Below are 72,089 nucleotides of genomic sequence, written 5' to 3'. Positions count from 1 at the left end.
TGTGTCAATAAGAGCCTCAACTTCTATGTGGTGGCGATCCCACTGCAAAGTAAGAGGTAACGTTATATGAGAATGAGTATGTTTAGATAGAGACAGACTTAGGCCTAGATTTGGAGTTCGGCGGTAGCCGTCAAAACCAGCGTTAGAGGCTCCTAACGCTGGTTTTGGCCGCCCGCTGGTATTTGGAGTCAGTGATTAAAGGGTCTAACGCTCACTTTGCAGCCGCGACTTTTCCATACCGCAGATCCCCCTACGCCATTTGCGTATCCTATCTTTTCAATGGGATCTTTCTAATGCCGGTATTTAGAGTCGTTTCTGAAGTGAGCGTTAGAGCTCTAATGACAAGATTCCAGCCGCCTGAAAATAGCAGGAGTTAAGAGCTTTCTGGCTAACGCCGGTTCATAAAGCTCTTAACTACTGTACCCTAAAGTACACTAACACCCATAAACTACCTATGTACCCCTAAACCGAGCTCCCCCCACATCGCCGCCACTCGATTAAAATATTTTAACCCCTAATCTGCCGACCGCCACCTACGTTATACTTATGTACCCCTAATCTGCTGCCCCTAACCCCGCCGACCCCTGTATTACATTTATTAACCCCTAACCTGCCCCCCACAACGTCGCCGCCAGCTACTTAAAATAATTAACCCCTAATCTTCCGACCGCAAAGCGCCGCCACCTACTTTATCCCTATGTACCCCTAATCTGCTACCCCTAACACCGCCGACCCCTATATTATATTTATTAACCCCTAATCTGCCCCCCTCAACGTCGCCGACACCTGCCTACACTTATTAACCCCTAATCTGCCGAGCGGACCTGAGCGCTCCTATAATAAAGTTATTAACCCCTAATCCGCCTCACTAACCCTATCATAAATAGTATTAACCCCTAATCTGCCCTCCCTAACATCGCCAACACCTAACTTCAATTATTAACCCCTAATCTGACGACCGGAGCTCACCGCTATTCTAATAAATTGATTAACCCCTAAAGCTAAGTCTAACCCTAACACTAACACCCCCCTAAGTTAAATATAATTTAAATCTAACGAAATAAATTAACTCTTATTAAATAACTTATTCCTATTTAAAGCTAAATACTTACCTGTAAAATAAATCCTAATATAGCTACAATATAAATTATAATTATATTATAGCTATTTTAGGATTAATATTTATTTTACAGGCAACTTTGTAATTATTTTAACCAGGTACAATAGCTATTAAATAGTTAAGAACTATTTAATAGTTACCTAGTTAAAATAATAACAAATTTACCTGTAAAATAAATCCTAACCTAAGATATAATTAAACCTAACACTACACTATCAATAAATTAATTAAACAAAATTGCTACAAATAAATACAATTAAATAAACTAGCTAAAGTACAAAAAATAAAAAAGAACTAAGTTACAAAAAATAATAAAATATTTACAAACATAAGAAAAATATTACAACAATTTTAAACTAATTACACCTACTCTAAGCCCCCTAATAAAATAACAAAGCCCCCCAAAATAAAAAATTCCCTACCCTATTCTAAATTAAAAAAGTTACAAGCTCTTTTACCTTACCAGCCCTGAACAGGGCCCTTTGCGGGGCATGCCCCAAGGATTTCAGCTCTTTTTCCTGTAAAAAAAAAATACCATACCCCCCCCCAACATTACAACCCACCACCCACATACCCCTAATCTAACCCAAACCCCCCTTAAATAAACCTAACACTAAGCCCCTGAAGATCTTCCTACCTTGTCTTCACCATACCAGGTTCACCGATCCGTCCTGGCTCCAACATCTTCATCCAACCCAAGCGGGGGTTGGCGATCCATCATCCGGTGCTGAAGAGGTCCAGAAGAGGCTCCAAAGTCTTCCTCCTATCCGGCAAGAAGAGGACATCCGGACCGGCAAACATCTTCTCCAAGCGGCATCTTCAATCTTCTTCCATCCGGTGCGGAGCGGGTCCATCTTGAAGCAGGCGACGCGGATCCATCCTCTTCTTCCGTTGTCTCCCGACGAATGACGGTTCCTTTAAGGGACGTCATCCAAGATGGCGTCCCTCAAATTCCGATTGGCTGATAGGATTCTATCAGCCAATCGGAATTAAGGTAGGAATTTTCTGATTGGCTGATGGAATCAGCCAATCAGAATCAAGTTCAATCCGATTGGCTGATCCAATCAGCCAATCAGATTGAGCTCGCATTCTATTGGCTGTTCCGATCAGCCAATAGAATGCGAGCTCAATCTGATTGGCTGATTGGATCAGCCAATCGGATTGAACTTGATTCTGATTGGCTGATTCCATCAGCCAATCAGAAAATTCCTACCTTAATTCCGATTGGCTGATAGAATCCTATCAGCCAATCGGAATTCGAGGGACACCATCTTGGATGACGTCCCTTAAAGGAACCGTCATTCGTCGGGAGACAACGGAAGAAGAGGATGGATCCGCGTCGCCTGCTTCAAGATGGACCCGCTCCGCACCGGATGGAAGAAGATTGAAGATGCCGCTTGGAGAAGATGTTTGCCGGTCCGGATGTCCTCTTCTTGCTGGATAGGAGGAAGACTTTGGAGCCTCTTCTGGACCTCTTCAGCACCGGATGATGGATCGCCAACTCCCGCTTGGGTTGGATGAAGATGTTGGAGCCAGGACGGATCGGTGAACCTGGTATGGTGAAGACAAGGTAGGAAGATCTTCAGGGGCTTAGTGTTAGGTTTATTTAAGGGGGGTTTGGGTTAGATTAGGGGTATGTGGGTGGTGGGTTGTAATGTTGGGGGGGGGTATGGTATGTTTTTTTTTACAGGCAAAAGAGCTGAAATCCTTGGGGCATGCCCCGCAAAGGGCCCTGTTCAGGGCTGGTAAGGTAAAAGAGCTTGTAACTTTTTTAATTTAGAATAGGGTAGGGAATTTTTTATTTTGGGGGGCTTTGTTATTTTATTAGGGGGCTTAGAGTAGGTGTAATTAGTTTAAAATTGTTGTAATATTTTTCTTATGTTTGTAAATATTTTATTATTTTTTGTAACTTAGTTCTTTTTTATTTTTTGTACTTTAGCTAGTTTATTTAATTGTATTTATTTGTAGCAATTGTGTTTAATTAATTTATTGATAGTGTAGTGTTAGGTTAATTGTAGGTAATTGTAGGTAGTTTATTTAATTAATTTATTGATAGGGTAGTGTTAGGTTTAATTATATCTTAGGTTAGGATTTATTTTACAGGTAAATTAGTTATTATTTTAACTAGGTAACTATTAAATAGTTCTTAACTATTTAATAGCTATTGTACCTGGTTAAAATAATTACAAAGTTGCCTGTAAAATAAATATTAATCCTAAAATAGCTATAATATAATTATAATTTATATTGTAGCTATATTAGGATTTATTTTACAGGTAAGTATTTAGCTTTAAATAGGAATAAGTTATTTAATAAGAGTTAATTTATTTCGTTAGATGTAAATTATATTTAACTTAGGGGGGTGTTAGTATTAGGGTTAGACTTAGCTTTAGGGGTTAATAAATTTATTAGAGTAGCGGTGAGGTCCGCTCGGCAGATTAGGAGTTAATAAGTGTAGGCAGGTGTCGGCGACGTTGAGGGGGGCAGATTAGGGGTTAATAAATATAATATAGGGGTCAGCGATGTTAGGGCAGCAGATTAGGGGTACATAGGGATAACGTAGGTTGCGGCGGTTTACGGAGCGGCAGATTAGGGGTTAAAAAAAATATGCAGGGGTCAGCGATAGCGGGGGCGGCAGATTAGGGGTTAATAAGTGTAAGGTTAGGGGTGTTTAGACTCGGGGTACATGTTAGGGTGTTAGGTGCAGACGTAGGAAGTGTTTCCCCATAGGAAACAATGGGGCTGCGTTAGGAGCTGAACGCTGCTTTTTTGCAGGTGTTAGTTTTTTTTTCAGCTCAAACAGCCCCATTGTTTCCTATGGGAGAATCGTGCACGAGCACGTTTTTGAGGCCGGCCGCGTCCGTAAGCAACTCTGGTATCGAGAGTTGCATTTGCGGTAAAAATGCTCTACGCTCCTTTTTTGGAGCCTAACGCAGCATTTGATTAAACTCTCGATACCAGAGTTAAATTTATGGTGCGGCCAGAAAAAAGCCCGCGGAGCGTTAACAGCCCTTTTACCGCCGAACTCTAAATCTAGGCCTAAGTGTGTTAAATTCTATCTTACCAGCTTTTGTCTTTTTAAGAAGTGGACAAGATGACACATCATGCTCTGGGGAGGCATAGTACAAGCATAGTCTCAATGCCCGCCTTCTACTTTTCTCGTCAGTGGAGAGAGGACCACGCATAAAACCTATTTCCATAGGTGATTCAGTTTCCTTGGAACTTGACGGAGAGGGGGTGAACCTTTTGTAGGGAGCTGACGTATTAGACCTCTCATGTTTACGCTCACGTAGTCGTCAGTCTATAGTGGTACAGAGATTGCAAAGATCCTCCAGTCTCTGGGGTACGCCTGTGCGGGACAACTCATCCTTAATATCTTCACTAAGCCCACTTCTAAATTGGTGTCTCAGTGACGCCTCATTCCATTTTGACTCAATGGCAAATATTTTAAATTGTAAAATATAATCCTCCACAGGATGCCGGCCTTGTTTTAAGGCCCTGAGTGAAGCCACAGCAGATTCCTGCTTGAAAGGATCGTCATACAGAGAAGAAAGTGCTTTTAGAAAGTCTTGAAAAGAATCCAATAAGGTATTTTGGTTTTCAAATAAACTATCAGCCCAACTGCGAGGCTCTCCCCTTAAATAGGAAATCATGGTTAAAACCTTAAGGCGATCAGTGCTATAGGTTTTAGGCTTGAGCTCAAACAGGAGTAAACAGGCATTTCTAAATTCTTTGAAATTAGACCTATTACCGCTAAATTTATCAGGTAATGACACTTGCGGTTCAGGTTGAGCGGTTTTTGAAGCGTACATTTCTCTAGCACAATCTTTCAACAATTGATACTTAGTTTGCAATTCTCTAATTGACTGGGTAACGTTATCTATATGCTGTGAAAGTGCTGTGACTTGATTAGTGATTTCAGTTAATTCCATAACTGCTTTCAACCTCTACAAATTTAGGCTGGATTAATCTGTTATAACCCTGAAAAAAAAGTGTGAGTGTACTTGTTTTTGTGAGGATTTCCTGAAAGCAGTTCTGTAGAATTTATGCAGCTTACTTGAATAGGTTAACTTAAGCAAAGTGATAGATGTTACAGATAGCTTATTTACAATATGCAATTGGCAATATTAAACTATCTGTCTTAATGTTTGCCTATAAACTATTTCTCCAGAGTCACTGCAGACTTGGAGGTTATAGCTTTAAGCAGAAGGTAACCATACAAATACAATCAGGTATAAATGAGAGAGATTTCAGTAACAATTCACAGGTTACTAAGCATGAAGCTAAATTGACTTAGCATAAGATAATAAGTTATACAACCTGCCTTAGACCTTAGTCAGTTAGAGTCCAGTGCTGCTACAGGTTTCCCAGGAACAGAAGAGTTCAGCGTGTATGAGAATGCTGAACTGCAAGTAACAAACTTGAGAGTGAGAGGTGAAAGCTGTGGCAGTAGCTGATGATGTCAGTCCTGCACACAGGTGGTTCTGTGTGAAAGGGAGAGAGCTGTAGCACAGGAAGTGTTTGTTCTGTGTAGCAGAAGAATGATTCCCCTATGTCAGATAGCAGATAGGGAGTAAGGACAATTGCTTAAAGAGACAGCATAAGCTACACTGTAGAATCTGACAAGGAGTGCCCAATCAAGGCCTGAGACAGGAGTGCCCACTTGAGGGCTGAAGACAAGAGTGTCCCTTCTAATGCTGAGACTGGAACAGGATACAGATGCATGGCAGATGTCCTCTACAGGACTTGGGTACTGAAGCAGGATACTGGTGCTAGACAAACATCCTCTGCAGGTTTGGGTTTTGAAGGAGGATACCAGTACCTGGCAGATGCCCTCTGCAGGGCTTGGGTGCAGGGGTAGGATGCAGGTGCTTGGCAGATGCCCTCTGCAGGGCTTGGGTACTGGAGCAGGATATATGTGCTTTGCAGACATCCTCTACAAGGATTAGGTACTGGAGCAGGATACCCTTGCTAGGCAGACACTCTCTGCAGTCCATACAAAAAAGGGTAAAGTGATAGTCTAATAGACTATATCCCCTAGATGCTATAACCCAATAAGTCTATGATCTCTCAAGACACAGACCAGAAATTTAGTCAAAAAGAAGAAAAATGGGAAGCGCTAATCAGCTAGGGTTCTAACTATATGGGACTAGGACAACTTTACTGAACTAAATACCTTTTTTTTTGCCTGCTTGATACATTCTATGCTAATGGTTCATATTTGCTGTGATTACGCTAGTAGTATTTTATAAACATAGATCCCGCATATGTTTTACTATGGTAGCTGAAACCTTTTATTATATTGGTGCTATCCTCTGGTAAGGGTGTTGTTTATTAATACAAAAGTGTAAAAATAAGCTTTACATGTCAAAGACATTTTACATGTACTTTTCTGCGTATACCTAGAAGTATTAGGCATAGATCCTCAGGTATTTACCTCATGATAACATATTTCCAATCAGTTTGGGTTATCCTCTGAGAGAGGTGTTGCCAATACTTTTCTGCTGCTTTTTAGTTATTTTGCATGGATCCCCTTCTATATCCATGGTAGCAGATTCCTGTGTAATCACAGGGCTACCCACTGGTTTGGGGTGTTGCTAAATAACTTTGCCATAACTATATTTAAGGTTACCATTTTTGCATCGTAAGCAACTATTGTGAGCTGGCCAGCTTTTTCTATGTGTTTTTTATATTTTGAAACACTTTTTGCACTTGTAATAAAATTCATTTATTAACTATCTATGTGTGGTTTGATTTAGGGGGCCCGGCCGCCGACCAATTTGCGCTGGGGTGGGGAGCACCAATCTTCATATACATAATTATTTTGAGACTTTATATATATCTCTTATTAAAGAGCTAACTTTCTGGAGCGTGTCCTCTTCGTGTTTCTCTCTATTGATATAGTGAATTTATATATATATATATATATATATATACACACAGGAGAACAGGATGTTAAATAAAATAGTATAGAGAAAAAATGGAAGAAAAAGAGAGGCACTTGTGTGTACCAGTAGAACAATGCAAAAGGTTTGTATGTATCCACAACAGGTACAGTACTCACATTTTTTAGGAGCATTCATACAGTGCTATCAGGCACGTACTGGGCAATCTCAGCAACCCAGCTTACTGAATTTCCAACCAGTGTTAATTTCGTCGACTAAAACTAGACTAAAATGACTATAAAACTAAAGAAATTCTAATGACTAAAATACGACTAAAACTAAAATGACATTTTAGTCAAAAGACTATGACTAAAACTAAATCAAAATTTGCTGACAAAAACATTTTATGCAAGTTGTTATAATCAATCCATATTCAATTACTCCTCTTTTGTAAAATTTATGAAACTTCATTTTATTAAATTTTAAGATAAAGACATGTTATATACCACAACAGTTAAATCTGTTAAATCTGCATGTTCAAACCTTAATACCATAAAAGAAAACAGGTTAATAAACCTTTACTCCAGGAGTATATAATGAGTTTGGAAGTTCTAGAGAAGTGCTAATATTGTTGCCAAAACGTTTTTGAATCTGTGAACAATCAATTGATTCTTCCTATAGAAATAAGCATAACCCATGAATATAGGTTTAAGTTATGCTGTGCCTGTGCTAGCTGCAGAAGCTTTTTGTTGTGTTCAGTTTCTTGATACTTGTTTTAATTATTAACAGAGAACTGTTAACGTTTTTATATTGGGTAATATGTTCAATACAGCCAATACAGTTTTTTTGTTTTTTTTTATATTTTAAAGTTGCACTTCTGTTTGTTTATGAAACTTGGTTTTATTTAATTTTAAGTTTAATAAAGATGTTACATATCACGACTAAATCTGTGTCTGTATTGCATGTTTAAACCTTAATACCATAAATATTACCATGTGTTATGTTTACTCCTGGAGTATGTAATCAGTTTGCAAATGATAGAGAAATGCTTAAATAATTACACTTTACACTTTTACTAAACCCCTTAGATTTTAGTTGACTAAAATCTACTGGAGATTTAGTCGACTAAAATGTATTGGAGATTCAGTCGACTAAAACTAGACTAAAACTAAAACAATTCAGATGACTAAAATACGACTAAAACTAAAATGGCATTTTAGTCAAAAGACTAAAACTAAGACTAAATTGAAACTTGACATATAAATTAAAACTGTTTCCAACGTGTATGCAGGAACACTTGTACTTTAATTCCTTAGAGCTGGAACGCAGGAACAACCTCACAAGCAGGAAGCAAGGAAGCACACAAAGATTTCCACACAGGGCGAATCCCATCTCAATGGTAGTGGTAGGTAGATGGTGGTTAGTATATAAAATGATCAGTAGAGGTTCCAATATAAGAAAAAAATGGAATTTATTTAAAATATTAATAAAAAGACAGGAACCAACAGGCAGGGCATAAAGTTACCCTCCTTGTAAACATGCAACGCGTTTCTCAGCACCAACGCTGTTTCTTCAGGCATATAATACATACTGATCAAAACTCGTATATATATATATATATATATATATATATATATATATACACCAACCTTACCAATAAAATCAATTCAAACAATTGAAAATAACAAACACCTGAGAGTCTCCCTCTAGGGGGCCGGCTCTCAGTAATTTAACCCTTTGTTTAAGGTATATGTTTCACATTCGAATAAATTCATATATGATAAATATCTTTAAAAAAGTGTCATATGCAATCAGTACCCCTAATTTTATTCAGTATATAATATTTAACAATCCATATCTCTCATGATCTTGTGTTAGAGAACCCTAACGTACCAAAATATAATTTCATATATGGATAAACGATCGATACAATGCTCAAAGTATTTATGTGTATCTCTAGATTCTGGAACGAAAAAAGCACAGAGCGCATCCACGACTCAAGGTGAATCAATTAACAATTTATTCAGAGCACATACTTTGTTGCACTTACAAAAAGTTAAAACAAATGAAGCCTTTTGAAATCAATTAGAATCGTCAGCCCAAGGAAATCAACTCATGGAAAGTACATCAGCTGGAAACCATGTCCGTGTGCTGCATCAAGTGTTCCTTGCTAGCAAACTTTTCCTCCAAACTTCTTTTATGTTCCAATGCGGCTGCAAGTAACAGAGGTGAATATCTTACAAATCGTCACGCTGCTCCTCCGTCTACGCGTTTCGTCCCCCCTATTGGGACTTTTTCAAGACACAGAGCTCAGCTGCTGAGCTCTGTGTCTTGAAAAAGTCCCAATAGGGGGGACGAAATGCGTAGACGGAGGAGCAGCGTGACGATTTGTAAGATATTCACCTCTGTTACTTGCAGCCGCATTGGAACATAAAAGAAGTTTGGAGGAAAAGTTTGCTAGCAAGGAACACTTGATGCAGCACACGGACATGGTTTCCAGCTGATGTACTTTCCATGAGTTGATTTCCTTGGGCTGACGATTCTAATTGATTTCAAAAGGCTTCATTTGTTTTAACTTTTTGTAAGTGCAACAAAGTATGTGCTCTGAATAAATTGTTAATTGATTCACCTTGAGTCGTGGATGCGCTCTGTGCTTTTTTCGTTCCAGTGTTTCCATGTCAGCGCACCCCTGAGTGCCCTGTAAGAAGGAGCAGCACCACCACCTCAAAATTAAAGGAGAAATTCACTGAGAGGATAGAAGAGTTCCTTGTGGAGTTAATACAATACTGGTATCACAAGTTTCTACCTTACTCCTTAAGTCATGAAGTAAGTGCCTTTGTCCTGTTGTAGTATAAAATATAGGTGTGTTTAACTTCAACTAAATTCATGTGTTATTCACAATTGTTAATGTAATATTGATAGTAAGCATATTGTGGTTATTAGGTCCTATATAATTTTAGCGGTACTAACACTCATAATAATTATCTATAATTACCATCAGGGTAAGATATTATCTTTAATTAGTACAGACAGCTAGCGCAGTAATTTTTGTTTAAGTTTGTATCTCTAGATTCATACCTAATTCGTCTGATGATAACTTGTAGATTAACAAAGTGAAATTGCGTAAAAACATTGTTTGGTCCATAGTAGTTGTAGTGATTGCGGAAATGACGTCAACAATTGACTGCTGCCAATCACATACTCAAAACAACGAAACTACGGACAACCGTGTAAACGCAATTGTGTGAAAGTAGAATGAATGGAAGTGTGAAAATGTGCGATGATAATCTCGCTCAAAAATGACCTGGAGCATATCTATGGGTGTTAGTTATTCCCAAACAGCCAATCAAATGATAGCAGTTACGTCAAAAATGGAAATGTAAACAAATGTGGTAATACTCTGCTTGAGTATAAAATAAAGAAATTAATTCTAAGCCACTATTGGCTAGCATAAACAGCCTCATGATATGTGAACGTAGTTATGTCAACTTATAATAAATGGAAATAAACATATGTAATGATGCTCGTGCTTTAGTGTACATGAGGGAATGTAAAAGAATAAATAAATCTAAGCCAATATTGGCTAACATAAGCAGCCTCATGAAATGTGAAAAACAGGGAATGTTAATTAGAAAAAAAAATACAATAAAAAAGGAGCATAAATATCTATATCTAAATATCTATATAAAATAGTATACTAGACAAGTAAATAATATACAATAAATATACAATGTAAAAAGTCAAGCTGTGGCCACAGCACTAGATATCACAAGCATATATTATAAAAGCGATATTAAAATAAAGAAAAAATCAATGTTATCCAAATGTTTCAAAACAAATCTGCTAATTTGGATCCAAATGTCTGCAATAAATTGCTGTTATAAATTTCAGTCCTGTATGCGTTAGTAGTAAGGGACTTGAGATGTTTACTAAATCAGTATGATAACTGTAGATCGAATATACTCATACCCGACCCCCGATTTTTGCACGGCTTCAGCTTTTGCAATGTGTAGTTTTACTTCACACACAACCATCCGCTCTGTATTATCAGGTACCTCTCTATGTATGCTGTAGTGTTCTGGCGTCTCCCTGAGACAGTAATCGCTCTAGTCTGGTGTACCTGCGTTTCACCTGGTTCCACGGTCTTTGGTCATGGGACTTGCTCTGAACTCACGTGATCGCCGGCCGGCCTATCCGGGCAATGGATGAATGAGTGGAAGTCTTTTGAATCTTTAGTTATTGGAAAACATCCTTTTAAAGTCCTTTAAAGTTCATAATAGTGGAAGTGTACTTCACAGTGAGGTTAAATTAACCCCAAACAATTCAGTCCAAAACAGGTAACTTCTATGCATTTCGGCGTTAATGCTACGCCTTTATCAAGTGGATGTCTGTATGGTCTTAGTTGGTTCTTTATATACATTTCTTAAAGTCCTCCCCTTTTTTCTTGAATAGTTCTAATAATTCCACATCCCCATTCCAAATTAGGAAGATGTCATTGATATAGCGCCTATATTAAACAAGATTTGCGCCCCATGGGGAATTTATGATGTGTTCTTCTTCAAATAGACCCATGAATAAATTGGCGCAATTGGGTGCAAACCTTGTGCCCAAAGCCGTGCCTTTTAATTGCAGAAAAAAATCACCATTGAAATCAAAATAATTGTTGTGAAGGATAAAAGAAATACAATCTATAATGAATGAGATCTGTTCTGTTCTCATCTCATAATCATTATCTAAGAAATGTTTTATTGCTTTTAAACCCAATTGGTGGTTAATATTTGTATATAATGAGATGACATCACATGTCACTAAAATGAATTTGTTTTCTCATTTTATACTTTAAAGTGAGTTCAAAAAATCTATAGTATCTTTGAGGTATGAGGGTAGAGTTTGGACATAGCATTGCAAGAATTTGTCTACGTATTGTGACATATTTGAAGTGAGTGAACCTATACCCGATATAATTGGACGGCGTGGGGGCTTAATCAGACTCTTATGGATTGTGGGTAAATAATAGAAAATTGGAGTCCTAGGGTGTACAATATTAATACATTTGTATTCTTCATTACTAATAATACCCATAGACTTTGCATTATCAATTATATTTGAAAAGATGGTTATTTGGGATTTTACTGGATCCTTACTCAGTTTATTAAAAGTATTTGTATCCATTAATAATCTATTGGCTTCTGTGATATAATCATTGGTATTTAAGATAACAACACCTCCACCCTTATCTGCGTATTTAATAGTGATTGTGTTATCTTTTAATTCATTTAGGATATCTTTTTGCTTTTCTGTTAAATTATAATTTATTTTCTTACTTAGTACACAATTTTGTACATCCTACTTAACCAACTTATCAAATAGTTATATATATTTCCCTTTATCTTGCACAGGGTAAAAAATTGATTTAGGCTTTAATATAGTATGTACAACATCCTTCTTTTTCAATACATTTCTCTAATTTGTTTCTCTAGTGGTGTTTTTTTAAAAAGTAGTTTTAAAGCCAGTTTCCTTATGAATTTGTTCACATTTATTAATGTATCGAATTCGTTCATCCTCATTCGGGGCGAATAAAAGACTTTTATTTAGAACTTTCTTTTGTTCATCATTCAGTTCTTTATCACTAAGATTAAAAATACCAATATTAGTTGTCTTTTTTACTTCATCAGTTATTATTTTGATCTCCTGTAATCTTTTATTTTGTCCTCTCCCTCTGCAACCTCTAATTTTCATTTTCTTTTTTGATTCTCTGAATGTAATCGTTTCAATGTCTCTTGTGTGTCGTGACTAGGGATGGGCGAATGTGTAAATTTTCGAATTTCGAATGTAGAACGAATGTTATTACGGAAATTCGAATTCTAAATCCAAATGTCGATAAGAACGAATATTCTTAAAAATTCGAAAATCGAATGTTATTTACAGTTTTCGAATGTCACTTTCGAATTCGAATGTTTATAATTATATCGAATGTTCACATTCGAAATTTCGAATTTAACATTCTATTTAACAAATACTATTCAGAAGTTCAATAGTTCATGTGGTAGGGTGGGAATCTAGTAAATTGATACATAATAGATACAAATATATAATTTTGAATGTTTCCATATAGAATATTGCATAATTCGAATATTACATTTAAAGAAAGCATTAGAAATACTATTACAAACATATAAATTCGAATTTTTTCGAATTCGAATATAAATTCGAATTTTTCGAATTCGAATATTGCATAATTCGAATATTACATTTAAAGAAAAAGCATTAGAAATACTATTACAATCTAAATTCGAATTTTTCGAATTCGAATACACGTATTGCATAATTCGCATATTACATTTAAAGAAAAAGCATTAGAAATACTATTACAATCTAAATTCGAATTTTTCTAATTCGAATATTGCATAATTCGAATATTACATTTAAAGAAAAAGCATTAGAAATACTATTACAATCTAAATTCAAATTTTTCGAATTCGAATACACGTATTGCATAATTCGAATATTACATTTAAAGAAAAAGCATTAGAAATACTATTACAATCTAAATTCGAATTTTTCGATTTCGAATATTGCATAATTCGAATATTACATTTAAAGAAAAAGCATTAGAAATACTATTACAATCTAAATTCGAATTTTTCGAACAGAATATTTTCGAATGTAATTGTAAAATTCGAAATCGAACATTCGAAAATCGAATGTTAGAATGTTATGTAAACATTCGAAATTCGATTCGAACGAACGAATGTGTTAAAATTCGTGCCGTTTTTCGAATGTTGCGAAACATTCGACCATCCCTAGTCGTGACCTATCACTAAACAAATCATTGTCCGTTTGTTTTCTGATTGTGTCAATGGCTCATATTTATTTCTCAGTGGGATTTCTTTATTCACTCTAGGGGAATTGCTTTCCATATATTGCCCTTTGTTATGAATTCTAGTATCAAAGGTAAGATTTTGGATTTCCACTGGCGCTTATGAAATAAGCTAGGATTTAAGCTACCATCATATGTGTAACTTATCTAAGTGAGATATTATAAGTGATTCTGATTTTTATCAGGTGAAAAAACAATAGTGTCTCAGTGTCTCAGATAATGGATATTTAGGATTTAGATCCTATGTGTTGACTGGTATAAAATATTTCCTTAATATTTTGTGTTATATAAAAAATAATAATATAACTAAATCTGTATTTACAGATGAAGTGGGTAGTGTTCGTGAGTAGGTTATGAAGAGTAAATAAGTGTAAATGAAGCTAGTGACGATCCAATTGGCAGACGATCCAATTGGCAGACATAGATATAGATATATCCAAATAATAATGATAGATGTATAAGTGTTAAAACTTTTTTATTAAACTAAAATTACTGTTAACATAACTGAAAAATATATATGGCAAATAAAACAATTAAAAGCAAATAAAACAAGGGACGTCTCCCTATGAATTAGTCCTCAGTAAGTCGAGTGACTTGACAATATATGGTCTCTGAATATGACTTGATAAACAAAAAATGCCACCATTTGACACATCGGTTCTCACAAGATCTGGTGAGCTCAGGGATAAGTTGATACATTTTGGTGTCTTAAAATCACATTTTTTTTAAGAAGGTGCAAAACCACAAGGAGGACCAAGGATCTGAACAGCGAGAAAGTGGAGCACAGCTTTTCTTTCTAACAGTGGATCTCCAACACCGCACACCAAAGTGCAGAAGAAAAAAGTTTTTTACAGCTGCAGTTCAAACATCTTGAAAAAGATCATTTACATCTGAACACGCTAAACATCCAGCGTGCACAGTCACAGCCTATCCTAAGAGAGGTGTGACCCCTAACCACCAATCAGAAACGGAGGCTTGTTTGTTATCTCACGTTAAGCCGCGAAGGAACAAAACTGAGAAGGAAGCTCACAGAACATCGGCACTAATACGATTCCCAACAGACATTTGTAAGGTACCTTACAGCTTGCTTTAATCCCAAGGTGGCATTTTTTGTTTATCAAGTCATATTCAGAGACCATATATTGTCAAGTCACTCGACTTACTGAGGACTAATTCATAGGGAGACGTCCCTTGTTTTATTTGCTTTTATTTGTTTTATTTGCCATATATATTTTTTAGTTATGTTAACAGTAATTTTAGTTTAATAAAAAAGTTTTAACACATACATCTATCATTATTATTTGGATATATCTATATCTATGTCTAATCACTGCCAATTGGATCGTCACTAGCTTCATTTACACTTATTTACTCTTCATAACCTACTCACGAACACTACCCACTTCATCTGTAAATACAGATTTAGTTATATTATTATTTTTTATATAACACAAAATATTAAGGAAATATTTTATACCAGTCAACACATAGGATCTAAATCCTAAATATCCATTATCTGAGACACTGAGACACTATTGTTTTTTCACCTGATAAAAATCAGAATCACTTATAATATCTCACTTAGATAAGTTACACATATAATGGTAGCTTAAATCCTAGCTTATTTCATAAGCGCCAGTGGAAATCCAAAATCTTACCTTTGTTCTTTATCTAAACTACTGAGGAGGAGTAGTTTTCCCCCATCCACCAGGCATACAGGATTTTTTAGTAAGCGCCAACCCTCTATCCACTTTATGAATTCTAGTATCCCCATACCACTCTCTGTTATTAAATCCAGTGTTATTTTGTCTATTTGTATAGTTGTTCTGGAAATTATTTTGATAGCTATGATAATTATCTTCTCTATCATATCCTCTCTTTCTCCAGTTTTCATTTTGTCTGTCTGTTTTTGAATAGTATCGGTTTCTGTCCCCAGTATTCATAGTTCCTACTACTATATTATATTCTCCTCTCTCTGACTGGTGTCAGATCACTCCTGTTTTGTGTTTGATATTTTTGATTAGGGTTTCTAATAAAGGACTTTTCAAATGTAGAAGACTTGCATGCAAAACTTGTAAATGTATTACTGAAGGAGACACGTTCAAATCAAGTACAAAAGGACATGAATATAAAATCAAATATTTTATCAATTGTTATACTACACATGTAGTTTACTTATTAACTTGTAATCAATGTCAGATACAATATACAGGAAAAACCAAGAGACCTATCAAAGATAGATTCCTGGAACATCTAAGGTCTATAGAAGATCCAGATTCAGATACCCCTGTTTCGAAGGCACTTTAAAGACATGCATAATTCAGATCCATCCTCATTAACTCTGCAAGCTATTGATCATATCCCCATATGGAAGAGAGGGGAGATAGGGAAAGCAAGCTCAATAAGAGAGAGGTCTTTTGGATTTTTTCCTTAAAGACTATGGCCTAGATTTAGAGTTCTGCGGCCAAAGGGGTGCGTTAGCTACGCATGCTTTTTTCTGGCCGCACCTTTTAAATACCGCTGTTATTGAGAGTTCACAGAATGGCTGCGTTAGGCTCCAAAAAAGGAGCGTATAGCATATTTAACGCAACTTCAACTCTCGATACCAGCGGTGCTTACGGACGTGGCCAGCTTCAAAAACATGCTCGTGCACGATTCCCCCATAGAAAACAATGGGGCTGTTTGAGCTGAAAAAAAAACTAACACCTGCAAAAAAGCTGCGTTCAGCTCCTAATGCAACCCCATTGTTTGCTATGGGGAAACACTTCCTACGTCTGCACCTAACACTCTAACATGTACCCCGAGTCTAAACACCCCTAACCTTACACTTATTAACCCCTATTCTGCTGCCCCCGCTATCGCTGACCCCTGCATATTATTATTAACCCCTAATCTGCCGCTCCGTAAACCGCCGCTACTTACATTATCCCTATGTACCCCCAATCTGCTGTCCCTAACACCGCCGACCCCTATATTATATTTATTAACCCCTAGTCTGCCCCCCACAACGTCGCCTCCACCTGCCTACACTTATTAACCCCTAATCTGCCGAGCGGACCGCACCGCTATTATAATAAAGTTATTAACCCCTAATCCGCCTCACTAACCCTATAATAAATAGTATTAACCCCTAATCTGCCCTCCCTAACATCGCCGACACCTAACTTCAAACATTAACCCCTAATCTGCCGACTGTAGCTCACCGCTATTCTAATAAATGTATTAACCCCTAAAGCTAAGTCTAACCCTAACACCCCCCTAAGTTAAATATAATTTAAATCTAACAAAATAAATTAACTCTTATTAAATAAATTATTCCTATTTAAAGCTAAATACTTACCTGAAAAATAAACCCTAATATAGCTACAATATAAATTATAATTATATTATAGCTATTTTAGGATTTATATTTATTTTACAGGTAACTTTGTATTTATTTTAACCAGGTACAATAGCTATTAAATAGTTAAGAACTATTTAATAGCTAAAATAGTTAAAATAATTATAAAATTACCTGTAAAATAAATCCTAACCTAAATTACAATTAAACCTAACACTACACTATCAATAAATTAATTAAATAAAATACCTACAATTACCTACAATTAAACCTAACACTACACTATCAATACATTAATTAAATACAATATCTACAAATAAATACAATGAAATAAACTAACTAAAGTACAAAAAAAAAGAACTAAGTTACAAAAAATAAAAAAATATTTACAAACATCAGAAAAATATTACAACAATTTTAAACTAATTACACCTACTCTAAGCCCCCTAATAAAATAACAAAGACCCCCAAAATAAAAAAATGCCCTACCCTATTCTAAATTACAAAAGTTCAAAGCTCTTTTACCTTACCAGCCCTGAACAGGGCCCTTTGCGGGGCATGCCCCAAAGAATTCAGCTCTTTTGCCTGTAAAAAAAACACATACAATACCCCCCCCAACATTACAACCCACCACCCACATACCCCTAATCTAACCCAAACCCCCCTTAAATAAACCTAACACTAAGTCCCTGCAGTTCTTCCTACCTTATCTTCACCATACCAGGTTCACCGATCGATCCAGAAGAGCTCCTCCGATGTCTTGATCCAAGCCCAAGCGGGGGGGCTGAAGATGTCCATGATCCGGCTGAAGGCTTCATCCAAGCGGGAGCTGAAGAGGTCCATGATCCGGCTGAAGTCTTCATCCAAGTGGGAGCTGAAGAGGTCCATGATCCGGCTGAAGTCTTCTATCAACGGCATCTTCAATCTTCTTTCTTCCGGATCCATGTTCATCCCGCCGACGCGGAACATCCATCTTCACCAACGACTTCTCGACGAATGATGGTTCCTTTAAGGGAGGTCATCCAAGATGGCGTCCCTCGAATTCCAATTGGCTTATAGGATTCTATCAGCCAATCGGAATTAAGGTAGGAAAATTCTGATTGGCTGATGGAATCAGCCAATCAGAATCAAGTTCAATCCGATTGGCTGATTCAATCAGCCAATCAGATTGAGCTCACATTCTATTGGCTGTTCCGATCAGCCAATAGAATGCGAGCTCAATCTGATTGGCTGATCGGATCAGCCAATCAGATTGAACTTGATTCTGATTGGCTGATTCCATCAGCCAATCAGAATTTTCCTACCTTAATTCCGATTGGCTGATAGAATCCTATCAGCCAATCGGAATTCGAGGGACGCCATCTTGGATGACGTCCCTTAAAGGAACCGTCATTTGTCGGGAAGTCGTCGGTGAAGATGGATGTTCCGCGTCGGCGGGATGAACATGGATCCGGAAGAAAGCAGATTGAAGATGCCGTTGATAGAAGACTTCAGCCGGATCATGGACCTCTTCAGCTCCCGCTTGGATGAAGACTTCAGCCGGATCATGGACCTCTTCAGCTCCCGCTTGGATGAAGACTTCAGCCGGATCATGGACATCTTCAGCCCCCTGCTTGGGCTTGGATCAAGACATCGGAGGAGCTCTTCTGGATCGATCAGTGAACCTGGTATGGTCAAGATAAGGTAGGAAGATCTTCAGGGGCTTAGTGTTAGGTTTATTTAAGGGGGGTTTGGGTTAGATTAGGGGTATGTGGGTGGTGGGTTGTAATGTTGGGGGGGTATTGTATGTGTTTTTTTTACAGGCAAAAGAGCTGAATTCTTTGGGGCATGCCCCGCAAAGGGCCCTGTTCAGGGCTGGTAAGGTAAAAGAGCTTTGAACTTTTGTAATTTAGAATAGGGTAGGGCATTTTTTTATTTTGGGGGTCTTTGTTATTTTATTAGGGGGCTTAGAGTAGGTGTAATTAGTTTAAAATTGTTGTAATATTTTTCTGATGTTTGTAAATATTTTTTTATTTTTTGTAACTTAGTTCTTTTTTATTTTTTGTACTTTAGTTAGTTTATTTCATTGTATTTATTTGTAGATATTGTATTTAATTAATGTATTGATAGTGTAGTGTTAGGTTTAATTGTAGGTAATTGTAGGTATTTTATTTAATTAATTTATTGATAGTGTAGTGTTAGGTTTAATTGTAACTTAGGTTAGGATTTATTTTACAGGTAATTTTGTAATTATTTTAACTATTTTAGCTATTAAATAGTTCTTAACTATTTAATAGCTATTGTACCTGGTTAAAATAAATACAAAGTTACCTGTAAAATAAATATAAATCCTAAAATAGCTATAATATAATTATAATTTATATTGTAGCTATATTAGGGTTTATTTTACAGGTAAGTATTTAGCTTTAAATAGGAATAATTTATTTAATAAGAGTTAATTTATTTTGTTAGATTTAAATTATATTTAACTTAGGGGGGTGTTAGGGTTAGGGTTAGACTTAGCTTTAGGGGTTAATCCATTTATTACAGTAGCGGCAAGATTTGGACGGCAGATTAGGGGTTAATAATAGAAGTTAGGTGTCGGCGATGTTAGGGAGGGCAGATTAGGGGTTAATACTATTTATTATAGGGATATTGAGGCGGGAGTGAGGCGGATTAGGGGTTAATAACTTTATTATAGTAGCGGTGAGATCCGCTCGGCAGATTAGGGGTTAATAAGTGTAGGCAGGTGGAGGCGACGTTGAGGGGGGCAGATTTGGGGCTAATAAATATAATATAAGGGTCGGCGGTGTTAGGGGCAGCAGATTAGGGGTACATAAGGATAACGTAGGTGGCGGTCGGCAGATTAGGGGTTAATTATTGTAGGTAGCTGGCGGCGACATTGTGGGGGGCAGATTAGTGGCTAATAAATATAATATAGGGGTCGGCGGTGTTAGGGGCAGCAGATTAGGGATACATAAGGATAACGTAGGTGGCGGTCGGCAGATTAGGGGTTAAAAAATTTTAATCGAGTGGTGGCGATGTGGGGGGACCTCGGTTTAGGGGTACATAGGTTGTTTATGGGTGTTAGTGTACTTTAGAGCACAGTAGTTAAGAGCTTTATAAACCGGCGTTAGCCCAGAAAGCTCTTAACTACTGACTTTTTTCTGCGGCTGGAGTTTTGTCGTTAGATTTCTAACGCTCACTTCAGCCATGACTCTAAATACCGGAGTTAGAAAGATCCCATTGAAAAGATAGGATACGCAATTTACGTAAGGGGATCTGCGGTATGGAAAAGTTGCGGCTGAAAAGTGAGCGTTAGACCCTTTAATGACTGACTCCAAATACCAGAGGGCGGTAAAAACCAGCGTTAGGAGCCTCTAACGCTGGTTTTGACGGCTACCGCCAAACTCTAAATCTAGGCCTATAAGTCCCCAGGGAATTAATATGAGGAGAGACCTAGACATTTTCATAAAGATATAAATTTAACCTAATAGAGTAAGCAGCCAGAGAGGTAGGTAAATTATGGATAAAAATCCTTTTGATAAGATAAAGTATATTCCCTTTAAATTTATTCTGATGACAAATGAAGATAGATGTTTAAAAAGTACTTGACTATGAAAATGTATAAGTACTTAAAGGGACAGTCTAGGCCAAAATAAACTTTCATGATTCAGATAGAGCATGTAATTTTAAACAATTTTCCAATTTACTTTTATCACCAATTTTGCTTTGTTCTCTTGGTATTCTTAGTTGAAAGCTTAACCTAGGAGGTTCATATGCTAATTTCTTAGACCTTGAAGCCCACCTCTTTCAGATTGCATTTTAACAGTTTTTCACCACTAGATGGTGTTAGTACACGTATTTCATATAGATAACACTGTGCTCGTGCTCGAGAAGTTATCTGGGAGCAGGCAATGATTGGCTAGACTGCAAGTCTGTCAAAAGACCTGAAAAAAGGGGCAGTTTGCAGAGGCTTAGATACAAGATAATCACAGAGTTTAAAAGTATATTATTATAAATGTGTTAGTTATGCAAAACTGGGAAATGGGTAATAAAGGGATTATCTATCTTTTAAAACAATAAAAATTCTGGTGTAGACTGTCCCTTTAAGATTGTCTCTCAGGGATAATTTCTCTCTATTACTTTTCTACAATATATACAATTATAAGAATACAAAACAAATGTAATATATATATCAACAAATATATGACAATGGATATTATCTATAACCTGTGTATAATCTATTAATGTTATCAAAAAGATACATGGGCATTATAGAAGAATGATGTATATCCCTTTAAGAATAAGGGTATTTAAAGGCGTGTGGTCTAGTCACAAACATGCAGTGACCAAGTGAGCGTGCGCACGAAACTAGTCTGCTGACTAAACCACACTTACCTGTGTTGCTTTTACTTCACTTTGACTCATGTTTTTACTTGTAACTACATAATAAACTTTTTTGAACTTTTATACACTTTGTGGATTGATCCCTTTTTGGGAAGTTGGAGCGCACTATACCTTGGATTTCTTTTCTGTTGTGACCTTCTGAGTTTCTCCACTCTGCTTGTTGTGTGTTATTCTTTTTATTTTATTTTTTAAACAGGAGGTGTGAATTATGTTTATTATTTATATGCCTATCCCTAATGTGCTTTATTTCATGTTGTGAGTGTGAGGGTTAATCTCTTGTTTCTGCTATACTATACTTTGTGTATCCATCATGTATTTTCCATCATTATTTATTGAGTCTAAATTAATTTGTTTGTAATCGCCCTCATCTCTCTCCATTTTGTATAGTTTAATTTTGTTTATATTCTCACTTAGTTCTTTCATGTTTTTATGATTTCTGTCGGGTATGAGTATATTCTATCTACAGTTATCATACTGATTTAGTAAACATCTCAAGTCCCTTACTACTAACGCATACAGGACTGACATTTATAACAGCAATTTATTGCAGATATTTGGATCCAAATTAGCAGATTTGTTTTGAAACATTTGGATAACATTGCTTTTTTCTTTATTTTAATATCACTTTTATGATATATGCTTGTGATATCTAGTGCTGTGGCCACAGCTTTAATTTTTACATTGTATATTTATTGTATATTATATTTTTGTCTAGGATACTATTTTATTTAACATTTATATATAAAAGATACTCAGGAAAGCTATCCTAGTCCCATTTTTCTTCTTTTAGACACTCTCTGCAGGGCTTGAGTAAAGGAGGATGATACACTTGCCTGGCAGATGCCTTCTGAAGGGCTAGGGTACTAGCTAATTGCAGAACTACCTATAGCTGGCAACCAGGTGTAGTACAAGAGCTATCCACTACAGGTAACAGGTCTACAAAAACTTCTACAGAATACAAAGTCCTCCGGTGGTGCAGGAACAGAGAAACAGGAGTCCCAGTTTCAAAATCAGACTTGGCCATTACACAATAGCAGAAGAATTGAGAACGTCAAGTACAGAATTAATTATCCAGAAACTCTTATCTCCTCCATAAATTGTTCTGCATTGTTTTATGGCATGACCTTAAGTTTGTCCTGGGTTAGGAAAACTGGATGAGTGTAAAATATCTTATATTGAGCACTACCAGAAGCAGATGTCTATGATTTTCAATATTAGGTAAGACAGATGTTTTTAAAAAAAATAAAAATCAATTCCGTAGATCTGGGAAATAATAGAGTCACAAAATGATACCAGATTAGCAACCATTATTAATAATACCATATCTCTCAATATTTTTAAAATTATATGTGGAACTGGTAAGTGTAGGGCTAAATCAGGAAATCAGTGGGCAGAGCTGGGGTACCATATTGGCGAGATAGAATATATTTAGGTGGTGGTGGGGCTGGAAAGTATCTTTTTTGGAGCTGTACTTGACTTGGGTGAGGTAAAGTCATTCCAGAGACATAGCTACATTTTGCACTTTTTCACTTGGTGAAGCCAGGACATTTGTAGGAGAAAAAAGTAGATCACAGGAAAAACAATGAGACAGAGCTTACAAACCAGGACTGCAGCGTCAGTGTCCTCTGTGTAGCATGGTCCTTAGGGCACCTTGGGTATTGTTAGCACTCATCTGCTGCACTCGCCTGTTAAACTCAAGGCATCCTTAGCAATGCATTACTGTTGCTCTGCTATTTTGACACCATATGCTGACTTCCACTCTACCTAGTTTAAGTAATGTACTTTGGCTTTGCTCTTTTATTGGTTCTTCTAGTTCCAGGATGTGCTGTTCCTGATTGTTGCTGTTTGTTGCCACCCTCTGCCTGTTTTCTGGACTCCTCTTGTCTGCCACCTGCCCTGACCTTTGGACTGCTTTGACTACTCTCTTTGGATTTACAACTTGTATCCTTCTATTCTCAAACTGGACAATGACCTCTGCCTGCTCCTGATTAACCCTCTGCTTGACAATTTGGTACCTTCCTAGCCTGTCTGGATCTCCAACCTTTACTTTGTTTGACTACTCTCCTCCTTGCATCCTCCTTACTTTACTATGATGTGAATTTGTGACCTGCTGCTGTTTTTACAGTATCCTTTACTCTCATTTATACTTCCAATTGAGAGTCTAGTCTTGGGTATCATCCAGCGTGTTGGGTCAGTGGTTGGGTCAGTGTTTCTTGTTAGCCACTTCTCTGCCCCGGGGTCCTTTTCTGGACAGACATTTACCACAAACATTAAAGCTAGTAACACACATTGCAGTATTTTAATCCTCTAAACTGCTAGTAATGCACACTATTCATAAATAGAACAAGCTTTCACCTACAATCACATGGCACAGAGTTAACCCACTTTCTGTTAGTCACTGTAAAGACAGGCCTCTGATGTTACCTGGTGTCAGCAGTAGGACAACACCAAATATATATAGATATGTAAACATGAAAGTGAGCCATAACTTTGTATAAATAACCTCCAAACAAGTGTTAATATTGCCATGCACTCGTAAAACTCTGTTTCTCAGAATGTTCTACAGAATTTCCCTTTTTTTGTTTTAAATGTATTAGACATCTCCTCCCAATTTGATGTACAGTGTTTGCAAAAAGAAAACAAAGAACACTGAATAGTACTGCAGCAAACACTTATGTACCTGCTCTGTTTAGAGCGATATTCACAACAAACAACTTTTAGTTTAGGCTAAACAATTATTATACATTCTCCAAATACATAAATGAAAAAACAACAAATCTGCCTTCTTCAGCAGTTTTACAAAATACCAATTAATTTTACACAAACATAGCACTGCACAGTTGTTAACTCATTACTTGTTCTCTAAAAAAGGATTATCTATCTATCTATATATAAATCTTTATGTATATAAATATTGTTCTCTATCTATAGCTCTATATCTATCTCCTTAGCTCTCTATCTCTCTCTATATACACAGTATATATACAGTATATTGCTCCATTTCTATCTTTCTTTACCAGTCTCTCTTTATTTATCTGTTATCTATCTATTTATCTTTAGATATGTATCACTCAATATCTTTTTATTATCTATCTATCTGTATATATTGCTCCATATCTCCATATCTATCTCCTTATCTCTCTATTGTTCCATATCTTATCTATCTATCTATCTATCTATCTATCTATCTATCTATCCATCTATACCTATCTCCTTATCTCTCTCTATATATTACTCCATATCTATCAAATTATCTATCTTTCTATATATCTTTACATATCTCTCTTTCTTTATCTATCTATCTATCATATATATATCCTTATCTATCTATTGTTCCATTTCTATCTATCTATATCTATCATCTATTTAACACTCCATATCTATTATCTATATATCCCTCAATCTATGTCTTTCCTTTCAGTATATCTCATTGTCTGGTTGTATAGGTTTATATACACCTACAGGATCCCGATAGGTAGATTGAGTTCCCATCTGCCCTGCTTTTTGTAGAATAGCCCTGATTTGAGAACTGTTAAATATGAAAATAAGGATCACCCTACCCAGAAACAAACCAGACCACTTGGTTCCTCCCCTTGGCTTTCAAGACACACCCCTCTGGCTTCTGGACCCATAAGCTTCCAGGAAAATGCTGAAAGATATGTTATAGTAACTGCACCCCTTTTACATAATCATGAATATATATATTGGATGCAAACAAATTCATAGAAAGGACCAAGCACCAGAAACAAATGAAGTGTTCAATGTGTTTAGGTTGGGAGAAGGGTCGATTTGGCAAAAATCCAGAAAAAGCAGTAGAAAGATTTATTATGGCCTGTAGGTATTTTGTAGGGTAACCATGATTTATAACAAGCATACATAAGACCAGCAATCAAACATTTTTTTAAAAATAAAAAGATAATTAAAGGGACATTACGGGCCCCGTGTATTAAAGGGCAGGTGGACAGCTTCTCAACTTGCAAAGTTGTCCGCCCGCCTTGGCTGCATACGGACAGCGTATCTGTTGATCCACTGGCCCATATGTATTGTTACAGATGCCGATGAGTGTGTAATGTGCGAGCAACTGCGTGAGTGAAGGGACAGTCAATCACATTGCTGGAAGCAGGCTCACATATGCGAACCAAGGGCTCGGGAGCAGCTCTAGCTGCATAGTATTTGGAGCCCTAAGCACCCAATACATTGTATAAGCATAGTAATGACTTATTTCCCACCTCCCTAAAGACATACGAGCCACAATGTTGAAATCTAGATTTTACTGCATTGCACATGTGCAGCAACTCTCCTTCAAATACCTGTGGTGAAAGTTCCATAATTAGAGGGAGCTGTATGATGAAATGCATTTAGTGTTCAATGTCCCTTTAAAAATCTGTAATTAAAGTTTACACAAAACATATATCTGTGTATAATTCATATTGCTGTATTTGATCTCAGTGACTGTGAAGGGCGTGACCCACAGCTTTATTAGTTCTTACTGAATGAGCAGTACAAATCATAAGTCTGCATTAGTGGTCACTTCCATACAAGTAGAACGCATGCCTTTGATTAAATGCTGATTGGGTAGCAAGGGCAATGCCTTCAACACTCAGAAGCACATATTTTGCCAGTTTAGATTTTACTATGCTTGAAAATGCATTTCTATTTTTACCATTGTCACAACAATTTCAATAAAACAAATAAACACGTCACATATTCCAACATTCTGTTTTAGATGCAATAAAAAAATGCTTTCATGTTCTTTAAAAAAAGGATATTATCTTAGAAAATAATGGTGCTTACATAGTTCAAAACCCTGTATAATTGTCTCTTCACATTCATCTATTTGCTGGTTGTGCAATAAAAACAGTTTTGATATCCAATTGTCATCATTAATTACATCATTTTGCTTTGAAATTGTTCAGCACACTTTGAATCCTGCTTGCATGAAAGCAGCAGAACTGCAACTGTTTGTAGTGATTTTTCATGACACATTTCTATTGATATCTTATGAGTAACCAAAAATACAGTGAGAATAAAAGATCAGAATATTAACTGACAAGTCTGAAATTCATAGGCTAATTGTTACGAGAGGGGGAAAGGAATCTGATCAGTTTCAATGCTTAAAGAAGTATTAACAGGATGCAAAGCACTTTGAGATTGTAATATAAAATAGTAAATTATACATAGTAAAAATAACTGCAATACAGGTATAAATCCTCAAATCCGGAATTCCAAAATCCAGACTTAGGGGCTGATTTAACAATGTCCGCCGCACATCGATAAGTCGGCATTTATCATTGCACAAGCATTTCTTGTGAAATGCTTGTGCAATGCCCCCCCCCCCCTGCACATTCGTGGCCAATCGACCGCTAGCAGGGGGTGTCAATCAACTCGATCGTATCCGATCGGACTGATTGCTGTCCGCCACCTCAGAGGTGGCCGACGAGTTAAGGAGCAGCTTTATTAGGACCTCTGCTTCTTAACTTCCACTTCAGGCAGACCTGAAGCGGAATGGGTCGGAAGCAGCATCCGCTGCTTCATAAATCGACCCCTTGTTCTGAAATCCAAACAGGTCCAGACTGGGAAAATAGGCCGTCCCATTAAATTGTTAAATACCGTCCAAACCCCCAGCCCAGCCAACCATTCCCCCTACCCAGCACCTAAACCCCCACCCCCCTCCCTGGCCCAGACCACCCCCCACCCTGGACCCATTATCTTCCACTGAGAGGAGCAGAGCGGCCTTCAATGGATGCGCTATGTTGCGCACAAGGCTTCCTCTGTGTCCTGACTGGGAGGATTGTTCCACACTTCCTATAGAATTCAAAAGCAAATTCTGTAACCTAGGATTCCTGTAAAATTGAGCATATTGCCTACATACGCTACTAGACAGTGATTGCTTCTAGATGACAAACTCATTTAAATCTACCCATAATTGCCCATAATTAAGCTTTTCAAGTGTTTTTTTCGCAAATCATTAAAGGGTATAAAGTATATTATACATTTCCCTGCTATGTTTTGCTAAAAATCATAAATATGAAGGCTCAGGAACAACGTGTTAGAATTTTAGCAGAGTTCATTAGCACAGCATGTAGAAGGCACAGTACACATACAAAGCTAAGTAATAAATAATCATCAGTCAGTGGTTTGCTTAAAGAGGAACAGACATATTTAATGAAAGTACAACATGAGGCAGTAGTGAACTTAGTTACATTGCAAAAGCATTGCAGTACGGAGAGGAGAGAGGAAGTAAGGTGAGTACATCCTTCCCCTCCAGTACCATAGAAGGAGAGAGGAAGTAAGGTGAGTACATCCTTCCCCTCCAGTACCATAGAGACTACACAGGACAGACAATACAAATGTTAAAGGAACACAAAACCTAAAAAAATTCTTCCATGATTCTGAGCGAGCATACAGTTTTAAACATCTTTCCAATTTACTTCTATTAGCTAATTTGCTTTGTTCTCTTGGTATCCTATGTTGAACATAATGGGGCCTATACATCAAGCTCTGAATGAAGCTTGACGGCCCGTGTTTCTGGTGAGTCTTCAGACTCGCCAGAAACACAAGTTATGGAGCAGCGGTCACAAAGACCGTTGCTCCATAACCCTGTCCGCCTGCTCTGAGCAGGCGGACAGGAATCGCCGGAATTCAACCCGATTGAGTACGATCCGGTTGATTGACACCCCCTGCTGGCGGCCCATTGGCCGCGAGTCTGCAGGGGGCGGCGTTGCACCAGCAGCTCTTGTGTGTGCTGGTACAATGCTGAATATGGAGAGCGTATTGCTCTCCGCATTCAGCGATGTCTTGCGGACCTGATCCGCACTGTCGGATCAGGTCCGCAAGACATTTGTTAAATTAACCTCATAGACTCAGAAGCTGAAAGCTAGTTGCTGATTGGTGACTGCATATATATGCCTGTTTTTAGTGACTTACAGATGTGTCCAGCTAACTCCCAGTAGTGCATTGCTTCTCCTTCAAAAAAGGATACCAAGAAAATGAAGCAAAATTGGTAATATAAGTAAATTGGAATGTTGTTTACAATTGTATGCCCTAACTGAATCTTTAATGAAACCATTTGGGTTTCATGTCCCTTTAACAACAGTAAATCCTCCAATATATTCAGGCACTAGCAATTATTTCTGCATAATAAACTACTAAAGCTGCTGATTGATGGCTCTTATCATTGGTTTACCAGATGTATTCAAATAAGTTCCAGTAGTACACTGCTGCTCTAGACCGGACTTTAATTATGTGTTTAACCCTTTTGGAGCGGTTAAATACTTAGTTATATGCGAGTTAGTGCAATAATAGAATAATCGAATGCACTAGATCATTTTCTTTTTTGCACGTTTATGTCCCTTTAAGTGCAAATTTGTATGCTTATCGTTTGCAATGCACAATCACTGATACATTACGCCTATATATATAAAATGCGTCAATAGCCCTTTAATCTGTCACCTGCGCCAAGGTCAAACAACTGAATGGTGAAGTAGTTCTATTGTATAAGTATTCTAATGCATGTATTTATGTTTATAAGTACACTCAATAAACACACTCACAATCCCACACCCACCCACCCACTCCTAGTCACCCACACACACTCCCTCCAACCTGTTTTTATACAAAAATGTTTTGAACAACTGATAAAGCTTTATTAAAAAGTATCATTATTAACATTATCCTAGTTTATTGCACAATATAGAAAGAGCTATATACTATACCCATTTAATATAAATCTATTTTCCTGTACAATTCCTGTCTCAGACCTTTTCTCCTTTTGGTTCAATTGTCCAGCTTTGATTTACATTGCTATAATCTGTACTGTATACACATTTGATTTGTTATAGTAATTTATATATTATAAATGCTGGGGTTAGTAGTCGGCTCTGTAACAGTGACTCCAAGTTCCCATGGGTCAAGTTCAGTTGCAATCAATTTTATAGGTTATATTTTTCCCTGTGTATTACGTTTCCTTTCTCTTTGTCCCTTTCTGACAATGCAATGCTTGTCCCTTTCAGCTTTCTAATTAATTCTTATAATAGCTCAGCAACAATAATTTTCATTTCAATAAACTTTTCTCTATTTTTATTCTTTTTTTTTTTCCTATTACCAGTTACTGGTTTATTTCTCTTCATATTAATTTTTTTCTCTTGTATTTTCCAATTAAACATGGCCTTTTATACAGAGGAAAATGACTTTTGTGCACTGCCATACACATTCGAAAAAATCATTATGCTGTTGTAGCCACGCTATTTATTATAAAGCACTCTATTGCAGACCACTTTAAACAAGTTTTTCCAGTGTAATTAGACGGACATGAAACCTAAAAATTATCTTTCGTGATTCAAATAGAACATGCAATTTTAAACAACTTTCCAAATTACTAAGAGCCTATCGGCATGAAACGCATAGGATGTGTTTTCTGAGCTTGTTCTGCCTTGTATGTTTTACCATTAAGCCTACAATAAAATTTACCACGTTTTCCTTACAACTTGTGGCTCTTTTTCTTTGGATGGTTGCTTGAGTATTTTGCTGGGTTTGCTCCTTGACCCACAAAGTGCCTGTGCTGTATTTTTCCTATCAAGTGTCTCCTAGCCGGTTATTTGACCTACCTGAGTAAAGCGCCTTGCTCATAGAGGCCAGTAGTCGGCGTCTTCCACACATATTGTGGAACTCGGACCCACTACCTTTGTAGGATTAACAGGGGATAAGAATGTGGAGTCACCTATGGAGTTGAACGTTACATTTATCTAGAATGGAGGTACTTTCTTATAACGTTCTTGTACTTGGATGAACTATATCTGTAACACTCATACATTGCCATTACAATTAGTGGCGTTTCAAGTTGTGTTTATCTCTGTATGATATGTGTTGCATGTACTCACTTGCTTAACCGATACAGTGTAGCAGTTTACAGCAATTAAATCAATTTGTAACAATACCAGTTACAGTGAACTTTTGATTGAATTATCAGTTATACTTCATTTACTTGGTATCCTTTAATGAAGGTGCAGCAATGCACTACTGGCAACTAGCTGAACACATTGGTAAACCAATGACAAGTAGCTTATATGTGAAGCCACCAATCAGCAGCTAGCTCCCAGCAATTAAGCCTGCCTAGGTATCTTTTTCAACAAATGATACAAAAGAGAACTAAGCAAATTAGATAATAGAAGTAATTTGGAAAGTTGTTTTAAATTGTATGCTCTGTATGAACCATGAAACAACATTTTTTGGGTTTCATGTCCATTTAAAGCTAAATATGGGCTCCACATTGTGTATCCTGTGGATAATATAGTGGAATCCCAATATACCAGGGGTGCTCAACCTTGGTGCTCCAGAGGTTTTGGAACTACATTTCCCATGATGCTCAGACACTGAGCCTCAGCTGGCTGAACATCATGGGACAAGTAGTTCCAAAACTTCTGGAGCACGAATGTTGAGCACCCCTGCAATATACCAAATAACCCAATAGCATGGTGCACACAATATCTATAACACTAACAAAGGTTTTATATAAGCAAGTTGCCCAGCTAACTCCCCTCCTTTGCAGAAACAGTAACAAAGTTGAATCATACAAACGTTATAACAAAATATAAAACTCTACAACGCGTTTTCAGCCTAGATAACAAAAGACCATTTCATTAGGCTTCTCATAAGCATATTATCTAGTGCAATGTTTTAATTTCTTATTCCCATCAATATAAGAATGGCCGTGCATAAACACATCAGATATTTTGAATCAGGAAGCTACACCACTGGTATTTTAATCCTATCAGTTTTCACACTTTTTGCCTAATGAAAACCATTCTGGCCCTTTTTTGTTGCATATGTTTGTAATACTTCACATTTCAGCTTCTCTTTCATTGGCTCGTCTATTTCTGCTCCCAGTTTTTGTATTTTTTGTTGTCTGAGATATTCAATATGTTGCATCAAGTTCTATTATGTACTTTGCATTGTTATTTGTCTCTTTGTTTTGTGTCTTCACAATGCCATGTATGATATTATGTTGTCCTTCTAGTTGCTTTTATACGAATTGCCTATTTCAGGGGTGTCCAAACTTTGCTGTCCAGAGGTTTTGGAACTACATTTCCGATGATGCTCAGCCAGCATTTTATCTAGCTGAGCATCATGGGAAATGTAGTTCCAAAACCTCTGGAGAGCAAAGTTTGGACAACCCTGGCCTATTTGTTGCCTAACTGTGCATGACCTGACCTAACCTTTTACATAATTATTGCTGGTTTACCTCTGATCTCCTGTTGCCAACTTCAGCTAGTTCCTGACTATTTATCTACCTGCTGTTTGTATTGACCCGTATCTGCACTGATCTGACTCCTGTGCACCCTTCAGCTTGCTGCTTATTGCTTGCTCTTCAGTGTATGACCCTTGACCTGGCCAACAAATCTCAATGCATTTTCAAGATACTATTATCTACCTGCCTGAACTCTCATCTTATTACCAGTGGGTCATGATTGTTATTTCCTAAATTTAGCTCAGTACCTGGGTCCACTTCTAGATTGACACTAACTTCAGACTGGTGTTACTTGTAAACATCAATGAGAGAATATAGTGGGGAGGGAAAACATTATTTGACCCAATGTAAAAAGAGGGAAAACAGGTCCACTTTATTTTTCACTGGAATTTTATACTAGATAGTAGATATGGGCATTAGGATCCTTCACAAGGATCAAAATGTGGATGTATTTATTCTTGTTAAAGATCACCACACTAAGATCTTCATTTGCACAAATCTTAGTGTTCTGATCTTTCACAAGAACAAATCTGGCTTCGAAAAGATCCGAACAGCACGAGCGTCCGCCTACTTCTGCATTCGGATCCAAATGTACTTATCTACTAGTTATAGATAAGCTCATTACTATTTAGGTGTGGTTGTTTAAAGTTAAAGAACAATTTATTTCCTTCATAATAGGTTTTCATATTTTTTAACTGAGCAACATTATCAAATATTTTGCACTTATTTTTGTTTTTGTTTTACCTGATGACACTGCAGCTATATTTGGCAGCAATAAATACCTCAAATAGCACTGTGCTAACACACTTTCTTCTCACACCTGCACATCACTGATCAATTCTTCTGCATTCATATTATGTGCAAATTATATATAAACTGTGTCTGTTCACTGGCTCCTTTGTTACCTCCAATTAACAAGTAATAATGCAATCCTGAAATGAGCCAGATCATTTTATTAGTGCATTTTCTCTTGAAGATAAATATCAGCTAGATTATGAGTTGAGCGTTATGAGTCAAATAGCAGCATTGTGGCCCATAAAGCATAATTTTCCCTAATGCAGCCATTACGAGTCTTGTCGGTATAGGTGTACTGCAAGCCTTGTAGCCTGTAACGCAACGTCAGTACCGCACTCTTAAAAATGACGTTTTTTAAATAGGATTCGCATAGCGCTGGTATTACAAGTTTTTCTGGGAGGCTAAAAAGCGACTGTTACAGCCTAAAATGTCAAGATCTGTAACGCCATTGAAAGTCAGTAGTTATGAGTTTTAAGCTACAAAGCTGTAACATAAAACTAATAACTAATGTCTTAAAAAGTACAGTAACACCCATAAACTACCTATTAATCCCTAAACTGAGGCCCTCCCGCATCGTAAACACTATAATAAATTTATTAACCCTAATCTGCCGCTCCCGACATCACCGCCACTAATACAATTTATTAACCCCTATTCCGCCACTCCCCGACATCGTCACCACTATAATAAAGTTATTAACCCCTAAACCGCCACCCTCCCGCATCGCAAACACTATTAAATATTATTAACCCCTACTCTGACATCCACCCACATCGCCCCCACTATACTAAAGTTATTAAGCCCTACACTGCCGCCACTATAATAAACCTATTAACCCCTAAACCACAAGCCCCCCACAACAAAATGTACTAATTTAAACAAGTAACCCCTAAACCTAACATCCCCCTAACTTTATATAAAAATTAAAATTTCCCTATCTTAAATTAAATTTAAACTTACCTGTCAAATTAAAAAAGCTAAGTTTAAACTAACAATTAAACTAATATAATTATTTAACTAAAATTAAACTAACTACCAATTAAATCATCTAAACTACACATTAAAAAAATCCTAACGCTACTCTAAAAATTACAAAGTACCTAATTACAATAAAAAAAGACTAAATTACAAAACATAACAAACATTAAATTATGGAAAATAACAAACGAAATTATCGAATCCTAATCTAATAGCCCTATCAAAATAAAATAGCCCACCCAAAATAAAAAAAAAAACCTAGCCTACAATAAACTACATATGGCCCTTAAAATTGCCTTTTGTGGGGCATTGCCCCAAATATATTAGCTCGTGTACCTGTAAAACAAAATACAAAGACCCCCCAACAGTAAAACCCACCACCCAACCATTCCGCCAAAATAAAAAACCTAAATTTAAAAAAACCTAATCTACCCATTGCCCTGAAAAGGGCATTTAGCTCTTTTACTGCCCAAACCCTAATATAAAAATAAAACCCACCCAAAAAACCCTTAAAAAAACCCAAAACGATCCACTTACAGTTTTTGAAGTCCTGCTTAAAAGATTTTCTTCCCGGCGGAGAAGTCTTCATCCAGGCCGCCTCTTCAATCTTCATCCCGGCGGAGAAGTCCTCATCCAAGTGGCAAGGTCTTCATGCAGGCGGCCTCTTCAATCTTCATCCAGGCGGCATCTTCTATCTTGATCACGGCGGCGTGGAGCGGGTCCATCCTGAAGACATCCGGCACGGAGCATCCTCTACATACGGTCACCGCCGTAAACTGAATTTTCAATGCAAGATACGCAATTCAAAATGGCGTCCCTTGCATTCCTATTGACTGAAAGATTTGAATCAGTCAATTGAATGAGAGCTGCTAAAATCCTATTGTCTGTTCAAATCAGCCAATAGGATTTAAGCAGCTATAATTCTATTGGATGATAATTCAGCCAATAGAATGAGAGCTGCTTAAATCCTATTGGCTGTTCAAATCAGCCAATAGGATTTTATCAGCTCTCATTCTATTAGCTGATTCAAATCTTTCAAGAATGCAAGGGACGCCATTTTGAATCGCGTACCTTGCATTGAAGATTCAGTATACGGCCATTGGTAGTTTATTCTAGATTAGGTTTTTTATTTTTGGGTGTTTTATTTTTTTTTAATGGGTATTAGAATAGGAATAATATGTATTACTTTTGATAATATGTTTGTTATTTTGTGTAATGTATTTTTTTAGGGGGTTTTTTATTTTATTTTCTAGGAAAAGAGCTATTATCTTTAGGGCAATGCCCTACAAAATGCCTTTTTAAGGACCCCCCCAAAAGGCCCTTTTAAGGGCCCTTGGTAGATTGGGGGGTGGGGTTTGTATACTGTTAGGGAGTGTTTTTTGTAGCAAAAGAGCTGTTTAACTTAGGACAATGCCCTACAAAAGGCCCTTTTAAGGGCCCCCCAAAAGGCTCTTTTAAGGGCCCTTGGTAGTTTGGGGGGTGGGAGTTTGTATACTGTTAGGGGGTGTTTGTTTTTTGTAGCAAAAGAGCTGTTTAACTTAGGGCAATGCCCTACAAAAGGTCCTTTCAATGGTTCTTGGTAGTTTATTCTAGATTAGGCTTTTTTATTTTGGGGTGTTTTTTTTTTTTTAAAGGGTATTAGAATAGGAATAATTTTTATTATTTTGGATAACTTTGTTTTTTGTAGTGGTAGGATTTTATATTTTTTGTAATGGTAGGTTTTTTATTTTTTGTAATTTTAGGTTTTAGTGTAAGGTAGCTTAGGTTTTATTTCACAGGTAAGTTTGTATTTATTTTAACTAGCTAGTTAGTAAATAGTTAATAACAACTATTTTTTACTAACTAGTCTACCTAGTTAAAATAAATATAAACTTAACTGTGAAATAAAAATAAAACCTAACCTAGCTACAATACAACTATTAGTTATATTGTAGCTAGCTTAGGTTTTATTTCACAGGTAAGTATCACTTAGATTACGAGTTTTGCGTTAGAGGCTATGTGGTGCTAATGAGCAGTTTATGCTGACCGCTCACTTACGGACAGCGCTGGTATTACGGGTTTTTACAACCCAGACAAGAAGTGAGCGTTAAGCAAAACTTTGCTCCTTACCACACTCCAATACCAGCGCTGCTTACGTTAGCAGTGATCTGGTGTAACGTGTTCGTGCACGATTTCCCCATAGGAATCAACGGGGAGAGCTGGCTGAAAAAAAGTCTAACACCTGCAAAAAAGCAGTGTAAAGCTCCTTAACGCAGCCCCATTGATTCCTATGGGGAAATAAAAGTTATGTCTACACCTAATACCCTAACATGAACCCGAGTCTAAACACCCCTAATATTACACTTATTAACCCCTAATCTGCCGCCCCCAACATCGCCACAACCTACATTATATTATTAACCCCTAATCTGCCGCTCTGGACACCGCCGCCACCTACATTATACTTATGAACCCCTAATCTGCTGCCCCCAACATCGCCAACACCTACATTATATTTATTAACCCCTAATCTGCCACCCCCTATGTCGCCGCCACCTACCTACATTTATTAACCTCTAATCTGCTGCCCCCAACGTCCCCACTATAATAAACACATTAACCCCTAAACCGCCGCACTCCCGCCTCGCAAACATTAGTTAAATATTATTAACCCCTTATCTGCCGGCCCTAACATCAACGCCACCTACCTACATTTATTAACCCCTAATCTGCCGCCCCCAACGTCGCCGCCACTATATTAAAGTTATTTACCCCTAAACCTAAGTCTAACCCTAAACCTAACACCCCCTATCTTAAATATAATTAAAAGAAATCAAAATAAAATTACTATAATTAACTAAATTATTCCTATTTAAAACTAAATACTTACCTGTAAAATAAACCCTAAGCTAGCTACAATATAACTAATAGTTACATTGTATCTAGCTTAGGGTTTATTTTTATTTTACAGACAAGTTTGTATTTATTTTAACTAGGTAGAATAGTTATTAAATAGTTATTAACTATTTAGTAACTACCTAGCTAAAATAAATACAAAGTTACCTGTAAAATAAAACCTAACCTAAGTTACAATTACACCTAACACTACACTATAATTAAATGATTTCCCTAAATTAAATACAATTAAAGACAATTAAATAAAATTATCTAAAGTACAAACCCCCCCACTAAATTACAGAAAATAATAAACAAATTACAAGATTTTTAAACTAATTACCCCTAGTCAAATCCCCCTAACAAAATAAAAAAGCCCCCCCAAAATAAAAAAAGCCCTACCCTACACTAAATTACAAATAGCCCTTAAAAGGTCCTTTTGCGGGGCATTGCCCCAAAGTAATCAGTTCACTTACATGTAAAAAAAAGTTACAAATCCCCCCCAACATTAAAACCCACCACCCACACAACCAACCCTACTCTAAAACCCACCCAATACCCCCTTAAAAAAAAAAACTAACACTAACCCCTTGACGATCACCTTACCGGGAGAAGTATTCATCCAAGCCGGGCGAAGTGGTCCTCCAGACGGGCAGAAGTCTTCATCCAGACGGCATCTTCTATCTTCATCCATCCTGCGCGGAGCGGGTCCATCTTCAAGACATCCGACGTGGAGCATCCTCTTCAATCGACGGCTAACACAGAATGAAGGTATCTTTAAGTGACATCATCCAAGATGGTGTCCCTCCAATTCCGATTGGCTGATAGAATTCTATCAGCCAATCGGAATTAAGGTAGAAAAAATCCTTTTGACTGATGCAATCAGCCAATAGGATTGAAGTTCAATCCTATTGGCTGATCCAATCAGCCAATAGGATTGAGCTTGCATTCTATTGGCTGATTGGAACAGCCAATAGGATTGAACTTCAATCCTATTGGCTGATTGCATCAGCCAATAGGATTTGTTCTACTTTAATTCTTGGATGACGTCACTTAAAGGTACCTTCATTCTGTGTTAGCCGTCGATTGAAGAGGATACTCCGCGTCAGATGTCTTGAAGATGGACCCGCTCCGCGCCAGATGGATGAAGATAGAAGATACCGTCTGGATGAAGACTTCTGCACGTCTGGAGGACCACTTCGCCCAGCTTGGATGAAGACTTCTTCCGGCCTCGTTAAGGACTTCAGCCCGGTTGGATTAAGACTTCTCCCAGTAAGGTGATCTTCAAGGGGTTAGTGTTAGGTTTTTTTAAGGGGGTATTGGGTGAGTTTTAGAGTAGGTGTGGTTGTGTGGGTGGTGGTTTTAATGTTGGGGGGATTTGCAATTTTTTTTACAGGTAAAAGAGCTGATTACTTTGGGGCAATGCCCCGCAAAAGGCCCTTTTAAGGGTTATTTGTAATTTAGTGTAGGGTAGGGCTTTTTTTATTTTGGGGGGCTTTTTTATTTTGTTAGGGGGATTAGATTAGATGTAATTAGTTTAAAAAATATTGTAATTTGTTTATTATTTTCTGTAATTTAGTGGGGGTTTTTTTTGTACTTTAGATAATTTAATTTAATTGTATTTAATTGTTGTTAAATTAGTTAATTTATTAATTTATAGTGTAGTGTTATGTGTAATTGTAACTTAGGTTAGGTTTTATTATACAGGTACTTTTGTATTTATTTTAGCTAGGTAGTTATTAAATAGTTAATAACTATTTAGTAACTATTCTACCTAGTTAAAATAAATACAAACTTGCCTGTAAAATAAAAATAAACCCTAAGATAGCTACAATGTAACTATTAGTTATATTGTAGCTAGCTTAGGGTTTATTTTATAGGTAAGTATTTAGTTTTAAATAGAAATTATTTAGTTAATGATAGGAATTTATTTTAGATTTATTTAAATTATATTTAAGTTAGGGGGGTTAGGGTTAGACTTAGATTTAGGGGTTAATAACTTTAATATAGCGGCGGCGACGTTGGGGGCAGCAGATTAGGGGTTAATAAATGTAGGTAGGTGTCAACGATGTTAGGGACGGCAGATTAGGGGTTTATAATATTTAACTAATGTTTGCGAGGCGGGAGTGCAGCGGTTTAGGGGTTAATATATTTATTATAGTGGCGGCGATGTCCGGTTCGGCAGATTAGGGGTTACAAATTTAAATTTAGTGTTTGCGATGTGGGGGGGGGCTCGGTTTAGGGGTTAATAGGTAGTTTATGGGTGTTAGTGTACTTTTTAGCAGTTTAGTTAAGAGTTTTATGCTACGGCGTTGTAGTGTAAAACTCTTAACTACTGACTTTAAAATATGGTACCAGTCTTGACAGGAGAGGGTGTACCGCTCACTTTTTGTCAGACTCGTAATACCGGCGCTATGCAAGTCCCATTGAAAAAAGAGGATATGCAATTTACGTAAGTGGATTTGCAGTATTTCCAAGTCTGGACAAAAAAGTGAGCGGTACACCTGTACCTTCAAGACTAGTAATACCAGCGGGCGTTAAAAGCAGCGTTGGGACCGGCCAACGCTGCTTTTTAAGCCTAGCGCATAACTCGTAATCTAGCCATAGGTATTTAGTTTTAGATAGGTATTATTTAGTTAATAATTGTAAATTTTATTTAGATCTATTTTAATAATGTTAAAGTTAGGGGGTGTTAAGGTTAGGTTTAGTAGTAGGGTTAGGTTTAGGGGTAAGTGTAAGGGTTAATAGTTTAATTTAGGTTGTTGCGATGTGGGGGCTGGTGGTTTAGGGGTTAATAGGTTTATTGAATTAATAATTGTAAGTTTAATTTAGCTATATTTTAATTATGTTAAAGTTAGGGGGTGTTAGGGGTTAATAGTTTAATTTAGGTTGTTGCGATGTGGGAGGCTGGCGGTTTAGGGGTTAATAGGTTTATTTAGTGGTAGTGATGTGGGAGGTCAGAGGTTTAGGGGTTAATAGTTTTCTTAGTTGCGGTGATGTTGGGGAGCGGCGGAATAGGGGTTAATAGATTTATTATTGTGTGGGCAATGTTGGGGTGCAGGGGAATAGGGGTAAATAACTTTAGTATAGTGGCGGTGATATCGGGAGCGGCAGATTAGGGGTTAATAACTGTAGGCAGGTGTCAGCGATGTCGGGGGCAGCAGATTAGGGCTATTTAGACGTTGTGTTTATGTCAGGGTGCAGTATGGAGCTTAAAAACCCCATTTCGCCCTCACAAGCCTGTTTTTTTAAAACTTGTAATGGCAGTGCTATAGGGGATTAAATAACGCCACTTTTTTACGTTCATTAATTTCCCTATATCGCTCAAAACTCGTAATCTAGGTGTAAGTGTTTAACCCCCAACAAGGACATGTAATTCAATGATACTGAGATGAACAGAGCATGTGATTAGTGTATATGCAAATATGCCATCCCTGGTCAATTTAGCAGCTGTGCTCAACTATGGACCAATAGTGTACTTTTGATCCAAAGCCTATTTTAGCTCTGTGTTTAATCTTTTTGCAGGGTTAAACACATAGATATTGATCAAAGTCTTGTCTTTACAAATATAACAATTTCTGAACATCAGCCGGTATTTTCAATGTCTATTTCCACAATAATAAAATGATTCTGCCGTTAATACACCTCAAAATCAAAATGTTTATCTCCCAAAACAACACAAAATTGTTATCTATGTTGTTTATCTCCCAGGACCATAATTTAAAAGTGCAGGATTCAGAACAAACAAAATGGCGATTTCGGAGGTTTAGCAATTACAGCAGGCTGAAGAGCCTGAATGTTGACCATTTTAACAGTGTGTAGTGATGCTAATGGGTAATGTGTGCAATTGTTCTGCTGTGCTTCAAAACCACAGAAAAATGTGTATATGTCTCTCTAAAGCAGGGGTTATTAACCTTAGGCCCCCAGATGTTTTGGAACTACATTTCCCATGAAGCTCAGACAGCCAAAAGAATGTCTCAGGATCCTGGGAACTATAGTTCCAAAACATCTGGGGGCCCAAGTTTGCTGACCCCCGCTCTAATGGATTTGGGCATTATCTGTATAGTGGGCATGTGTGTCTGCTGGGATATTGATTTTAATAATTTTTATTAGTGGTAAAAGTGGTAATCAATAGTTTTTTTTTAACTTTAATGTATTTAGCGGGTAGCATTTGTATCAGTTTGGTGAAATTGCTTTCTAATATCTTCCAGTGTGGCAATGTAACATCAGTGTGTTTTGCACCAATTTAAAAACGGTTGTCTTTAGTTTATAAAGTTCCTTTAGCAGTGCAATTTGATAAGTGAAAAATGTGTTGTATCAAGAATTTGGATTGTGATTATCCAAACAGATCTGACATATGTATTGATAATGAAATAAGTGTTGTCATTAAACAATGAAAATGGTTAATGATGATTATGTTGACATCGAAAAGGGCTCATATGCAATTAACATGCAGATAATTATGAGTAAATAGATTGTGATTGCCCCATAGGACTTTGGCAAGCTATAGTACGAAAATAAAATGCTTTTATGCAGTTCAATATTTTACCATTGTCTTTTCGTCTTTTTATTTGGATATCAGTCTGGCAAAGACTTTAGAAAGTTGTGCGAAATTTTCATTAATTCTCCTTTCATACTTTCGTTCTCTCAACAACTTATTTTATTTATTTTTTGCTTGTGAATTGCAAAAAATGTTTAAAGGTGCCCTAAATAGCAGAGATGTGTAAAGGCAAAAATAAAAATTTTCATCCGAAAGATTTGTTTAGATTTGGCTGAATTTTTTTCATAGGCATTTGTTTCGTCTGAATGTTGGATTTGTTGCTGTTTTTTTCCAATGGGTAACAGATAATTTACACAATTAATTTTAAAACAAATGTTACATTAAAGAATTTGAACAATTAAAAGAACCTATATTTCAATGCTAACAGAACATACAACTCACTGGTTGAATTTCACTAGCTCAAACAGGTACAGATGTCCTATAACTGCAAGTTACAATAGTTTTAGCCAAAGTGAATAAGAATGTCTGGGCTTTCTCTAGTCCCCATCTTCTTATGCTAGGTTAAAGAGATGGTAAACACCGGTGTGGCGCTGACTAGCATATTTGAATTCTTCAATCTTTTATTACCTAAACTGCACAAAAAAGAAATCATTTTTATATTTACTCTAGTTTATTATATCGATTTATTCAATCTGTTTTAGAACCTCTTAGCTCCGCAACTCAAAGTTGAATACTAAAAGATATCTGAAGTTTATTGCAGCTCCATCCGCTCTACACGACAGAGCCTATGCACGCTCCCAACATGGAGCGGATTGACCGCATGCGCACTGGTCTAAATGACCTATACTATGTAAAAATTGAGTCATGAGATTCAGGGGGATATTTATCGAGCTCCGTATAAAGCTTGATGGCCCATGTTTTCCGCGAGCATTCAGGCTCGCGGGAAACAGAAGTTATGAAGCAGCGGTCTAAAGACCGCTGCTCCATAACTTGTCTACCTGCTCTGAGGCTGACGACAGAAATCAACCCGATCTAATAGGATCGGGTTGATTGACACACCCTGGTAGCGTCAGATTGGAGGCGGCATTGCACCAGCAATTCACAAGAACTGCTGGTGCAATGATAAATGCCAACAGTGTATGATGTCAGCATTTATCAATGTGCAGCGGACATGATATTCTACTTTGTATCATGTCCGCTCGCACAATGATAAATATGCCCCTCAATGTTTACTTGGTATTGTCTAAGAAAAAAAGTAATGACAGTGAGTGAGCAAGCTATCTTCCCCTTACAATACAACAAGCAAGTTTTTTAGATTATTATTGTGCCAGGTTGAATCCTGAAACAGCGCATGCATGATAAAGTTGTGCACGCGCATAATAAGAACGGATTAGAAGCGCTCTCGCTTGGAGGAGCATGTATGACGATGATAGCTAAACTGCAGATGTGTATAGCATTTACATAGGAGTAAGCCTGTCTACCAACACGCTTACTGATTGGATGAGCAAGACACAACCTGAATTTGCGACCACAGGGGGCTGGAGGATGATCGAATCAGAAGATTGTAGAAATAATACATTTGCAAATAAGTTTACAGAGACATGGTACGACGAAATTTGCTGTTTAACATTTTGATTACCTACTAATGAGAACTATATATATATATGTATATGAAGGAGTTTACCATAACGTTAAGGCTTTAATGGACAAACCCATATTATTAAAATCCAACATTTACTGCCTGACTGGCTATCCCTAACATCAGTTATTATTAATAAAATAGCAGGATTGGCCAGGAGACGATAAACAAATGTATAATCAAACCCCCTATACATCATCACAAACAAAGTAGATAATTAGCCAACAACATAGCTCCTTCCCTCCGTTCCTACACCTTTTTTGGTGCCAAATGTCATAAATGAATAAAAAAATCTATTTGGTCAAGCAATCATTTGTTCTTCATCCTTTTCATCCAAGCATGTATTCAACTGTTTATGTTTTTTGGGCGACTCACAAAATTGACATAAATTCGGATGAATTTGTATTCATCTGAAGCCATCACTATTAAATAGAAATGAAAGCCCTCGCTCATACAGTACATTAATAAATGTAAATATCATACACTAGCACTGGAAAAAGTTGACACACTAGGATCTCCCAAGCTAAAATAAAAAAATTAATCATATTTAATAGTTTAAATTCCTAGTAGATGTTTAAATATTGTATATAGGTTACGCCAAGAATAGCAAATGTATTCCACTCTGCATTTTAGTAGTATACACAGCAAAAATGTGTTCTTTTTCTCTAGAATATATAAATGCTAAATAGGTATAAATCACATATATAGCTATAGTAATGTTTAATGTCAGCAAGATTCATTCTAACCATAGCCAACATCCTGCTATCATTTTAAATTTGTTACGTTCTAAACAAATATTTCTGAGTAGTTGCAACTCAACAAAAACTGTATCATAAAAAATTACACTTTTATTCAGTTCCAGTTTAAATTAATGTTTTGTTTATAAAAATAGATGCATAGAATTTGCTTCAGAATGTTTGTCGAGTGATTATTATAAATTGGAAATTAAAGACAAAATTAAACTGTCAAGAGTCAGATAGTGTGCAATTTTAAAAAATCTTTCCATTTTACTTGTGTTATCAAATTGTTTTTGTTCCCTTGGTAATCCTTTGTAGAGGAGTAAGCAGCAATGCACTGTTGAGAGCAAGCTTAGCACACTGGGAGAGCCAAGGTCAAGAGTCGTATATAGGCAGCCATCAATCAACATCAAGTTCCCAGTTGTACACTGCTGCTCCTAAGCAGCAGTGTACAACCTAAGTTTGCTCTTCAACAAAGAATACAAAGTTTGCTCTTCAACAAAGAATACAAAGAAAAAAAAGTTTACATGAAACCCCAAAACTTTCTTTCATGATTTGGATAGAACATACAATTGTAAATAACTTTCCAATTTACTTCTACTATAAAATTTGCTTCATTCTCTTGTAATTCTTTGCTGAAGAAACAACATTGCACTACAGGCATCTAGCTGAACACAACTAGTTAGCCAATCACAAGAGACAAATGTATGCAGGCATCAGTCAGCGGCTAGCTCCCACTAATGTAGGATATGTGCATATTTTTTTTCTTCAGAAAGTGATACTAAAAGAACAAAGCACATTTGAAAATAGGAGTGAATTTAAAAGTGATTTCAAATGAAGCTCTATCTGAATCATGCTAATTTCATATTGATTTTCCTATCCCTGTAAGTGTCTAGTATTTTTATGAAGATTTTACTGGACACCCTGCTAAAATACAGGACTGTCGGATTAAATACTGGACACTTGGCAACCCTACTACTAGACAGATGCAATAGTTTTTTTATGGACATACATTTGTTAATGAAACACAGATATTTGTCTCATTTCCGAACTAATGCGGCATGAAAAGGAAAGAAAATGAATGAATCAAGACAAATTTGTCAGTCTTCATTAGTTTCTTTTAAATAGCCAAAATACGTACCTTTAGCGTGCTGGAGAGCCACGCTAATCCCATCCTCGGCTTCCCAGAGCGACGACTCCTTTAGAGCAGGCCCTGGGTGCCGCTACGCTAAGCCTCCTATTAGCGCGCACCTGGAGCTCTGTGAAGAAAGATCAGGATTAGTGTGGCTTCCAGCGCACTAAAGGTAAATATTTATGCTTCAGGTGATAACGAAAATGAATGTAAATGTTAGACAAATGGTTGGTATTCGTTTTTTGAATATTCGTAACGAAAGATTCATCTGAACCAAATTTTTTCCCCGTGCAAACCTCTTGTCTTATCGTTCCAAAATGGATGTGAGTTAAGACATTTTTTTTACTTTAAATGTTGTATGTTTTGATGTGTTACATAATATATAGATATTTTAACGGATACTTCACTTTTAAGGTACTATGAAAGCTCCATCTTGACGCCACATGCCAGGCCGCAGGGTATCTTTTAGATGATACGTTAGTTGACTTTCTCCTCACCTTAAAGGGACACTGAACCCAAAAATGTTATTTTGTGATTCAGATAGAGCATGCAATTTTAAGCGAATTTCTAATTTACTCCTATTATCAATGTTTCTTCGTTCTCTTGCTATCTTTATATAAAAAAAGAAGGCATCTAAGCTTTTTTCTTGATTCAGAACCCTGGACAGCAGTTTTTGATTGGTGGATGAATTTATCCACCAATCAGCAAGGACAACTTAGGTTGTTCACCAAAAATGGGCCGGCATCTAAACTTACATTCTTGCATTTCAAATAAAGATACCAAGAGAATGAAGAAAAATTGATAATATGAGTAAATTAGAAAGTTGCTTAAAATTTCATGCTCTATCTGAATCACAAAAGAAAAAATTTGGGTTCAGTGTCCCTTTAATTTAAGTGCATTCTGATTGGTCCCATTGCATTAATGTCAATATCTTCCTCATTATCAAGATCTCTATCAGAACTGCACTTTATTGTTTTATCATATAAAGAGATATTAACAATATCAGTAATCTGGTCGCTGTTTTATTTCCAGGACATAATTATGCAATTCCTGTTTTATTTCAAATTTTAACACCTTATACTTAAAGGGACATGAAACCCACATTTTTTCTTTCATGATTTAGAAAGAGAATGCAATTTTAAACATCTTTGTAATTTACTTCTACTATCTCATTTGTTTTATTCTCTTTATATTATTTGCTGAAAAGCATATCTAGATATGCTCAGTAGCTGCTTATTGGTTGCTGAACATAGAAGCCTCATGTGATTGGCTCACCCATGTGCATTGCTTTTTCTTCAACTAAGGATATCTAAAAAATGAAGCAAAATAAATAATAGAAGTAAATTGTAATGTTGTTTAAATTTGTATTCTCTATCTGAATCATGAAAGAAATATTTTGGGTTTAGTGGCCCTTTAAAAGACCTTTATATTGATAACATAAAATGCTCTAATCAGAGCATACTAATTTATCACTAGTGACACTGCAAAGCTATGTTTAATCCCCCACAAATAGTTTAAAGGGACATGATACTCATATGCTAAATCACTTGAAACTGATGCAGTATAACTGTAAAAAGCTGACAGGAAAATATCACCTGAGCATCTCTATGTAAAAAAAGGAAGATATTTTACCTCACAATCTCCTCAGCTCAGCAGAGTAAGTTCTGTGTAAAAAAGCTATACTTCACCTGCCCCAGCTGCAGGTAAAAAAAAATAAAATGAAGAAATGAACAGCAGCCAATCAGCATCAGCAGTGCTGAGGTCATGAACTCTTTTACTGTGATCTCATGAGATTTCACTTAACTCTCATGAGATTTCATTGTTACACTGAATAGGGAAATAACATGAGAGTGCACGAGGCTCATCCCTTCAGCTGTCCCGGTACAGACATACTAATATGCTGCTTAGAAATCCTTTACAATGGGATGTGGCTTCTGAGGAAGTTTTGAGGTAAAATATCTTTCTTTTTTACATAGAGATGTTCAGGTGATATTTTCTAGTCAGCTTTTTACAGCTATGCTGCATCACTTTCAAGTGTTTAAACATTTGGGTATTATGGCCCTTTAAATTCTGGTCTGGCCCTCAAAGTCCACTTTCTAGATTTCCCAGTGTCTTTTCAGCATCTGCTTTCTATATAAAGGTGGGATCCACACTGGTGCTGGAAAATGTCATGTCTGCTTACACGCAAATAAGCATTAGTTCTTCCAAAGTCTCCACACCCATTCCCATTATCCTCTTTTAAATATAGGAGACAAATCAAGTAGTTAAAACTTAAAGGGATACTAAAACCAATTTTTTTCGTTCATGATTCGGATAGAGGGGCCGATTTATCAAATGTCGGCATTTATCATTACACAAGCATTTCTGGTGAAATGCTTGTGCAATGCCGCACCCTGTCTTAAAGGGACATGAAACCCAAATATTCTTTCATGATGCAGACAGAGAATACAATTTTAAACAACTTTCTAATTTACTTCTATTATCTAATTTGTTTCATTCTCTTGGTATCATTTGTTGAAGGAGCAGCAATTCACTACTGGTTTCAAACTGAACTCATGGGTGAGCCAATGACAATCGGTATACATATGCAGCAACCAATCAGCAGCTAGAAACTAGGTTCTTTGATGCTCCTGAGCTTTCCCAGAAAACCTTTCAGCAAAAGATAACAAGAGAAGTAAGCAAATTAAATAAAGGTAGTAAATTGGAAAGCTGTTTAAAATTGTATTCTCTATCTAAATCGTGAAAGAATTTTTTTGGGTTTCATGTCCCTTTAAGACCGCTGCTTCTTAACTCCTGTTTCCAGCACCAGAAGGTTCACGTGGAATAAGCAGTATCTGCTGCTTAATAAATTAGCCCCAGAGCATGCAATTTAAAGCAACTTTCTAATTAACTCCTATTACACATTTTTCTTCGTTCTCTTGGTAGATTTTTTTGAAAAAGCAGGAGTGAAAGCTATTTTAGGTTCAGAACCTAGGTTGCGCTTGCTGATTGGATGGCTACATTTAGCCACCAATCAGCAAGCCCTATCCAGGGTGCTGAACCAAAAATAGGCCGGTTCCAAAGCTCTCATTCCTGCTTTTTCAAATAAAGATACCAAAAGAACGAAGAAATATTAATAATAGAAGTAAATTAGAAAGTTGCTTAAAATTGCATGCTCTATCTGAATCATGAAAGAAAAAAATGTGGGTTTAGTGTCCCTTTAAGTATTTATTGGCATCCTTAAACAAAATAGCTATCTTAGTGTTGTGAAAACATTACAGCTATACCACAGGGACTAGGATTCCAACACGGAGGCATTTCATTCTCATGCATATTTGATCACTGCTAGAAAAATATAAAATGCAGAATTCTGGATGACTGGGATGAGGAACACTGTCTCTTTAAGTAAGTTGATTGTTAGAATTTGTTAAATTGCACTATATTAATCTGCTTCGTTAAACTCCTTACAATGTAACTTACGACGTGACACATACAGACTTGATGTATAAGCACTTGATTTTCTTGTGTGAAATAAACAAATACTAGAACTGACTATTTTTAGAACTTTGCTCTGTTCTGCCTGTTGAAGCTGAAGTGAAATATTTATGCAGAACTTTTTTTTTTAGTTCTTTTTTTTTTTAATTGAAGCAACAATCTAAAAAGGCTGTATTGTTCCCATAGCACTTTTAATTATAGATATCGTTTGCAGTATGTGATGATTCGCACTAATTATAGTTCATGAACATCCATTTTTCCTCTGCTGTTAGTTTTCTTACTGTATTTGGCATCTGATTACTTTTTGCAGATTGATGTGGGCTAAAGAAATTGCTTTATGCCCCAAAATAGATTTACAAATTCTATATCCTATGGGCATCTCTTCTTTGTGCCAAGGTCAATTTATCTTGAAATGATTTGGGTTCCAAAAAATGGCTTATGTCTGGAGGGACTCACCTTATTTAATGTGTTTAGCTTATGCCTAAACATGGCTAGGTACATGGCTAGGTACCAGTGGTAGCTGGTCCATTGGGGCAGTGAGTACAGTGCCTCTCCAAATGCCCCCAGATCTTCCATTTATTATTATTATATTTTTGGTTAATGTTATTTTTGAGTCTATAAATTTTTAATTAGGTAGTGTAATCTTGCTTGTGCTTTCCTAAATGGAATCAGGCATCCTGAAAATACCACCTTAAAAACACCTCTTATTCATCTTCTATTTTCTCCCTTCCACCTTTATGGGTAGTTCTTAAACTGCCCCATGCAGCAATTTTATTTGTAGACCCTCCTCTTCCTGTCCCTACAATTTAAACTTATTATTAAGATATGGGCAGATGTAGTGCTCAGCCCTAAATAATAAAACAAAAGAGCACTGAGGCCGAGCTTGTGGATAGTGCCCTGATGATGGAACAGCTGTTACCCTGAACAGAAACAAGATCTACCAGAGGGGAAAAGCTTCCCAGATCCTTTCTGACCACGTCATCTTCTGTAAATAACTATTTTAAGCCCCTGAGGCATCTCTCCCCTGATGCCACATCTGACTGCACCAGCGCAGCAACTCCAAATAATCAGAAGGAATCATTAAAACGCAGGGAAATCAACTATGCCACTAACAAAAGACATGCTGCAAAATATTACGCAATGCATCAAAGAGGAAATAGATGGTCTCAAGTCTGATTTAAAAGACCTTGGCTTCAGGGTGAAGGATGAGAGGGAGACCATAGTTGAGCAGATGGAACTCTCATTCCAAAGAATCACTAAGCATGAACAAGCTATGGAAGATTTGTAAAAAATAGACAATCTTGAAAACCATTTTAGGATCAGGGGGATCCCTGAATCAGTTTCATCTGACAATCTTATTCTATATTTTATGGACATTTTTAAAACTTTTGCTAGCAAGGAATCCCATCTTCTTGACAATATTTAAATTGAAAAAGCGCACATGGCAATCCGCCCAAAATCTCCAGACAAGCAACCTCTGAGGAATGTAATTATAAGATTCCTCTTTTTTTCAAGATACAGAACGAATAATACCATGTCAGGAAACAACAACAGATCTCATTTCAAGGCCACCACAAATTTACATTGACCTTTCTATACTGACTTTACAAAAAAGAAGAGTTTCATCATGACCTCACTAAAGCTCTTAGAGATAACAATATATCATATATATCATACAGATGAGAATTCCCAACAAGTATTTCTGTAATATAAGCCGGGATGAAGCTGAACTGCAAACATCCCTCAGAAATTCAGGCCTTCTGCAATAAAATTAACATTCCACCTCCTTCATAGGATACCTTTCTTGCAAGGTTCAGACTTCCAAACACAGTCCACCTTTAATAAACCACAACCCAGAACCGAGTATTTTATCTTTGTACTCTCCAACGAATCCTGACTTTTTATATAACAATCTCCAAATAGTTAACCCTGGATTGTTGCAGTACAATGCTTTCTCCTGTGTAGACGATTATGAAGTAATTAGGATCTACACTGCTCAACAGACATTCATTGTTCATTGACACCCAAGTTTAATAAACAGTCAATGTCAGACATTGCTAATGTTTAAAATAAGTATTAATTCCTTACGAAGTGAATAGGCCAAGATTTTTCAAATGGAGTCAAATTGTCTTAAAACTTCTCAATAGTTTTCTGATTATTACAGCATATGAAATTTCTCTTGACATTTTAACTCTTTAGAAACCAGAGAGGACTGAAATGCCTTGCTATGCAAAGTGTTGCAGAATTTAATATAAGACAATAAGTTAAAGCAACGTGTAAACAATAAACTTCAGAGATTTTATTAAAAGAAACTGTTTAGATTTTAAAAAGTTTCAAAAAAAGATACATTTGTGGGGTTAAAAATTAATTGCAAGATGTAAAATTAATTAGCACTAGTTGCAACTTGCTCCAAATAAGCTGTATGTGATTAAAATAAATGTTCTATAAATCAACTAAACCTGCTGTATTTTTATGTATATCTAATGCTTTTTAATGCAGGGAAGAGTAAAATAGTCATTTTTAAACTATTCTCTGTAAACAAAAGCTAATATTATTATTATTATTATTTTGCAAGTGCCTAATACAGACAGTTTGCTCAAATGGAACCATCTTATTAAATAGTAGTAAATAAAGAAAATAAATGTCAGTGTCCAGAGTGTTTGTCCCTAGTTAAATTCTTGATAGTTTTATTTTTTTGAGTGTATTATTTCTGATTAAATACCATGAACGGAATATTTAATGTGATGTCAGCTATATTTTAGCTAAATTCTAAAACAAATTACATAAATAACTGAATAAATGTCTGGTTCCTGTATTAAAGGGACACTAAACTCAATTTTTTATCTTTGATGATTTAGATAGAGCAGCAATTTTAAGCAACTTTTCTAATTTACTCCTATTATCAAATTGTCTTCGTTCTCTTGATATCTTTATTTAAAAAGCAGGAATATAACGTTTAGGAGACGGCCCATTTTTGGTTCACAACCTGGGTTATGCTTGCTTATTGGTTTGCTAAATGTAGTCACCAATAAGCAAGTAGTGATGTCGCGAACAGTTCGCCGGAGAACAGTTCCCGGCGATCATAGCTTGTTCGCGTTCGCTGCGGCGGGCGAACATATGCGATGTTCGATCCGCCCCCCTATTCGTCATCATTGAGTAAACTTTGACCCTGTATCTCACAGTCTGCAGACACATTTCAGCCAATCAGGAGCAGACACTCCCTCCCAGACCCTCGGCAGCAGCCATTTTAGATTCATTATGATCCTGTGAGAGGAGTGATAGTGCTGCTGCTGGTGATTTTATAGGGAAATAGATAGCTAGGCTAGTGTATTCAGTGTCCACTACAGTCCTGAAGGACTCATCTGATCTCTGCTGTAAGGACAGCACCCCAAAAAGCCCTTTTTAGGGCTAGAACTTCAGTCATTTTTTTTTTGTTTTTTTTGTTATCTAATTGCATTTGCCTGCCTGTCAGCCTGTGTGTGAGGTTCAAAGCATATACTGGGCCTACTTGCTCACTGCCACCACTCATATCTGGTGTAACATTAGTGTAAATTAAAAAAAAAAACTTTTACATTAGTTTGCCAGTGTAATCTAATTTCATTTTCCATCAGGCCTGTGTGTCAGGCCCACAGCATATACTGTGATTAATTGCTCTGTGCCACCACTCATATCTGGTGTAACAGTGTAAATTAAAAAAAAAAAAAAACTTTTACATCAGTTTGCAAGAGTAATCTAATTTCATTTTCAATCAGGCCTGTGTGTCAGGCCCACAGCATATACTGTGATTAATTGCTCTGTGCCACCACTCATATCTAGTGTAACAGTGTAAATAAAAAAAATAAAAAAGTTTTACATCAGTTTGCTAGTGTAATCTAATTACATTTTCCATCAGGCCTGTGTGTCAGGCCCACAGCATATACTGTGATTAATTGCTCTGTTTTCCACCACTCATATCTGGTGTAACATTAGTGTAAATTTATATAAAAAAAACGTTTACATCAGTTTGCTAGTGTAATCTAATTTCATTTTCCATCAGGCCTGTGTGTCAGGCCCACAGCATATACTGTGATTAATTGCTCTGTGCCACCACTCATATCTGGTGTAACAGTGTAAATTAAAAAAAAAAGTTTTACATCAGTTTGCTAGTGTAATCTAATTTCATTTTCCATCAGGCCTATGTGTCAGGCCCACAGCATATACTGTGATTAATTGCTCTGTGTCACCACTCATATCTGGTGTAACATTAGTGTAAATTAAAAAAAAAAAAAAACTTTTACATCAGTTTGCTAGTGTAATGTAGTTTCATTTTCCATCAGGCCTGTGTGTCAGGCGCACAGCATATACTGTGATTAATTGCTCTGTGCCACCACTCATATCTGGTGTAACATTAGTGTAAATTTTAAAAAAAAAAAAACTTTTACATCAGTTTGCTAGTGTAATCTAATTTCATTTTCCATCAGGCCTGTGTGTCAGGCCCACAGCATATACTGTGATTAATTGCTCTGTGCCACCACTCATATCTGGTGTAACATTAGTGTAAATTTTTTTAAAAAAACTTTTACATCAGTTTGTTAGTGTAATCTAATTTCATTTTCCATCAGGCCTGTGTGTCAGGCCCACAGCATATACTGTGATTAATTGCTCAGTGCCACCACTCATATCTGGTGTAACATTAGTGTAAATTTTAAAAAAAAATCTTTTACATTAGTTTGCTAGTGTAATCTAATTTCATTTTCCATCAGGCCTGTGTGTCAGGCCCACAGCATATACTGTGATTAATTGCTCTGTGCCACCACTCATATCTGGTGTAACATTAGTGTAAATTAAAAAAAAAAAAAAAAAACTTTTACATCAGTTTGCTAGTGTAATCTAATTTCATTTTCAATCAGGCCTGTGTGTCAGGCCCACAGCATATACTGTGATTAATTGCTCTGTGCCACCACTCATATCTAGTGTAACAGTGTAAATAAAAAAAATAAAAAAGTTTTACATCAGTTTGCTAGTGTAATCTAATTACATTTTCCATCAGGCCTGTGTGTCAGGCCCACAGCATATACTGTGATTAATTGCTCTGTTTTCCACCACTCATATCTGGTGTAACATTAGTGTAAATTTATATAAAAAAAACGTTTACATCAGTTTGCTAGTGTAATCTAATTTCATTTTCCATCAGGCCTGTGTGTCAGGCCCACAGCATATACTGTGATTAATTGCTCTGTGCCACCACTCATATCTGGTGTAACAGTGTAAATTAAAAAAAAAAGTTTTACATCAGTTTGCTAGTGTAATCTAATTTCATTTTCCATCAGGCCTATGTGTCAGGCCCACAGCATATACTGTGATTAATTGCTCTGTGTCACCACTCATATCTGGTGTAACATTAGTGTAAATTAAAAAAAAAAAAAAACTTTTACATCAGTTTGCTAGTGTAATGTAGTTTCATTTTCCATCAGGCCTGTGTGTCAGGCGCACAGCATATACTGTGATTAATTGCTCTGTGCCACCACTCATATCTGGTGTAACATTAGTGTCAATTTAAAAAAAAAAAAACTTTTACATCAGTTTGCTAGTGTAATCTAATTTCATTTTCCATCAGGCCTGTGTGTCAGGCCCACAGCATATACTGTGATTAATTGCTCTGTGCCACCACTCATATCTGGTGTAACATTAGTGTAAATTTTTTTTAAAAAACTTTTACATCAGTTTGTTAGTGTAATCTAATTTCATTTTCCATCAGGCCTGTGTGTCAGGCCCACAGCATATACTGTGATTAATTGCTCAGTGCCACCACTCATATCTGGTGTAACATTAGTGTAAATTTTAAAAAAAAATCTTTTACATTAGTTTGCTAGTGTAATCTAATTTCATTTTCCATCAGGCCTGTGTGTCAGGCCCACAGCATATACTGTGATTAATTGCTCTGTGCCACCACTCATATCTGGTGTAACATTAGTGTAAATTAAAAAAAAAAAAAAAAAACTTTTACATCAGTTTGCTAGTGTAATCTAATTTCATTTTCCATCAGGCCTGTGTGTCAGGCGCACAGCATATACTGTGATTAATTGCTCTGTGCCACCACTCATATCTGGTGTAACATAAGTGTAAATTTTAAAAAAAAACTTTTACATCAATTTGCTAGTGTAATCTAATTTCATTTTCCATCAGGCCTGTGTGTCAGGCGCACAGCATATACTGTGATTAATTGCTCTGTGCCACCACTCATATCTGGTGTAACATTAGTGTAAATTTTTTTAAAAAAACTTTTACATCAGTTTGTTAGTGTAATCTAATTTCATTTTCCATCAGGCCTGTGTGTCAGGCCCACAGCATATACTGTGATTAATTGCTCTGTGCCACCACTCATATCTGGTGTAACATTAGTGTAAATTTAAAAAAAAATCTTTTACATTAGTTTGCTAGTGTAATCTAATTTCATTTTCCATCAGGCCTGTGTGTCAGGCCCACAGCATATACTGTGATTAATTGCTCTGTGCCACCACTCATATCTGGTGTAACATTAGTGTAAATTAAAAAAAAAAAACTTTTACATCAGTTTGCTAGTGTAATCTAATTTCATTTTCCATCAGGCCTGTGTGTCAGGCGCACAGCATATACTGTGATTTATTGCTCTGTGCCACCACTCATATCTGGTGTAACATAAGTGTAAATTTAAAAAAAAACTTTTACATCAGTTTGCTAGTGTAATCTAATTTCATTTTCCATCAGGCCTGTGTGTCAGGCGCACAGCATATACTGTGATTAATTGCTCTGTGCCACCACTCATATCTGGTGTAACATTAGTGTAATTTTTTTTAAAAAAACTTTTACATCAGTTTGCTAGTGTAATCTAATTTCATTTTCTATCAGGCCTGTGTGTCAGGCCCCCAGCATATACTGTGATTAATTGTTCTGTGCCACCACTCATATCTGCTGTAACATTAGTGTAATTTTTTTAAAAAAACTTTTACATCAGTTTGCTAGTATAATCTAATTTCATTTTCCATCAGGCCTGTGTGTCAGGCCCACAGCATATACTGTGATTAATTGCTCTGTGCCACCACTCATATCTGGTGTAACATTAGTATAAATTTAAAAAAAAAAACTTTTACATCAGTCTGCTAGTGTAATCTAATTTCAGTTGCCAGGCCAGCCTGCCACTGCCAGCCTCAGTGCCACCACTCATATCTGGTGTAACATTAGTGTACATTTTTTAAAAAAAAAACTTTTACATCAGTCTGCTAGTGTTATTTAATTTTAGTTGCCAGGCCAGCCTGCCACTAGTGCCAGCCTGTGTGTCAGGCTCCCAGCATATACTGTGCCTACTTCCATCCTCAGTGCCACCACTCATATCTGTTTTAACATTAGTGTAACTTTTTTTAAAAAAAACTTTTACATCAGTCTGCTAGTGTTATTTAATTTTAGTTGCCAGGCCAGCCTGCCACTAGTGCCAGCCTGTGTGTCAGGCTCCCAGCATATACTGTGCCTACTTCCATCCTCAGTGCCACCACTCATATCTGTTGTAACATTAGGGCAATTTTTTTTGAAAAAAACTTTTACATCAGTCTGCTAGTGTTATTTAATTTTAGTTGCCAGGCCAGCCTGCCACTAGTGCCAGCCTGTGTGTCAGGCTCCCAGCATATACTGTGCCTACTTCCTAATCTATCGATCTTGTGGCCGGACTGTTTTGTGACAGCCACTTGTGTTTAGGCCAAATTTTAAGTAGGAGGACCGACCAAGCATCTTTTTCCATCTCCCGGTTCCTAAAATCCATGCCATATACACCGCCCCCGATAGGGGGAGTAACAGGTATTAAACTGCTAAGAATAGTACTACTTAACACACCACTCATATCTGGTGGCACTATAGATTGCACGCGCAGTGCCCCAAATTTGAAGCGGGAGGACCGACCAAGCATCTTTTTCCATCTCCCGGTTCCAAAAATCCATGCCATATACACGTCCCCTGGCGCCGCAACTGCCTCTGGGAACCTTACCATGGGTCCCAGACCGCACGTCTTGTAATTCTCTGTCAGGGAAATTATATATCTATCAAAACTATCTATTCATCTAACGAATCTATCTAACTATCAATCGTATCTATCAAATATATAATGCATCTATTGATCTATGTAATTTGTATCTATCAAATGTATATTGCATCTTTTGATCTATGTAATTCGTATCTATCAAATGTATATTGTATCTATTGATCTATGTAATACGTATCTATCAAATGTATATTGCATCTTTTGATCCATGTAATTCATATCTATCAAATGTATATTGCATATTTTGATCTATGTAATTCGTATCTATCAAATGTATATTGCATCTTTTGATGTATGTAATTCGCATCTATCAAATGTATATTGCATCTTTTGATCTATGTTATTCGTTTCTATCAAATGTATATTGCATCTTTTGATCTATGTAATTCGTATCTATCAAATGTATATTGCATCTTTTGATCTATGTAATTTGTATCTATCAAATGTATATTGCATCTATTGATCTATGTAATTCATATCTATCAAATGTATATTGCATCTTTTGATCTATGTAATTCGTATCTATCAAATGTATATTGCATCTATTGATCTATGTAATTCGTATCTATCAAATGTATATTGCATCTATTGATCTATGTAATTCGTACCCGGCCACAATTTCTTTGCACAAAAGGCAATCCCGGACCCCAACCTGTACTCGATTGTGCAAAAGGAAGTAACCTTACCATGGGTCACAGACCGCACGTCTTTGTAATTCTCTGTCTGGGAAATTATATATCTATCAAATTATCTATTTATCTATCAAATCTATCTAACTATCAATCATATCTATCAAATGTATATTGCATCTATTGATCTATGCAATTCGTATCTATCAAATGTATATTGCATCTATTGATCTATGTAATTCGTATCTATCAAATGTATATTGCATCTATTGATCTTTGTAATTCGTATATATCAAATGTATATTGCATCTATTGATCTATGTAATTCGTATCTATCAAATGTCTATTGCATCTATTGATCTATGTAATTCGTATCTATCAAATGTATATTGCATCTATTGAGCTATGTAATTTGTATCTATCATATGTATATTGCATCTATTGATCTATGTAATCTATGTATCTATCTATCAAATCTATCTATCTCGATATTCTAGAGCTAACTGCCGTAAGAGACAGACGTGACCCAGCAGAGCTCCGCACTTTGAGAGTAATAAAGTGCATTTTTCCACCATCATTTAACCCCTGTAATCTGTAAAAGTGTCCTGGGGGCATACAGAAGAAGCGCCAAGCCCAAGGGTAACACTTTGGAGACCGGGTTATATTAAAACCCCTTTTGCTCACAACCTGAGGCCTCAGAAGCACGCAGCAGTGGCCGGAGGGTCGGGGGCCCCACTCCGGTAGCTGCCAGGATTAGCGCTGCAGATTCTGCTAAGACCGTTGTCACTCGAGAGCCGTCACCAACCACCGGGATCAGAATAGGGCACTGTCTGCAATCCCAGACGGCAACGGAGAGAGAGGCAAGCTGACCCACACGGTAAGAGATTGTGGAGGGTTGAAGGCAAGCAGCAAGTAAGAACACCTTTGCACTTTTGGCCATATTAAGGGAGACAGTCAAATACATTAATTTTAAACCGGAGGGACTCTAGCGGCACCATTTAATGTAACACAGAGACTGCATGGTAGAGTGTTATAAGCAGTTCCCCAAACGGCGGGAAAAGACGCCATCTTACATCCATTCTCCCTATTCATATTACAGAAACCTGCACTGTCCTAGAACCCTGTAGCGGAGTATGTGCCTAAATCTCAGAATTTTATAAGCAACACACAAGTCCTCTCTTTAGACTCATCAGAACTGAACCCCCTACCTAGGCTGTGGTGCCTATTAGCAGCGGCCTAGGAAAATTAGGAGAGATTCATTTGGGGTCTATTAGTCAATTGACGAGAAGGATACCACACATTCTTCAGCATCAGATTCCTGTCATTTGTTGCTTTGATGTGAGAGCTGAGAAGCGGAGCAAGGCAATAAACCTTTTATACATGTAACACCAATTATTTATTGGACATAAGCAGGCATGTGCATAATAAGTTAATTCCCAAACTAGATCCTGAGAAATAAAAGGGAACCATCATTTACACTAAACACGACGTGTCTTCTACCCTCTTCCAAACAGTCTTATTGTGCCCTATGAAACAGGCCAGCATGAAAAATAAGTCCCAGACGGTTAAGGAGTGCCTGTCTAGGTCGCAACTGAAACAGAAAAGCACAGATAAAAATCACCCAGCTACAGTCAACAGCCCGCCAGCGGGCATCTTAGGGGGCCCCGAAGCCCTTAACCCAGAAGACCCCAATAGAGAACTACTGTCTCAGATCAAATCCTTGTTCCAAGAAGAACTTAAAACAGCTTTACAAGAGATTAGACAAGATATTAAAGAAATAGGAGGGAGAACAGCAGAAATCGAGGAAAGACTAGACAATATGGCTGAAGAAATCCCCGCTATTAAAAGCTCCATCCAGGACAACGCATCTTACATAGCTAAATTGGAGGACCAGCTTGAAGATCTAGAAAATAGATCACGTAGATCTAACCTGCGAATCCGGGATCTCCCAGAATCTTATAAAGATTTAGAAGCAACCATTACTGATTTGTTCCAGCAGTTAGTGCCCGACCTTGATCTGAACTTATTACTAATGGACAGGGTACACAGTGCCCTTACAAGACCCCAGCAAAACGCAAATAGAGACGTAGTTCTTAAGATGCATTACTATCATGTGAAAGAGCTCATTATGAAAGCTGCTAGAGAAAAAAAATGCATTGAATTTGAAGGCAACAACATCCAGATTTTCGCAGACCTTGCCCCTATTACATTAAGAAAGAGAAGAAATTTGAAACCCTTAACCACAGCCCTCACCAAAGAGCACATCAAATACAAGTGGAATTTCCCCTTTAAGCTAACCTTTTCTTATCAAAACAGCAACTACGCATGCTCCACTCTGGAAGAAGGAAAAGCCTTACTGGACCGACTAAAAATCCAGACAGACCTTCCCATTTCACCTACCATCCCAGAACCTCAGAAGAAATCTATCCAAAGAGAATGGACCCCAGTGGGGAAAAATGGTAAAGCAAAGAGACAAAAAACAAAGTTAAGCAACACTACACAGGCATCCCACTTAACCGACGATGAGGACTCTTCAGATTGATTAAGAGGTTTAGTATATAGACTTTAAAGGTTCAGGATCGGTCCATGGACTGGTTGGACTAAACTGAGCCCTGGCAAGTGGGCTCACACTCATCATTTCCCAGTTGCCAGTTCATACTTTGTTCTTCTTATCTAAAGTTATAGAGTCTTAAAGTTCCCTAGTGTTAATAGGAAGAGCCTATCTCTTCTGGTTTTTGATTGATAACACCATCCCAAAACTTAGTCCTAGTAGCATTTCATATTATTGTTACCACCTTTATTGCAGGACTAAATGTTGCATATTAAAACCATGCTTAAATTCTCAGGATCTAACCCCTTCCCTAATCCCCTTGTCCCCTCTCCCTACCTTTCCTCGTCCCTCATCCTCCTCCATTATCCCCACCCTCGTCTAGTTACAAAGAAATGCACATGTTCATATTAACAATTTCAGGTTTATATGTCAAATAATGTTTCCTCAGGTTCACTTGTTTGATATATTCTCCAACATTGCTCGACTTTTTGGTTTATTTATTGTACTCTTAATTGAAATTTTTGAAATTTGCTCTCTCATTACCAGGTATATCTCATTGTCATATATTGAACTTTGCTATCTCTCTGCTCATAATATAAATTTGGTATGTTCTCCGAATGAGGAGACAACAAATAGGATGGTCCGCACTGCTCTCCCCCAGGATGTCAGGACTTGGGTTCCTCTCTTGTTTAACCACAGGTACCGGTTGAGCTACACCCCCTACACAGACACATCATGTCAATAAATATAATCTCACATAATGAAAGAGTCTTAAACTCGGACATCAAGAGGAAGAAAGCAATTATAGAATACAAAGCTCTAAATGCACACATAGTAATGTTGCAGGAAACACATTTCACACCCCAATACACTCCCAAATACTGGGATAAAGCTTTTCCCACACAATACCACGCCATAGGACCAAAGAAAAAAATGTGGGGTCTCAGTACTAATCCACTCTACATTGAATTTTCACGAAGAATCAGTTGTGTGGGATAGGGAGGGACGATTTCTAATAATAAAGGGAACATTACAAAACACCCCTGTCCTAATAGTCAACATATATGCCCCAAATGATCAACAGGCAAAATTCCTTTCCAAGGTGAGCAAACATCTCACACTGTGGAAAATATATAAAACAATTGTAGGAGGTGACTTCAACTGCACTATGAATGATAAAATAGACAGGACGACTCAAGCTTTCTCACAAACTGACAAGCCTAAAAAGAAGAGTAGAGTCCTTTTAGACCTTACCACAGATCACAATCTGATAGATAGCTGGCGATCATTGAACCAAACTGTCCGGGACTACACTTACTACTCCCCAGCACATACAACACACTCTAGAATAGACTACATCCTCATAAGCCAAATTCTAATGCCCCTACTAACCAGAGCTTCAATAAAAAATTGCTCATGGTCTGACCACTCCATTGTGACAGCAACCTTGACGGGAATGATTAACCCACGCAGACTTAAAACATGGACCTTTGACCCCATTTTGCTCCAGGATAGTGTGATTCTGGATAGAGTGCAACAGCAAATTAAAGAATTTATTGAACTTAATAAGGGCTCTACTAATAACCCAATCCTTGAGTGGGGAGCATTTAAAGCATATACTAGAGGGCTTCTGATTGCAGAATCCACCAAGCAACGCACATTCATGGAAGCTACAAAAACAAAGTTAAGAGTAGAAGCCAATAAATTGAGATCACAATTCAGTATACGCCCTACACACGCCATATCCAAACAATTAAAATCAATAAATGAGGAATTAGATAAACTCCTAAACAAAGAGGCACTTAGATCAATAAGAGTAATTGACACCCAATACTACATCTATGGAAACAAACCGGATAAAATGCTTGCTAACAAACTGAAGGAAATCACTAGAACCACTACAATTCCTCAGTTGCAAACGTCAGACAACAGAATCACTAATGACCCCCAAGATATAGCGAATATTTTCGCAGAATACTACAATAGATTATATAACTTACAGACTAGCAATAAAGACAAAGACAAGACCACAGAATTACTAGATTTCCTAGAAGACAGTCCCCTCCCAACCATTACAGCAGAAGAATGTGACTCTCTAAATAGACCCATAACCCAAGAGGAAATAAAATTAAGCATTAAAAACCTTAAAGGCTCAAAAGCCCCGGGCCCTGATGGTTACTCTGGACTTTTCTATAAAACACTACAATCCTTATTAGTACCGCAACTAACCCAGGTATTTAATTCGATGATGCAGGGTAAGGACATTCCCAAGGAAATGCTGATGGCGAGAATCACAGTTATACCAAAACCAGGGAAAAATAAAAACCATTGTCAAAATTACAGGCCCATCTCATTAATCAATCAAGATATTAAACTATTCACCAAAATTCTAGCAAATCTCCTCAACCCCCTACTCGTCAAACTAATCCATCCCGACCAAGTTGGGTTCATTATGCAAAGGGAAGCACCAGACAACACGAGGAAAATAATAGACTTAATCAACGTAGCCACAGTAAGGGGAACGCCTTCTCTGTTCCTGTCTCTGGACGCAGAGAAGGCATTCGATAGGATTGATTGGGACTTTATGTTTGCGGTGCTTGGTAGGGTGGGAATTAAAGGTTCTTTTGCGGATGCAATTAAATCATTGTACTCCTATCCTTCTGCTCATGTTAAACTCTCCGGGTACCAATCTCATACAATACACATTAATAATGGAACACATCAGGGATGCCCGCTCTCCCCACTATTATTTGCGTTAAGTATAGAACCCTTAGCAGTTAAAATTCGAGACAATGACGACATTACAGGTATTAAAGTAGGACAGACTGACCATAAAATCTCTTTATTCGCTGACGACGTAATACTAACACTAACCAGACCACTTCTCTCTCTACCCCCAGTTTATGACCTAATACAACGTTTTGGACGTATCTCAGGATATAAAATAAACGAGAGTAAATGCGAAGCATTCGGTATTAAATTGCCACAGCACACCAAAAAATTAATGGAATTAAACTTTTCATTTAGTTGGCCAAAAAAATCAATCAAATATCTAGGAATTAATTTATCCAGCAACATACATTCCCTTTACCACTTGAACTACTTACCAATGTTCACACATGCCAAAGAGCTTTTGGCGAAGTGTAGGAAACTGAAACTATCCTTATATGGGAGAATCATATCCATAAAGATGTCCTTACTCCCTAAGCTACTTTATTTATTCCGATCTCTGCCAATAACGCTACCAATCACGGAATTGCACAAACTCCAAAATGACATTCTTAACTTTATATCGCAGGGCAAAAGGGCAAGGATTAATAAAAAAACCATGTGCACCGATAGGAAGGGGGGCGGGGTGGGCTTACCAAACCTAGTACCATACTACTACTCGGCCCGAATGGCACAAACCTTAAAGTGGTTCCAAATTAGTAACATTTCACAATAGGTTCAAATAGAATCTAAGGTTTTAAATATTTTTCCAGTATCTAATTTATTATGGACCCCGGATAACACCACGCCACACAAAAAATATGACTATATCACTATACAACATACCTTACACATTTGGAAAAAGCTTAATTTAAGATTTCCCCTACTCAATAAGAAATTGAAAATTACCCCTTTAATAACTCAAACCTCTCTCATTGACACAACTATACAGCAAAAATGGATCAATAAGGGGCTATATAGTATAGCAGATGTATATAAAGAAGGATCACTGATGACTTACGATCAATACCAAGCCCTAGACTTTGAAGATAAACACATCTGGTATCATTACTTACAATTAAAATCTAGGGTTCAACAGATAATGGGTAATGGAAAAGTTCCACCCTGCACTACACTAGAAACACTTAGTTTATTGACTCACTATATAAGGGGGAGTATCTCAGTCCTATACAAAATCTTCAACTGACCACCGAGAGCTGATAAATCTCATCTCATGTTAAAATGGGAACAAGATACAGGGAAAACGTGGTCTGTCGAAAAGTGGACAGAACACCTTGTAGGTGGGCTATCTTTTTCGCAAAACGCAACACTCAAAGAAAACTTTAATAAGGTGGCCTTTCGATGGTACCTCTACCCGGCTAGACCGGGAGGGGGAAATGATCCACTTGCCAAATTATGTTATAGAGGGTGCGGAGAAACAGGGACCTACTCACACATGTGGTGGGGTTGCAGATACACTAAGGAAATTTGGGATCATACCTCCAACCTCATTAGCGAGATATTTCAGAAGAGGGTGACTTTAACGATGGAACAGGCTTTGCTACACTTCCCGATTGGGGGATTCACCAAACATAATAACAAGCTAATTATGTGGATATGTACTATAGTTAGGCTGTGTATTGCCCAATTCTGGAAGAGTACCCCTCCCGGGTTTGAAAGGGTAAAACAAAAAATAACTTATCACTATGAGAAAGCGAGTGCAGTCCCCGAAACCCTAAATAATAAGGAAGCATTCCTGTTGCAATGGGAACCCTACATTCACTACTATGAGGCCCCCAGGAGGGGGGAGAGAGCAGGAAATGCAGAAAGGCGGACCAGTCCATAGAGAGATAGTAATAGCAGGTACAACTGTGACTTTAATTCAGTTATTTCATAAGAGAGATTTATGTACAAGTAATGATGGATTCATTCGATTATTGTTTTTTTTTTTTCTGTTTTATGTATGTACGTACAAATACCTAAATAAAAATATTTCAAAACAAATCTATCTCGTGGTTGTGCAAATGGACTGTTTGCGGTTGTTTGCGGTGCGTAACACAGGGAGTTTGGTCTGTCACTGTCAAGCGGGCGTAACCCTTACACTACCTGCTCGATACAACATCATACTTGATGTTTTAAAGCATGCTATTCCAAACAATTTAGGAATGTTAGGTGATTTAGGCCCTTTATGGCTTAAAACCAGACTCTGCATCAACTATGTAATTTTCCGTGGGAGTTTTGCCATGGATCCCCCTCCGGCATGCCACAGTCCAGGTGTTAGTCCCCTTGAAACAACTTTTCCATCACTATTGTGTCCAGAAAGAGTCCCTGTGGGTTATAAAGTTCGCCTGCCCATTGAAGCCAATGGCGGTTCGCCCGGTTCGACAGTTAGGTTCGCGACATCACTATAAGCAAGCGCTATCCATGGTTCTGAACCTAAAATGGGCTGGCTCCTAAGCTTTATATTCCAGCATTTTAAATAAAAATGATAAAAGGAGTAAATTAGAAGGTTGCTTAAAATTGCATGGTCTATCTGAATCATGAAAAATTGGGTTTAGTATCCCTTTAAAACAATGAAAAATAACAACATATTAAGGTTATAGAAATTTTACAGTATTCTACCCTACCCCACCAACTTAAAGGACCAGTCAACACATTAGATTTGCATAATCAAAAAATGCAAGATAACAAGACAATGCAATAGCACTTAGTCTGAACTTCAAATGAGTAGTAGTTATGTATATTTCCACTCCCCTTGTACCATGTGATAGCAATCAGCCAATCACAAATGCATATACGTATATTCTGTGAATTCTTGCACATGCTCAGTAGGACCTGGTGACTCAAAAATTGGAAATATAAAAGACTGTGCACATTTTATTTAATGGAAGTAAATTGGAAAGTTGTTTAAAATTACATGCTGTATCTGAATCATGGAAATTCAATTTAACCTGAGTGTCCCTTTAAAACTTCACCACCACTTCTAGATACATCAGTTTCTTAAAAATAATATTACTAATATAGCACTCAGAGTTGTTGTACAATGTATACTGTTTTAAAGTGACATCACTTACATTACATCATTTTATAACTAAGCATAAAAAAAAGATCTGGTAGACATTTGAAATGAGTTTGAAGAATATAAACCATGTTGTATTATTACTAGACCAAATAGGCGCTCATAATTCACAGGAAAGACTATGAGGCCAATTTATCAAATGTCTGTTGGACCTGATCCAACAGTGCGGATCAGGTCCGACAGACATTGCTGAATGCAGAGAGCAATACGCTCTCCATATTCAGCATTGCACCAGCAGCTCACAAAAGCTGCTGGTGCAATGCCGCCCCCTGCAGATTTGCGGCCAATGGGCCGCCAGCAGGGAGGTGTCAATCAACCCGATCGTACTCGATCGGGTTGAATTGTGGCGATTCCTGTTCGCCTCATCAGAGCAGGCGGACAGGGTTATGGAGCAGCGGTCTTAAGACCGCTTCTTCATAACTGGTGTTTCTGGCGAGCCTGGAGACTCGCCAGAAACACGGGCCCTCAAGCTCCATTTGGAGCTTAATATATAGGCCCCTATGGCTCCTATTTATTAAATGAACATACAAATGCAAAACTAAAGTGCTCTACTGTGTTAGAACATATTAATGCATTTTTTTCTTCCATATAGCAATGTATTAAACCCCTGCACAAAGGGTTAAACACAATAGCCTAAGTCACAATCTATCTGCTGCATTTATTTCATGTCTTTTTAGGGCCAAAAGTCTACTTTTTTATTTGGCGCAACCACAATTCCTGTACTCGCAAATGGCTTCTTGGCTCCTTGATAAAATTCCTATTTTCCCTACAGTGTCAGTCACAATACATTTTGAGTCACTTTTCAACAACTTTTCGTGCCCAGATTTGGTATTTTCGAATTTGCCACCTCTAGGCATTTGGTAACTCATTAAAATGGAATTTTGGACATCTTTAATACTATTTCACAGATATTTGCAAATAGTATATTATCTTGGACATATGTAAACACTTTGAAATGGCTACAGGAGACATTATAGTGGTTTATTAACATTATTTTTTATTTTTATCAGTTATTTGTAGAGTGCCAACAGATTCCACAGCGCTATAAACATAGGCGGTATACAAGGTAACATTTATAGGGCTCAAATGGGTAGAGGGCCCTGCCGAGAGTTGCACTGTTGCAGTTAGCTCTTTTTTTTTATTTTTTATATTTATTTTAAATCCAGTACACTGTTGCAGTTAGCTCTTATGAAGGTGGTCTGCAAACAGTTGGACTCTTAGGCTTACATGTTATGGGGGTTCATGGCAGATAGTAATGGAGGAGAGGAACTGGTATTAGGAAAGGTTAGTGTAGTTGTATGCATCACTTAACAGTAGAGTCTTTTGGGAGCGCTTGAAGCTTTCAAAACTAGGGGAGAGTCTTGTGGAGTGAGGCAGAAAGTTCCACAAGATGGGAGCCAATCTGGAGAAGTCCTGTAAATGGAAATGTGAGAAGGTAACAAGAGAGGAGGAGAGTAGGAGGTTGTGAGCAGAGTGAAGGGAACAGAAGGGAGAGTATCTGGAGACAAGGTCTGAGATATAGTGGGAAGCAATGCAGTTGAGGGCCTTGTATGCCAGAGTTAAAATTTTGTGTTTAATCCTGGAGGCAAGAGGAAGCCAGTGAAGGGACATTTATTATGGATTGTAAAGGAGCTAGGTGGCAGCTAGGGAGACCAGAGAGGACAGAATTCCAGTAGTCAAGGTGGGAAAGGATGAGAGAGTGGATAAAAATCTTAGTTGTGTCTTGTGTAAGGAAGTGTCTAATTTTAGAGATGTTTTTAAAGTGGAAGCGGCAGGATTTAGTCAAGGTCTGAATGTGAGTGAAAGAAAGATCTGAGTCAAATGTGAGCACAATACATCAGGCATGCGGGGTAGGGGTAATGATGGAGTTCTCAACAGTAATAGAGAGAAGGGGGTTGAAGATTTTAGAAGAAATAAGGAAATAAGGAGATCAATTTTGGAGAGATTTAGCTTGAGGTAGTGAGAGGACATTCAGGAAGACATGTGAGAAAGACAGTTAGTGTCACTAGTTAGCAAGGAAGGAGATAGGTCTGGTGCAGAGAGGTAGATTTGGGTGTCGTCTGCATATAAATGATATTGAAACCCATGGGAATTTATTAAGGAACCTAATGATGATGTGTAGATTGAGAAGGGGACCGAGGACAGAGCCTTGCGGTACCTCAACAGAAAGTGGTGATGGGGCAGAGGAAGCCCCAGAGAAGGCTACATTAAAGGTACAGTTAGAAAGTTAGAAAGAGAACCATGAGAGAGCTGTGTCACAAATGCCAAAGGATTGGAGAGTTTGGAGCAAAAGAGGGTGGTCGACAGTATCAAAGGCTGCCGACAGATCAAGAAGGATAAGTAGAGAGAAGTGGCCTTTGGCTTTTGCTGTAAGTAGGTAATTGGTAACGCTAACAATTGCTATCTCTGTGGAGTGATAGGGGCAAAATCCAGATTGCAGTGGGTCAAGGAGGGAGTTTAATGTAAGGAACTGGAATAGGCATGCATATACCAGCTTTTCAAGGAGCTTTGATGCAAGAGAAAGTTGGTAAATAGGGCAGTAGTTGGATGGGGAGGTTGAATCAAGAGAAGGTTTTTTTGAGGATGGGTGTGATCAGTGCAGGTTTTAGAGATAAAGGAAATATACCGGTGCTGAGGGAGAGGTTGAAAATGTGTGTGAGTATAGGGGTAAGTGTAGAAGAGAGACAGGGGAGCAGCTGTGAGGGGATGTGTATCGAGGGGACAGGTAGTGAGGTAAGAGCACAGTATAAGTGCAGAAACTTCTTCCTCAGTAAAGGGATGAAAGAGCTAAATATTTGGGTATGTGGGTTTTGGTTGATTGCAAGCTTTTGAGGGGGTGAGAGGCTGGAAGTATGTTGAGAGCTGATTTTGTTTCTGATGGCATCGATTTTGTTGTTGAAGTGGCTGGCAAAATCTTGAACTGAGAGAGAAGTTGTATTAGGAGGTGGGGGTGGGCGGACAAGAGTATTGAAAGTGGAGAACAGACGTTTTTGGTTTGAAGAAAGAGTAGAGATAAGAGTAGGGAAGTAATGTTGCTTATGAAGATTAAGGGCAGAGTAGTAAGAGTGCAAGGTGAACTTGTAGTGTAGAAAGTCAGCTGAACTCCGAGATTTTCTCCAGTGCCGCTCAGCAGTACAGGAACATCTGGGTAGGTACCATGTCAGAGGAGTGTGCCAGGGCTGATGGTGAGTGTATGATTTCCGAGCTATGGTAGGGGGGGGCAGATTGTCAAGGACCAATGTGAGGGTGAAATTATAGTGGCAGATAGATTGGTCAGGGCAGGAAAAGGAGGAGATCGATGAGAGGGGAGGTTCGAGAGAACTAGCGAGCTGTTGCTGATCTAATGATGTAATGCTTCTATGAAGTTTGGTGTGAGGGGTAGAAGGAGGGATGAGATGTTGCAAGCAAGGAGATGATGGTCAGAAAGAGGGAAAGGGGAGTTTGTGAAGTCTGAAATAGTGCATCGATAGCTAAAGATCAGATCAAGGTAGTGACCATCTTTGTGAGTGGGAGAGTCGGTCCATTGTGAGAGACCAAAAGAGGAAGTGAGTTGCAGAAGTTGTTTTGCAGAGGAGGCAGTGGTATTGTCAAGAGGGATATTGAAGTCGCCAAGAATGAGGGCAGGGTGCCTGAGGGAAGGAAATAAGGTAGCCAGGCAGCAAAGTAATCTAGAAATTGAGTTGAGGAGCCAGGAGGGTGGTATATGACTGCAACATGTATAGAGAGGGGAGAGAATAAGCAAATCATGTGGGTTTCGAATTAGGAAAATGTGAGGGAAGAGATGGGTTGTATTTGTTGGAAGGTGCAATGAGAGGAAAGTAAAATACCTACGCCACCTCCTTGTCTGTTACCAGACCTAGGAGTGTGGCTGAAGTGGAGACCCCCATGTGACAGTGCAGCAGTGGATACTGTGTCTAAAGGAGAGAGCCAAGATTCTGTGAGAGTCAAAAGGTTGAGGGAGTGGAAGATAAAAAGGTCATGGATAGAAGTTAGCTTGTTGCAAACAGAGGGAGAGTTCCAGAGTGCACAAGTGAAGGGAGTAGTGGCTTTAGATACAAGAGGAATGTGAGTAAGGTTACAAGAATTATGGAAAGGTACATACATGGTATAGATTTATTAAAGGGACAGTAAACCTTACTGTATATGTGTTAAATACATGATATCCTGTACAGCTAAAGGGATCTGCAGGAAAAGTCACTTCAGGACCCTAGCATCTACAAATGATGTGTTTTAATTTTAATATGATTGTCACACCTGCACACTGTCACTAACAGTATTGTTGTCTTTTAAATCAAGTTTTAAAAAGAGGTGATTGCACAATCAAAACTTTCATACAGCTAGATTACAAGTTATGCGAGCTATAGGGAAATTAACGAATGCCACAAAAGTTGCGTTAATTAACCCCCTATAGCGCAGCCATTACAAGTTTTCAAACAGCCGGCTTGTGCGTGCGATATGGTGCTTTTAAGCTCCATGCCGCACAAAATACAAGCGCTGTTTTAATGTGTTCGTGCATGTTTTCCCCATAGACAACAATGGGGAGAGCAGGTCAGAAAAAAGTCTAACACCTGCGATCGCGGAAAGAAAAGCTCAGTAATGCAGCCCTGAGTCTAAACACCCCTAATCTGCTGTCCCCGTCATCGCTGACACCTACATAATGTTATTAACCCCTAATCTGCTGTTCCGGCATCTACATAAAGTTATTAACCCCTAATCGGCTGCCCCCGATATCACTGCCACCTAAATAAAACTATTAATCCCTAAACTGGTGTTCCCGATATCGCCGCCACTATACTAAAGTTATTAACCCCTATTTCCCTGCACCCCAAACCTCCCACACTATAATAAATCTATTAACCCCTATTCCGCAGTTCCCCGACATCGCCGCCACTAAAATAAAGTTATTAACCCCTAAACCTCTGGCCTGCTATATCACTACCACTAAATAAACCTATTAACCCCTAAACCGCCAGCCCCTCCACATTGCAACAACCTAAATTAAACTATATTAACCCCTAAACCTAACCCTAATGAAACCCTAAGCCAAACCCTAACCCTAACACCCCCTAACTTTAACATAATTAAAATATAGCTAAATTAAACTTACAATTATTAACTAAATAATTCCTATTATAAACTAAATACTTACCTGTGAAATAAAACTTACCCTAGCTACAATATAACTAATAATTATATTGTAGCTAGCTTAGGTTTTATTTTTATTTCACAGGTAAGTTTGTATTTATGTTAACTAGGTAGACTAGTTAGTAAAAAGTTATTAACTATTTACTAACTACCTAGTTAAAATAAATACAAACTTACCTGTAAAATAAAACCTAAGCTGCCTTACACTAAAATCTAACATTACAAAAAATAAAAAACACTAAAATTACAAAAAATAGCAAACAAAATTATATAAAACAAAAAATATTCCTATTCTAATACCCTTAAAAAAAAAACACCCCAAAATAAAAAAGCCTAGTCTAGAATAAACAAAACAAACACCCCCTAACAGTATACAAACCCCAACCCCCCAAACCCACAAAATAAAAATAAAGTAAAACCTAATCTACCCATTGCCCTGAAAACGGCATTTGTATGGGCATTGCCCTTAAAAGGGCATTTAGCTCTTTTTCCTGCTCTTTAAAGGGCATTCAGATAGAGAATACAATTTCATACAACTTTCCAATTTACTTCTATAATTTAATTTGCTTCCTTCTCTTGTTATCCTTTGCTGAAAGGTTTATCTAGGCAAGTTCAGGAGCGAGAACCTAGGTTCTAGCTGTTGATTGGTTGCTGCATATATATATTTACCGATTCTGATTAGTGCATTGTTGCTCCTTCAACAAATGATACCAAGAGAATAAAACAGATTAGATAATAATAGTAAATTAGAAAGTTGTTTAAAATTGCATTCTCTAGGTCTTGGGTGGAGCACAGGAGTGAGGACGTGAGAACGCTTGCTCTCTACTCCCTTAGAGCTGTTTGGCAGAGAATTAGTGCCTAAACCCTGGGTTGTGGGTGGCTCAATTAGCAACTTACAGACTGAGACAATTGTTTTTCTTACTGCTATTAAGAAGAATTGTTTCCTACTCAAAGAAAGAAAGTAAAATTTGGTGAAGGAAAATAATAGCTAAGTTATAAAGAACTGCTTCCATCCCGGTTTTAATATAAAATAACTGGAGAAGTTGAATACTCCTAAACCTGATACTTTTGTGATACCGGGAATGCTACACTAACCCCCCCTCCCACCGGTGCTGCGTGAGGGGGAGCAGAGGATTCTTAGCCCTGCAAATACCGCATTGTTTTTCTCCTGTGAGGAATAACAAAAAGGTGTTCAAAAAACTCTGCAAAGGTACGCTGAACGGTCAGAAAAGTTAATCACCTGGTGTTGATGTCTGGCGGCTGGTAAATCCCCTGGTGTGATTGCCCCACTTGCTGAGAGGAGAAGCGTGGAAGTGTATCTATGCCCGGAACCGGCATCTACCTGGAGACGGAATGATTCTCCTACAGCTTGGTGTAAATGAGGCCAGACGGTACTGACACGTTTGGTGCGCCCAGAGCAGTAGGAGGGGAAAAGCTACGAAGAACAGACGCCTTCCTTGATGTGCAGTGGCTTGCGTCTCTAAACAAGCCCAGGTGCTTCTTTCACTCTTTCAGGGTCCCCCCCCCCCCACCGATGCTGCGCGGGGGAGACTAGCCCGTCACTCAGAGAGTGAATACTTTGACCGTTGCTGCCCTGGGACTAGGAGATCCCTTAAAATCGGGTCAGGTACTTTTTTTTTATCGCCTTCTTGCTTGCTAGTTTTGTTGTTTGCTCTGCCTTTTCATCCTGTTTTTTTCTGGATGTTGGTGTTCTTTACATAACAGCAAGCCACAAGCTATGAATGGAACTATAGAACCACCTTGGGTCTAGTTTTGTGGCAGGAGCACATAAACTGTTTATTGCAGGAAAAAAAAAAAGAAGAAAAAAGAAGAAAAAAAAAGAAAAAACTGGCAGGAGAAATATATTGAAACAGGATAACTGCTGATTTAATTGGACTAAAGTTGAAATATATGATCCAGTGTGGTAAAAAAACAAAGT

The sequence above is a fragment of the Bombina bombina genome, chromosome 10, assembly GCF_027579735.1.
Source record: "Bombina bombina isolate aBomBom1 chromosome 10, aBomBom1.pri, whole genome shotgun sequence".
Classification (NCBI taxonomy): Eukaryota; Metazoa; Chordata; class Amphibia; order Anura; family Bombinatoridae; genus Bombina; species Bombina bombina.
This window is presented reverse-complemented; position numbering follows the sequence as displayed.